Source organism: Durio zibethinus, chromosome 11 (genome assembly GCF_047325235.1).
Source record: "Durio zibethinus cultivar Kanyao isolate XHJ-2024 chromosome 11, ASM4732523v1, whole genome shotgun sequence".
NCBI classification, from domain to species: domain Eukaryota; kingdom Viridiplantae; phylum Streptophyta; class Magnoliopsida; order Malvales; family Malvaceae; genus Durio; species Durio zibethinus.
In genome coordinates this window covers 6,985,120-7,056,009 of record NC_143172.1, presented here as the reverse complement: position 1 = coordinate 7,056,009, position 70,890 = coordinate 6,985,120, and the positions used below count along the sequence as shown (strand labels likewise).

The following is a 70,890-nucleotide window of genomic DNA, read 5'->3' as shown; positions in this document are numbered from 1 at the left end:
ATGACCTAGCCTTTCTCTTTTATATTTTTGCTTTCATGTTTTGATCTCTGTTTTGTTTTCACATTCACAGCCCTCATCACACACATACACTTAAGTTTTTTGCTTCATTTATGGGCTTAGTTAAAACATAAAATCCTAAAATAAATTTGGCTTAAACATGAAGGCATCGATATCACGAAACCTAAATTTGGCTCTGTAAAAGCCTAAAATGAATTTGTTAGAGATTTAGGTTTGGGGTTGGGTTTTAGGTTTTAGCTCTACAAAAGCCTAAAATGGAAGGGAGAAAAACAGCTTTACGAAAGAGAGAAAGGAGGAACTATGAGTGTTAGAGAAAATTCTAGCCTAAAATGAATCAAGAGGGTGAAGCAGGGTTAATGGAATTTAGGAATGAAAATATAGCAGCAATTATTATAAGAATTGCCCTTAAATTATTAAATTTTGAAGGCGTTTCTATTAAAAAATGCCACTAAATATATTTAAAGTTGTAGGCTTTCTCTTGCTTTTTTGTCACGCTTTTTTTTGTTTGTTTGAATTTTTATATATTTTAGTGGTGTTTATAATTAAAAATACCGTTATTTTTAATTTTAGTGGCATTTATTCAATAAATGCCGTTAACATTTCAAGATCACAAAAACTAGTGGCATTTCTTTAAAAAATGTTGCGAAAAAAGTCCACAAAAGGCTATTTCTGTGTAATGTCCATGGCAATCAGAGTAAAACTTAACAATGATCATAGGCCTTACACCCAATCTCATGTTAGCCTCGCTGACATTCAATCTTGGCAATGTGAGGTCAAATCCCTGGCATAACTTTTTAAAAGCTCATGTTATAAGGATTGAGGTCGGATTGGTGAACATATGTATAAAAAAAGTCTAATTGAACACCCATTAATCTGACACTTAGACTACTCGATAGGGAGACAGAATGTTAGAGATATTTTTTAAGTCCAAAAGGTATTTTAGTCTTTTTTCTCATTAAGGACTATCAGCAAACAGCCAAGAATATTTTAGACTTTTGGGTAGCTTGACATGTTTAGTGCCATGTCAACTCGGTCACGTCATTATTACGCCTCACAAACCCCTCACATTCTACCTATAAATAGAGACATCTAGGTACTATTAGTTCATTCTTATACTACTTTCCCATTCTTACTTTTTTCATTTTTTAACATTTCTTACATCGATCTCTAACTTGAGCATCGAAGTGTAAATGTAAGAAATAGCCCATGCCTTTACTTCTAACCACTCTCATCTTTTTTCAGTGATTTTAAGATTATACACTTGAGGTCGGAGCTCGACACCAACAAATATCTTCTAGCTCCTACTATGGCCACCCTAATGCAATAAATTTCACTTTTTGCACAATTTAATTAAAGCCTTAATAAAGTGTAAAACATCTGTAAAATGTTTTGGATACCTATTATTGTGTCCATCTTCCCTTTGAAGAATATAAATAGGTCATTAGCAAAATAAAAATGTGTCAATTAGACCCTCTTGCATTTAAATGATGAGAGAAAATACCATGAGAGACTACAATGTTTAATAGCTTGGATAAGACATTTATAGCATTGACAAACAAGTATGGTGACATTAGGTCCCATTGTCTCATTCTTCTAGCTTTTTTAAAATACGTCACTAAGCTTTATTGATTGATACAAAAAACATTGGTGATGTGAGACAGCTTTTAATCCAGTCAACATACCTTTCTGGAAACTTTATTGCCTCAAGAGCTATGATTAAAAATTTTTAATTTAAAAAGTTAAAGGCTTTTCTTAAGTTTTTTTTGGTGGCATATCTTGAGGACAAGGTTGCTTTATACTAACTTCTAACTAGTTCATGTGCCATTAGCACGTTATCAGTGATCTTTCTTCCATTGATAAAAGCACTATGATTGGTGCTAATTAAAAAATGGCAGATACTGTTGCATGATAGTAACTAGTAATCTAGTGATGCAGTTGTAGATAATTGAATAACAAGAGATTGGTTTGTAATCTAATATACTAGTTGGAGCTTGAAATTTTGGCACAAGTGCTATTTTGATTAAGTTAAATGTAGGAAGCAAGTCTTGGCTCTTAATAAAGTATATGACTACTATAATGACATCTTCTTTCACAACACTCTAGGCTATTTTAAAAAAAAGGTATATGGGCTTGGTGCTTTATCATTATACTGAGAATATATGACTTCTTTGATCTCTTTTTTTGTAACATCCTAAGATAAAATTACCTACTATTCATCAATCAAAGATGTTTGGAGGTTGTCTTCAAGTAGCCCCTTTGAACAACCTTTAACATTAGCATCAACCATTCCCAATAATTATGTAAAAAACCCCACAGCTTCCTCTGATATTTAGAAAAATGTATCCAAACTTTTTCCATCCTTGTCATATATCACCTTAATAGTGCCTCTCATTTGTTTGGCTGTCACTATTTTATGAAAGTAGTTTGTGTTTTGATCTCCCTCTTGTATCCATTTGATCATGGATTTCTATTTCTATAAGCTTTCCTTAACCCTTAACAATTCATTAAGCTCTAGCACAAGCCTTTTTCCTTTTCAATATTAGTGGGGGGATGTTTTAAGCCTGTAATTTGTGCTGCTATTAACTCTTTGCTTTTTTTTTTTTACTTTCTCCATTAAGTCATCATATTGTTAGAAGTTGAACTTTCTTAGTACTGGCTTTAACCTTTTGAGTTTCTTATGCAATATAGCCATAAGCTTTCCAATAGTTGGTACCTTCCATGATTCTTCCGCCAGCTTCATAAATTTAGGATGCTTGGCCCAAAAATTAAAGAATTTAAATGGCTTTGACGAAGATTGTTGTGGCATATTTAGCTTGATTAAAGCTAAACAGTGGTCCCAGACTTCAAGAGGTAGAAATTCTATTATAAAATTTGGTATATGAGTCAGCCACGTGTCATTGGTTTGCCCTTTATCCAACTTTCGATAAAGTGTGTGATTAGTTCAAGTATATAGTGGCCCTATGTAGGGGTGGTCCACAACAACCAACTTTTGTAAACATTCATAGAATCGTTTACACTTTATCATGAAATGTGAAAGCCATTATAGTCAAGACTCTTACCAAGATGAGCTACAACATTAAAATCCCCAGCTAATATCCATGGCCAATTATTAAATGTATTCTGAAGTGAGTTTACATGTGCCCATAGCCTTTTCTTTTCACTTTTATTATTGTATCTATAAATAGTAGTAAAGTAAATCTTTGTGCACCATATAAAATGCTACAAGTAATGTTCTAATCATTATTAGCTACTAGTTCCACTTGTAATAGATTTCCATAACAACTATATTCAATAATTATAGACAACCGAGTAATTATTATACATTAACCATCTAACAAAATGCTTATTTAGAACTAGCATCATATTTTGTTGTTTTATTCTAGTTTTCAGTAAATATGCTACTTTTACTTGCAATCTTCTAATTCAACCTACTACTTCTTTTTCTTTCAGAGGGTTATTAAGCCCTTTAACATTCTAGCCAAGCATGTTCATGAATAATAGAAAGTTGTGGGATTACCTCTTGAAGCAGAGTGTTTTACTCTAACTTGCTTATTCTTTCTTTTGTCAATAGGTTCTTTTTTCTTACTCTTCAACTGCTTCATTAAGTTTGTAACTCTAGCAGTAGCTACTCTTGCTTTCATTGGCAAGTTAATTGTAGGCTCTTTTACCTTTCTCTCTTGAGCAGCATCTACTTCAGTTTTAATTAGTACTATTTCAACCCTCATATTATCCTCTTTCATCATTTTCAAAATGGAGAATCTATTTATTGAGCCAGACTTTGTAGCCTTAATCTGCTTAATCTTTGCTTCTACCCTTTTAAAAAGAGTCACTTGTCATTTTTCCTTTGTTTATTTATCAATCTTTCCCCTTTTTTTACTTCCTTGGCCATGACCTCCCTTAATTCCACATTTGATTTCTTTGGCTGCCACACCTTCGTTACTACAACCTAGGTTTGTTTGCACAAGCTCTATCTATGTGCCCAAATATGTTGTAATATTGGCACCTAGGTGGCATCTAAAGAACTTCCACTAAAATAACACCTTTGTTGCTGCAACCTCAGTTTGTTTGCACAAGCTCTATTTATGTGCCCAAATATGTTATAATGTTGGCACCTAAGTGGCATCCAAGAAACTTTCACTGAAATTAAGGCCAATGCTCCATTCTGAAGCATAACATCAATTAATCTAGGTATCTCTACAGCGGGCCTCTACCTCTACACAAATTTTTGCATAAGCTAATCTTTCACAATTAATTGTAATCTTATCTATATACAATGGAACCCCAAGTGCACTGGTAATGTAGCTCAGTGCTTTTTTAATGTACAATTCCAAAGGCACATTATTCAAATGTATCCATATAGGTAACTTGTTCATATGAAACTTTAAGGGGGCATTTAGTTCACGAAATCGTAGATTTTAAAAAAAAGTGTGATCATCGAGAAAGTATAATACCCAAGATTTTTTTTAATTTTTAAGACGTCCCACATTCAGATTTACTCGTTTGGTTGGAAAAATCTACATATATTAAATATTGAATAATTATTATAATTTCTTTGATATATATGATGGCTGTTAACTATTTAAAAAATATAAAAAGATTATTTAAGGCATTTTTCATCCAAAAATACCCTAAATAATTCCCTTTAAAATGTATCAATGGATTTTTTAAGACATTTTTAAACTAAAAAAGCCTTAAATAATACTCTTCAATTTTTTTATTTGGCTTTTGTCCAAAAATGCCTTAAATAATCTCTTTTAAAATGTATCAACAAACTTTTTAAGGCATTTTTAGTTTAAAAATACTTTAAATAATCTCTTTCATTACTTATAAGATTTAAAAAATAAAATATAAAAAAAACTAAAATAGCTCAGTCGGTTAGAGCATATGGTTGTTAACCATAAGATCATAAATTTGATCCATTTTTCTTTTAAAAGTTTTTCAAAGGATTATTTAAAGGAGTTTTAAAGGTTTTCTAACGTTTTAAGGTATTTTTGGATAAAAAAAACTCCTTAAATAATCCATTGGAAACCCTTTAAAATGTAAGAGAAAGAAATTAAACCTACGACTTTATGGTTAACAACCATACACTCTAACCAACTAAACTACTTTAATTTTTTATATTTTATCTCTTAAATCTTATAAGTAATGAAATGAAATATTTAAGGTATTTTTGACAAAAAAAAAGCATTAAATAAGCCTCTTCAAAATTGAAAGGTATTATTTAAGGCGTTTTTGGACTAAAAATACCTTAAAAAATTTGTTAATACATTTTAAAAGAGATTATTTAAGGTATTTTTGGATAAAAACACCTTAAATAAGCTAAAAAAATTGAAGGGTATTATTTAAGGTGTTTTCAGTCTAAAAACACTTTAAAAATTTTGTTAATATATTTTAAAAGGGATTATTTAAAATGCCTTAAATAAGAGATTAAATAATCTCTTTCAAAAAGTTAAAAAGTATTATTTAAGATATTTTTGGTCCAAAAATGCCTTAAATAATCTTTGTTATGGGCCAAGACTCAACCTCTAGGCCTATGTGACTCTAGGATCCGAATATAGATTCATCTGACATCCCAGATCAATCTAACTACCATAGTTCACATTAACTTGTGAGGTATTATCCGTTTTGGCCCCTTTGACTTCACGATTTTATCTCACAAAAAGTACTTCATAAGAAAGAGGTGGTATGAACCCTTATATCCCATGACCAACTCTAGTACACAGCTGATGTAGGATTCTTGGCTCCACTCCAAAGCCATGACATCTTCTCCCACTCCAATGAAAGTCTATCGTCTTCGGTGGCATATCGTTAGTACCCTTAAAGCTAGCTCTAATACTACTTGTCACAGGTCAAGACTCAACTTTCAGGCTCATATGGCTTCAAGAGTCGAGCATAAACTCATCCGATGTCTCAGATCAATCTAACTATCACTGTTCGCACAAACTTGTAAGGTATTTTTCACCTCGACCTATTTGGCCTCATGATTTTATCACACATAATGCACCTTATAAGGAGAAGGTGGCGTGAACTTTTATATCCCATAACCAACTCTAGTACACAGTCGAAGTGAGATTCCTGACTCCACTCTAAGACTGTGACCTGTCATGGGCTCTGACCTTTAACTCAGAATTCGTGTGACCTTAGACTAAGAATGTGTTCTTTAGGTCTAAGTCAGCCTATGAACCAAGTATACGGGTAAACAAATAACTGAAAAGGCAAAATATGCAAGTTATAGAGAACACAGAGAATGTTAAAATATGCAGTGCATTACTGAAGAATAGTGTGTTTGATGATATACAACTGAGGGTGGGGTAATCCTTTATTTATAGTTAAGGCCTTTAACTCTACTTATGGCTATCTCTTAAAATCAAAAGATTTACAAGATTCCTAAAAATTAAGGATTACATATTATTGCATAGATTATATAAGCTTTTCTTGATTCTAAGGGTTAACCAGATCATCCTACTAAATGCTACTGATCTTGGATGCCTCTGAAAGATTCTGGATCGGCTAGGTTCATTTAGGTCTATTTAGGTGTGGTGCAAGCATGTTAAGGGCCTAGCCCTGGCAATACGGGCAGGCCTGCATGCTATGTGGGTGGAATGGACTCTTCTCCCATACTTATTGCACCAACCCTTGCAACTGTCCTTGGTGTTTGAGCCTTGGTCATTGGTGTTTGGGCCTCAGCTCCTAGTGTGCCCGCCTAAGGCATGACATTCTCCCTCACCTGATTGCGTGATGCTTTCATCACATCTTCTACGTAAAACTGCCTGATATGGTCCTAGAACTACCATAAGTCTCTATTGATTCCTAACTCATTTCACTATCTGAAGTCTATTCCAGTACACCAAGTACTCTTGTCTTAGCTGATAGTTCTTCTACCTCATTTTTTGGTCAGCAATGATGCTTTGGACCTCTCTCTCATATAAGGTCCTCACTCTCAATGGTGCATGCCTTGACTTAGCCTGTCCTAGATCCCCCTTATCCTTATGAAATGGCTTGAGCATGCTAACATGGAACACTATATGTACCTTCAGCTTGAGTGACATATCCAGCTTGTAAGCAACCTTGCCTACCCTCTTCAGAACTCTGAAAGACCTTTCGTACCTCTTAACTAAGCCCTTATGTAGCCCCTTGTGGCGCATGATGGGGTGTAGCTTCACCAAGACCAAGTCCACTACTTGGAACTGCACATCCTTCCTCTTTTGGTCTGTCCATTTCTTCGACCTCTTTGTGGCTTTATGTAGACAAACTCTAGCCAAGTTGGCTTGCTCCTACCAAGCCTTGACAAACTTGTACGCTGTTGGATTGAGCCTTGTACAACCTGCAGCAATCAAACCGGGAGTTAGTGGTTGTTAACTTATCACAATCTCAAAAGTACTCTGGTTTGTTGCTTTACTCCTTTGTAGGTTGTATGAGAACTAGGCGACATCTGGCAACTTGGGCCAATCTTGTTGTGTGGCACTCACATAATGCTTGAGGTAGACTTCTAACAATCCATTCACTCACTCAGTCTGTCTGTTGGTCTGTGGATGCATCCTGGTAGAAAAGTTCAAGTTTGACCCTAACAGCTTGAACAATTCAGTCCAAAACCGTTATGTGAAACGTCTGTCTCAATTACTAACAATGGTCCTCGGTACTCCCTAGTACTTCACCACATTCTTTGGGAACAAACGGGCTACCTCCTTAGCTGGGCACTCTTTGGTTGCTGGAATGAAAATCTCATACTTGAAAAACCTATCCACCACTACCATGATGTTTCCAAACCCTTTTGTCTTGGGTAGACTGACTATAAAATCTAGAGTGACGCTCTCCCATGGATGCTCTAGTATTGGCAATGGCTTCCAGAGATCGCCTGGTTTCTTGAGCTTCACCTTGTCTTATTGGCACACAAGACAAGTTTTCACATAGGCTTCCACATCGTCTTTTATATGTAGCCACTATTATTGATCCTCTAGCAAGGCTAAGGTGTGTCTATTTCACAATTTTTTATTCAAGTCAATTTTGGAAATAACACTACTTTTTCTCCTAGAATCTTAAAATATTACATAGAGAGGTGGGTTTTTTATTCTAAGACTTTGTGTATTGTTGAGAATCTATCAATTTTTTTTGAAATCAAATTATCTTAAACCAAACGTTAAAATCAAATATCCAATAATAAAATTTCAAAAAAAATGTGTAAATTCTCTTAAACCAAACGCCCCATAAAATTTTCATCCCTAGCTCTCATTTTCGAACTACGATTGGTTTATTTTGGATGTGCTGTGGCTCCAATTTCGCAATCTGTCTCGAACTTATTTGGAGGAAAATTGTAGGATAAACAAATTATTTCTAGCAGGTTTGATTAGTATGAGCATCTCCTTTCCCCATAATATGCTAGTACGAGTGTCATAAGTAGAGACTTAAGCTCCGAACTCGCGCGGCTCCAAGACCCGGGCATCCACTCATCCGACGTCCCAGATCAGCCTACCTATCATGGTTCACACCCTTGTGAGGTATTGTCCGCTTTGGCCCCCTGACCTTATGGTTTTATCCTACAAAAGGCGCCTCACAAGGCAGAGGTCGTGTGAACCCTTTTATACCCCAGTGACCTCCTATTATGTTCGATGTGGGATTCAGGACTCTTCCTTAGGTCCGTGACATTCTCTCCCACCCAATCTCGTGACGTCCTGGTCACGGAGGCTGGCCACCCTGCCTACCTCTTTCGAGGCACTTTGGCGTGGGTCGAACGGTTTAGAGCTGGCTCTGATACTACTTGTCACGGGTCGATACTTAAGCTCCGAACCCGCGCAGCTTTGAGATCCGAGCATTCATCCTTTCGACGTCCCAGGTCAGCCTGACCGTCACGGTTCACACCTTTATGAGGTATTATCCGCTCTGACCCCCCCTGACCTCATGATTTTGTCCTACAAAAGGCGCATCACAAGGCTGAGGTGGTGTGAATTTTTTTATATCCTAGTGACCTCTTATTATGTTCGATGTGAGATTCATGACTCTTTCTTAGGTCCGTGACATGAGCCTCTCCTTTCCCCGTAATATGCTAGCCAATCGCTCAAAATGGTTGTAATTTGGCACTTTACCTATGAATTGAGCCACCATGAAGTTCTGCCATTGATGCTTTCCTTCCTCAAAAACTTCGCCTGACGACTTAACCGTAATCTTTCCATTCTCCATTTGAGGGAGAAAATATTAGAAGAATTGATCAATTAGAGCAGAGAACAGATGTTTCCAATCAGCAATAGGCTTTTGTACACCTTCTGATGATTGAGCAGTTAAAGCCATGTCGCAATCAAGAACCTTTCAAAGATCCAACAATTACCAGTAAAGAATGAAACAATAACAAAGAATGTAATATCTACAACAAGAAGGTTGATAGCAACGCAAAAAAATTGGCGGTTGGGTATGAAAATTGGTGGTTGGACGAGAAAGCGGTTTTGTGAGAAAATTTGACAGTTACGCGAGAAAATTCTCATCCCAAGATAGACCTACTATCTTGAGTTGGGAACATTTTCTTAACGTGCCCATGGCAATCTTTCCCACAAAGAAATGCTATTATAAACAAAAAGTTCAAATTCAAGTTTTTTATTTTTTTAGTAGTATATATTTCTTTGACAGAGCTGTCGATTTTCAAGACATGAAAGCTGAATACAGTATCATCCAACAATGACAGGTAACTACTGAAATTGTTATTTAATATAGCGCTTTGCAAACTAGCTTAGAGTTTTTTAGTCCTTTTTTTTTTCTCAATCTTCTGTAGTAACAAGTTCCAGGCAAAAAAAACCCGAAAAAAAAAATGGTACAACCAATATCAGGGGAAGATATGTGGAAATGAAGTGGTGAAAATTTTTAGAATACACAATATCCATAAAATGAATAAAGGATCAAATTTACAAGAAATTTTTTTAATAAAATTTACAAAGTTTTTTTAAAAATAATTTAATAAAAGTTTTAATAAAAAAATTTAAATTGATAGATTAATGTAAAAATCAATAATATATTAAAAAAATTTATTGAAAATAATGTTTATAATTTAAATTTAATAAATACTTATTCAATAGTAAAAATTTTATTAATATTTTTATTAAAAAATTTATATAAAAAAGATATCAAAATATATTAATTTTTTTAAAATTTATACACTTGATTTATGTAACGAGATATTTTAATTTATTAATTTATATTATTTTTAGTCCCAACTAATGGAAAATTTCAAAAATTTCACTTAAAAAACTTTATTTAAGTTTTTTCTATTCTACATAACTATAATTAGGTCAATATATGTAAGATAAAAGTAAATATATTATGTCAGTGCATCTGCAAACAACTTTTGCTTAATTTGAATGCAGGTGGAAAGATATTTCCATCATGCTAATTGCTATCATCACGTCATTTGGGGATTAGATTTGAAATTTGATTTTTTTTTCACCGAACATCCAAAATAAAAACCTTTAAAAGTAAATCATTCTTGATTCTTTGATCCGACCCTCATGAAAATGTATTCACAGATGAAATCAATAATTGATCCCCTGCTTTTCCCTGTGCTCCAGTAAAAGGACATGCAGAGACGATGAAGAAAAGCTACTATATTATGATGTATGATGCTACGAGTTCACTTGCTAAAACAAATTGGAGTGAGGGGCAAAACTGTTGTCCTGTATAAAAGTGTTACCTATATGAATTGCCAATTTCAGGCTTGGCTGTCTAGGCACTGCGATTACCACTCTCCAAAATATTAATGCGGTGACCTTATTCCTCCTGTTAACCAAACTAATCAATATTCAAAACCATTCACCGTCATTGGCTTTTTGTCTAATGATCATGAACCAAAGCCCTTGTTGAACCTGAGAGTACATATATAAAGACAAGCTTGGATAATTAATTTTTTAATTTTATTATTATAATAATGATTTTATATTTATCATTATTTTCAATCTTATTAAAATTAATTGCATAATTCGTCCGAATGTAAGTTTATTCTAAAGTTCCCTACCTCCCGTTCTGGTAACCAAAAAAACCTTATAAGGGACATGAGGTTTCGAATTCGAACCTCCCCCCTCCCTTACCTTCTAGACAAAAAAAAAATTACTCTAAAGAAACAAATTGAATGTATGGTTGGGAAATGCACCCCAACCATCATATGACTAACGTTCATCTAAAGATGAAAATGAAATAGGGATATTCCTTGAAAACAAACGTGAGTCGGAGATAAAGGCAAAATTCTTGTCGGGCTTTTCAAATGGGTGAAACGAAGCCAGGCCATGAACGCGATTGTGGAAAGAGAAAAGCGTGAACCCAAATATCAGAGGAAAAAACTAAAAAAGCAACATAGAAGTGGCCAACTTAAGTAGGGTCCCACTGTTAAATATCTGCAGCCAATCATGTGTCGATGTCGTTGGCCACTTAACACATTGGATTTCATCAATACCATACATCTCAGTTTCTAAGCTTCTTTTTCTGCCACGTGTCATTCGTTGAAAACAGCTCTATCTCTTTACCTGTCTTTTCACGCTTCCCTCCACTAGGATTTGTTTGGTGCGCACAAATTTCCTACGCCTTCTAGACTATTGTAACCAATTGCCTAAATCAAGTAATTTTCCTCTATTTCCTACGAAATCAATATATTTTAGTACTGAGTAGCACCAAGTAGCACTATTTACATAACTTAAAAACAAAAAAAAATTCTGTTTATATAATCAATGTTTCCATCACAGGATAGTCACTCAATTTTTTTAATAAAAAGGTAAAATTTGAAAAAATTTTAAAAAAATTAACAACCTTTAAAGATTGAATTTCAATTTTGAGAAAAGATTAAATCGAAACAAAATTTGAAATATTTTTAATTTTTTTATAAAAGTAAATAAACAATGCTTCTATATTTATTTAATAAAAGTAATTTTGCTTTGAGGAATAAAAGAAGATATCTTACTATTAAAACTTTGACATTTTGACTTTGGTTAAAATATTAAATTTTTTTTATTTTTAATATTTTATTTAGATAGATATTTATATTTTTATTATATTCAAATGAATTTTTATTTATTGATTTGTATTCAAATAAATACTTATTTTTAAAAAAATTAATTTATATTAAGAATTTATTTAAATATAAATTAAAATCTAAAAATTTATTTAGATATAAATTAAAATTTAATAGTTCATTTGAATGTAAAATAAAAATAAAAAATTATTCGAATGTAATAAAAATATAAAAATTTATCTAAATAAAATAATAAAATTCGTAAACTTTTAATTTGATTTTTAATTGCTTTCTAACACAGCTCTTAAATCAAACTACTATGATAAAAAAAAAAAAAAAAGGTTTTAACTATATAACTAGCACAAATTTTACTATTTAATTGTAAAGTTATAATAATCATAATTTGAGTACATGGATTGCCGCTCTTTCACTCACCAAATGACTTTTTGTATGAAAAGAATTAAAACTCTAACATAATTAAAGACGGTTGTCCATGTTTTAACCATCCCTTTATAAAATGAATGTGTTAAAAGGTTTTTTAAATTAATTTAAAATTTAATTTAATTAATTTATATAATTATTTTTAAAAATTGATATTCAATAAATTTATGGTTCAAATTTAAGTACATGCAATTTTTTTCCTCTTTTGCACCCTCCTTGTATAAAAAAAAATGTCTTCTTAATTGATAAATTATCCTTAAGAGTTAGTTTAGCTAACTATTGCGGTGTTTTAAAAAATTGAGTTAAAAAAAAAGGTGTTTAAAAAATGTGATAAAATTATAATTTTAAATTTTAAATATTTGATATTACTGTTAAAAGTGCAGTAAATAATTGAAATATTTAAAAATATTTAATAATATAATATTAAAAAATATAAAGATAATTTTTTATCTTAAATGTAATTTTTTACTGCAAAAGAAAATTTGTTTATTTGGATTAACAAATCACGATTTTAAATTAAAAAATCATATTCTTTTCATTAGTATGCACTAAAGTTGAATTAATGTCAGTTTTTAAACACAATAATTATTTTTAATAGTAATGTTAACCTAGGCGTTATCCTTAAGCGTTTACTTTCATATTTTATGAGAAAAACTTAAATGAAATTCCTTAAATAAAAGTTGTAAAATTTTTTACTAAAAATGATTAAATAAAAATTAAAAAGAAATTGTTTGATACATTGATAATGGAGTTTTTTAATCCCGTAAGTGATGTTAAAATGATGACAAGTGTTATATATATATTTTAAATTAATTTTTTTTAAATATATAAATGATATATGTCATCATTTTTATTTTATTTGTAGAGTTAAAAAATTTTATAATAAATGTATTTGATAATATCTTAAAATTATATTGAAATCAAAATCGATAGATTGAAATATTTTATTATATAAATTAAGTATGCAAATTTTGAAAATATTTTAATAAATATATATTTTTAAATAGGTATTTAAAAAAATGTTGATATAATTTTTTCTGTTAAATAAATATCACTCAAATTTAAATTATTAATAATTTTTTAATAACTTTTAACAAATTATTGATTTTCACATTAAATTTTTTTAATATATCAATCTAAATTTTTATTAAAATTTTTATTAAATCTTTTTTAATAAAAAACTTCTCCAACTTTACTTAAAAATTTCATGTAAATTTTATCAAATATTTTATTAGCATTCAACAGAGTAAAGACTTTTTTTTTTTTTTTGGGATTTATAGCATATTGTAAAATGTTTTAATTACTAATTATTTTGCCTTGTATTGGCAAGAAAATTATCATTGTTAGTAAAAAAATTATTATTCTAAAAATTTATATTCACTTGTGCATATTTGGGAACATATGTATTCTGTTTAAAAACGCATCTGATAATTTCCTCAATTTAAAATATATCTTAACTTGAACAAAATTTCATTCTAGACGTGGCAGATTCTTATTCGTCACTTCTAAATCTCAGGTGGAAACCGAGCAGCATCCAATCCAAATCCTGAGCCCTTTATATGCAAACTCATCCCAACGCCACCTCTCTCCGTTGTATCAAAGCTAGAGAACCCTCTCAAAATTCTTTCATGGTCTCAAAAAACCCGAACCCGGCTGAAGGATTTTACCTGGATCCGACTGGAATGGCTTTGCCCGGCCTAGGACCCTTCACCACGACGACGGTTTCATCTTCCGAGGATCCGAATAAGAAAATCCGAAAGCCCTACACCATAACCAAGTCCAGAGAGAGCTGGACTGAACCCGAACACGACAAGTTCCTTGAAGCTCTCCAGCTGTAAAGTCTAAAGCATTTTTCTCTCTGATTCTATGAAATTGCTTTGATTCATTGTGAAATTAGGGTTTTTCTTTTTTCTTTTATTTGGAAATTGTTTATGATTCTTTTTTTGCAGTTCAATTTTAAGGTTTTGAATTGAATTTGATATTGAAGGTCTTTTTTTCTTATTTCATTAGTAGCTAACTAAAATTTCTAAATAGGTTTTTCTTAAAAAATATATTTTGTAAGTATGAAAAAATAGGATGAGAATAATTTGTAATGGGCAAGTGGGGAAGAAAAGGATATGACATTCTTGTTCTGTCTGTTATGTATACGTTCCTTCTTATATTCAGCTGGTTTTAGGGTTCATATCTAGCTGAAAAGACAGTGGAGTGTAATAGCCTGTTTGCATATTTGAAGACATGATAGTAAATCTTGCAAGCTCTTAAACTGTAAATAGTACCATATGTTTGATGGTAATATACTTCTTATAACCACTGTGAAAGTTGTATTTTTGGAATAATGTTCAAATATTTTTTCATAATAACCTTTTATTGAGGCAGCATAGTATCTATTACTTGAAAAACTTTTTAAAATTATGACTTAGTGAAGTTTTTATACTCGTTTTTTGTTGTTATTAGGTTCGTTGCTTGTTGATTCATGCTTTTTTCATAAGTATGTTTGCGAAAAAGGTTTTCTTGTGCTTACTCATTGTTATTGTTGTTTTTTTTTTCATTGATTCTGTTCAGCTTTGACCGTGACTGGAAAAAGATTGAAGCATTTATTGGGTCAAAGACTGTTATTCAGGTAAACTGAAACGTATCTAACATTTTTCCTTAGGCAAGTTGTTTTGTATTTTGGAAGGAAAGAGGTAGGAGGGTTGAGGAATGAAGGATATCTATATTGTTGTCAACCATAGTTATTAATCTCTCCTTTGCATCCTAGACTGCTTTCAATGTTTCAGTAAGAGGCAACAAATTTGTGATGACGTGAAAACCAATGTAATTTTTATTTAGAGCTTTTTTGTTTTTAACAATTATCTTCAGATACTGATGCCCATGACAGACATTTGAAATGCAATGCCTTCTTTTGTTTTTGTAGATTCGTAGTCATGCCCAGAAGTACTTTCTAAAGGTTCAGAAGAGTGGAACAAGTGAACACCTTCCTCCACCTCGACCTAAAAGGAAAGCAGCTCATCCATATCCTCAGAAAGCCTCTAAAAATGGTGAGGATATTTTATCTTAAGTATGAGTAGTAATTACAGCACAAGCTTGACATAATAATCCCGTCTCTGTGTCTAATCTGGCAGCTCATGGATGCCCACAAGTATCAGGTTCTTTTCAGTCATCAGCTGCTTTACTTGACAGTGGATATGTTCTAAGATCTGAACCCTCATCAATGATTATGAGCCCTATTACTAGTGCCGCTGCTTCCTGGACAAACAATGCACCAACCATCAGTTTTTCACAAGCTACAAAAGGTTTCTTGTTCTTCCTAGTTCTAGTATTCAAACATTGAACTCGTTTAGAAGTGATTCCTGTTAAAACTTAAGGTTTTGATTACTTGTTGTATATCTTCCTTTATAGGTCCGGGGTTGGGCAATATCTCTTGTAGTAGCCCTGAGAGTACCCCAAAGACAAGACAAACTGGGGAAATAACTGATCAGGGAAATCATGGTCATGCACTGAGAGGTTTGTGTGCTAATGGAAATTTGTAATCTTTTATACCATATTATCTTCACACCCTTTAAACTTTTTTTTTTTTTTAAGCAGTGTTGCCTGACTTTGCACAAGTATACAGTTTCATTGGCAATGTCTTTGATCCAAACACTAATGGACATCTGCAGAAACTTAAGAAGATGGATCCCATAGATGTTGAAACAGTATGTTTTTTTTTTTACAACAACAATTTATACGGTCTTGCTGCAGATGTGATTGCTTATATTTCTTTCTGCTATTTAGGTGTTGCTGTTGATGAGAAACCTCGCCATCAATCTGACAAGTCCTGATTTTGAGGATCATGTAAGTTTCTATTTCTGAGCTCTTTCTATTGGGTTACTTCTTCCTTCATGTGTGCATGATGTGAGAAGACTAGTAAAAGTAGTAATGTTGTTACTTGGTATCACCCTTTGCTTTTGTAGGTCTATTAGATGTTTTAGTCTCTTTTTTTTTTTTTTTTATCTGCCAAGTGGTTGAATACCGAGAAAATTTCTGTCGACAGATATCCTTTGAATTGCTACAATCCAGCCTAACATAAATCAGGGGCAATCATCCTTTGGTTTCAACTGTTTGCAGCAGTGTGTTTTCTGCCATGTAAACTACAATGAGTTTTCTGTAGGCAGCTAGAAATATGACAGTTTGGCAAAGTATGATGATGATTCCCATGATAGTATAGATCTATCTAGGGTGCAATTGGTTCTGTTGCATGATTTATTTTGCATATCTATCGTCTGTTTTAATGCTAGAGTTAAATCATGATGTCGAATTAGTTTGTTTAGTAGCATAGTTTATCCCTGATTTATGCATCCAAAGTTGTATACTTATCATTTGGTAAAAGGTCTAGTTCCTTTTAACTTTCTGGCTGTGAGTCTTTTCTTTGGTTGGTTTTGTTGGACTTTTAAAATCTGTTTATTCCCTACATAATTTATGAATATCATTTATTATAAAATATAATGTTTTAAACTATGTGTTTTTTTGATGCAGAGAAGGTTGCTTTCTTCCTATGAGATTGACACAGAGACAATTAATCGTGATGATGCGTGTAAAGCTGTTGATAACTACCAATCCAAAAGTATCACTTAACATGGTAGGTGATGAGATTTGCTTTCATTTCAGCTGTGCATAATTTATCTTATTTATTGTATAATTAATTAATATAGACTCTGTTTTCATGCCAGGAAAAAGGGCTAGAACCAAACGAGTTTTTGAACCAAGATGTTATGTTAGTATATATATGGTATATACTGTTGGCAGGATCAACGGCTGCAAAATTTCCGAATAATTTTCCCTATTCTGCTGTCATGTATATATATCGTAAGAGAAGTTAAAAGGAGAAGCGGGTGCGGAATGAAAGGAAAGGAGAAGAGTGATGAAGAGAGTGTACAGTGCTTATGTTTTTCTGAGACGGGGGTATCTTGTACAGTGCTGGGTCTTTTGTATTCAAGTTTTGGCCGCGCATGTTGTCATGATGTATTTACTACTTTGTTATATAGGCACAGCATATTTGTCTATGCTGTCGGGGGTATATACAAGTATCAGTTTTTCATTGTGGATGTTGCTAGCAGAATATAAAGCTGGCTTAGGGTTGGCTGCCCAAATTGCCTCCACCAGTTTCGATTCGATCTTATTTAATCTGATTTTATAGGATTAAATTTTTTTAATCGAATTTCGAGTCTGGTAATAATAAAAAAAGATTTGAATCAAGTTGGTATTAGATTTGAGGTAAATTCAATCTAATCTTACTTGATATATATAAAAAATTTTATTTTTTAATTTTTTATTTATATATATTTATATTAAAAAATAATATTTTATTAATTTTAAATTGAATCGAATGTGATTTATGTAATATAAGAATTGGTTTTGGATATACAAAAATAAAAAAAATTTTGGGTCAGGTCTGGATAAAAAAAAAACAGTCTTGATCTATTTCGTTGCCATTCCTAGCTGGTCGTTTTGGTGTTTTAATGTTGCCATTACTGGCATGGAGGGTGCATATTTTTGTCGATTGTACCCATTCCCATTCTTCCCAGCATTGTTGCGGGTTCGGTGTGGCTATTGGGCTTTTGACAGAGGGTTCAGTTTTTTTAATTTCCATAACAAAGGTGGGGATTGGGTCTCTTTCTCTGTCATTTAGTAAATGTTTGGTAGAAAAAAGAAAATTAATTGATCACATGTTTGGGACAGAGAAATAAAAATGTACTTTTTTTATGTTTTTAGAAGTCAATAATTTTTCAAGTGAAGAAAGGATATTGAAAAGAAAAACCTGTTCTTGTATGGTTTATATACTATTTACTATTTACAATATACTATTTGCTTTTTGTTTTCTTTTTTAAATACAGTGAAAATAAAATTAATTAAAGAAAGACAAATAATAAAAAGCTAAAGCATCTATTAGATGTATAATTATATTTTCAACATAAAAATGTATTATAAATTTATGATTTTTGTGTAATATATTATTTGCATTCATAAGTTTTGAAATTCAAATTATTTACGATAAATTTTTAAATTCATTTATTTTATCAATTATTATTAAAAATTTAATAAAATGTATCACATAAATGTCAATATCACGAGAACGTTTATATAACATAAATTTTAACTTAAATCTTTTTGTCAGACATTTATATGGATATACACGTGAATGAGTAGTAAATTTTGTCAAATTTTAATAACTATTGATAGATATAAATGAATTTAGAATATTTTTAAAATATCAGAAAAAAGAAAGTTTTAAAGGTGGTGAATGAAATAAATTATTTACTTAAACCTCATGATTGTTTATGTAATGTACTCCTATTTCTCCCTTGAGGATTTTACCCTAATTTCTCAACTCTTCTAATTTTTTAATTTCTTTTGTTCTTTTGCTATATTTCATCTCTTGTACCAAACAATAATGAAGCGAAACAACCTTACCTTCTCGTTATCTACGCTTTTCTTTCGTTATGAGACAATTAGTACATTTTCAAATGTCCATTTTCAAGAAGGAAATCATAATATCAACGTCTATCTTAAAGACAAATGGTTGCAGGAAGATGAAATTAGATTTGATTCAATGGGTATCGAGTCCCAGATTGATGGTCATCTTTCTTTCACTCGACAACTTTAGGAAGCAATCATACTTTTGCTGAACTTACGATTGCAATCAACATCCAAACTTTTACAGACTTTAGGTTAAAACAGTAAAAGATACTTGCTATGTTCAGGCACATGAATTCAGGTGTGTTTTCTCCAGGCACTGGGAGTTCTCTCCCACACCCTATATCAAAATATGATAAATCACCTAGCAATTAATTATCAACGATTGAAAATCTGCCAAACGAATATCAGTCATTCTTTAAGCTTTTTAATCCTATGACTTCCCATTCATATTTGCCAAATATCAAATGTTATACTATATCCGTCCGCATCCAAACCCACCTAGAGACGTTAATTAGTCAATATTTATGAAAGCTACTACGAGTTGAGAAGCTAGAAGAAAAGATGAATCTACCTAGCCAATTACTGGTTGAGGTTAAACAAAAGTTAAAACTTTCTAGCAGATCACCTGCCAAATTGTCTCAAAATCCTGGTTAAACCTTTCTGCCAAAGACTTCCTGCACATGGCCAGCTGTGGTGGGAGATGATGCATCAGCTTTTCTCTCAATTCCCATCTCAAAATTTCTGTGAATAATGTTTTCACCAATAAAGTGATATAACACAAGTAGAAACAGCAAGAAATTTGCAAACTGCAGTCATTCAACATTTCAATTTCGCAAGTTGGAATTGACACTTGATCAAAACCTGCAATTCATTAGAAAGTTATGAAGTCGATAACATTTCAGGAGTATTTGTGCATGTTATACCTGGAACTGTCATTTTCAGGGTAGTTGTAGCTTTGTTGGTTAAAATCCAGGGATTTAAGCATTGCATTCTGGTCCTGTCCGTAACAAGCCATTTCATCCGAAGTATGTTGCGGAAATGCTACTCTTGGCTGTTCATACAATTGGTGGTGAGGGAAATAGCCTGGAACAGGTAACTCCTGTAGCAACTGAGTACCAGAATGATTAAATCCTGTTGCAGCTGCTCGGAGGTGCCGAGGAGTGAGATGCACATTTTTAGGGAAGTATTGTAAAGATTGTAGATTATAGGGGTAGCTTTTTAAATCTCTAGGCTTGATTCTTGAACCCCTTTGACTCTCTTGACACTTGGAATGGCTCATTCGTGCCTTCGCTGGCTTCATCTGAGAATGGTAGAGCTGTGGGTAAGACTGCTGCTTGTGCAGACAATTATAACAAGTCTCCAAACTCAATAGATTATGAGAGCCACGAAAGGAAGTAGAGCTTCCAAAACCAGCTAGATCAGATCTTTTGTTGCTGACAGCTACACGACAGTCAAATAGCCTCTTAAATGTATTTATAGGTGCGCTTAAGGTACCCCCAGCAGCCACAAACATGGAGTCTTGTGGAAATATGTAGTCATCTACTGTTATCAGGCTATCCTCATCAGGCAGACAAATGTCAAGTTCATCAAAACTAGTCAGAGAACTTTGCAACGATTCTGGCCTCCCCTTTAGATCAAGTCCAGCTTTAGCCTGAATATCGGAGACTAAAAGATTAATATTTCTTTTACTTACACCAGTTTGCTTAACAAAGCTCGAGAACGCAATGCCATCAACATCTCCAATGGATCCAGACTCATTAACCGTCAAGGGAATGGAGCTATTATCCCCAACCGGAAGCAAGATATGAGACTCCATTGTATAATCTTGTTTGGACCTGCTTGTTAAGTCTTTTCGGGTGCCTGATAATGCAGTTAATTGTGAATCTGTTACGAGAGATCCCGAGATAGGTTCATGAAAATTTTTCTCAAAATTGTTTATGCATACTCTACCTGTTTTCTTTAGCTGGTTGTTGTCAATTTCAGTTTCAGAAACATAGGGCTTATCCAAGGACCACGTGTTTAGCATTGAGGATTCTGCCAAATCTGTCAAGCCCGCTCCCTTGAGTAACAATGAAAGAAAGTGCTGATGTGCTACATCATAATAGGAATAACTTGGTTGTGATTCCACTACATCATAACTGTTTCTTCCATTGATCGAGTGATGCTGAGTTGAATCATGTCCTTTGATCTCTGACAGAATGGATTCTTCTAAACATTCAAAGGAAAGAACTCCTGGATTACAACGACCATGCAATTCCACAGAGACTTCCTTTGTAACAGGAGTGAGGGCAGATTTTATAAGTTTGTGACCAAATCCATTTGTTTCAAAAGAAAATTTTATAGAGTCGTACTCAATGACATTTTGATCACCAGCAGTCTTCTTCTCTAGAGAATTTTGGAAGTTAAAAAATTTTAGCTTCTCTTTGCTACATAATCAATTGATTCAGAAAGTTAAAGGTTATGAAACATAGTCCACAGTTCCACTTTTAAGAAAGCTTTTTGAAAAGTCAAAAGAATATAAACATAATTTCTTTTTTTGAGCATACCTCCTTCGAGAAGCTGATGAGTTAAGTAGGAGGAAAACAATGAAGGATTCTCAGGGTGACCTTCTTTGACATCACAAGTCTGGTCAGACAATAAAAAAAATGCTGTCAGATGCTATACATAATCATCAGCCAGAAACAGGAGGTTATTAAAAGTATAAATTTCACTCTGAATCACTGTTGAGGGAAGAGACACCTCAGATGCCTTGGATTCACTGTACTTGTTTGCAACCTTCTTATCAACTCCAGAATCCTCCAGGACTATAGCAATTTCTGGGTTCAAATTTTCTTTTTGCTCATCACAGATTTTCTTTTTCTTTTCTTGAGTAGCCATTTCTTGTTCCTTCCTCATCAATTCAAATGAATCTGAGCAGAGAAGGTTGTTCAATAAACACAAGGTGAGTTATCTATCTTTGAACCTTAACTGGCTAAAACCATGAATACGGAAAGAAATAACAACATAAAACCTCCAGAAAAAAAACCATAGGAAAAAGCAAAGATTTTACCTCTTCTAAATTTTTCCTTCTCTGCTCTATCTTGACTCATATTATCAGGAGAACCAAATGTTTCATCATTATAAAGGTCCTTACTTTCTCTCCCGGAATAATATTTTGCCTGAAATAAACAAATGTGATATTAAACTAAATCCTTTGACATAGTTTTTTTTCTAATTAATTAAAACATGATTTAATGCTAATTGACAGAAAACAAGCATCATAGACAATGATTGCAGACACAAAAGGAATGGTCAGTTAAAATTTCCTAGCACTAGATGAATCAGAGAGTATTAGCATGTACCTTGCATAGATGTGGAGGACGATAAGGTTCACTACTCCGGTTGAGTAGCTGGAAGCTACCACCTTGAACTACAGGAACAGAAGTCTCTGCTACGCCTCTATGAACTCTTGCAAAGGCACCACTTGCCAGAAGTCCTTGCTCAGGATTTCGCCATTCACAATGAGATAAGCTGCTTTGAAGTCTGCAAGCATCTGTACAATAACATATATGGTTCAAGAAGCCAGAAACTGAATGCAACTTCAACTACCATTTGGTTGATAGAAGCACAGCCATGATCCTCAAGTACATGAAGATGAAAAACATCGATAAACAGCCTATTATATATTTGTATATACCTCATACTCCACTGCATGAACAAAAGAATAACTCCATCATTGACATTTGTAACTAGGTTTACAATGATTCACAATCAATCAAACACCACATCATCACTGAACTGGGAACTGCTAAACGATACAAATCATAATCGGTCATTTTTAAATTAAAGTATGATAATTATACTCTTTTGTTTTTGCAAAATGTGAGTGGGAAAAAAACTAGGGAGAAACTTCTAACCTGAATCATGATAAGAGTACCGCACGGTCTCTGATTGATCATCAAGTTCTCTGATAAAAATTGCAACAAAAAAAAAAAATCAAGAACATTATTGCAACACGACCAAGGATGCAACAACATGCAACAGCAAGTTAGTAACAAAAAAAAAAAATGAATAGGACAAAAGTACTGATATTACCTTAATATTGAACTGTCAAATCCTGTAGGCAACTTTTTGCATGTATCCAATTCAGCCAAGGAAAAGAGAAAATCTCTTTTATATGAAAACTTTGGTTTTCTGCACCAAAAAAAAAAAATGAAAAGAAATACAAACTATTTTCGCTGAAGACAGAGTATGTGATTCTTTATTTGTTAAGTTAGTAAAACAGGGAAGTAATGAAATTCATAAACCTCATTTCTTGTCCCCACGCCCTCCTTTTTTTTCCTTGCACTTTTCTCAGCAACCAAACAATGTGCTTATTAACTCAAAAAAAGGCCGCAACTTATTACTGTATAAACGTTAAGCAAACGGAAGAGAGAGAGAAGGCAGAGTTAAAAATTACTTGCGAAAACAGCGAGTTGGTTCATCCGGTTCTGACTGTGGCACTAGACACTGATCCTCCTTTTCTGATCTCATCTTCTCCCAAAAAAAAAGTTTTCGATTGAAAAATCCTTATGTCAAGTTTATGAACGCGTATATCAAAAACCTAAAGATCGAGATTCTAGATCTTTATAATAACGCTAACTTTCCTTTTCTTTCTTTTTTTTTTTGTTTTTGTTTTCTCCTGAAGAAATACACAGTCTAAAGTATGCAATTTGTACAGCTATATATATGATGAAGAGAACAAGAGATGCGAAATGTGAGTGAAGAGTGAGAAAAAGAAAAGTTGTATTTTTGCATGAGAAAATTTTCTAGAGAAAGTTGGTAAGAAAATGGTTAGGTTTTTGCGTGGAATGTATGTTTGGAAGCAAAGAAAACATGAAGAACGGAAAAAGAAAGGTTATTTTATAGCTAGAAGAGAGTAAGGATTAGGGAGTAGGGAGTCGAAAGTCAGAATGTGGTGCGCAAACCAAGCACGCAAGGACCTTTTGTTTTATGTGTCACATGATATCCGGACCCAGGAAGCCAGAAATGGGCACCCTATACCTATGGAGATATGCTATAAACTAAATTAATAAATATTATTTAAATCTATATCGATGTATTATTCAATGCATGGTTTCATAGGTTATTAATGAGTCATATAATAATATTTTATTAATAAATAAATATAAAATTTTTTTTTAATTTCGGAAAATAAATATGCAAAAATTATTTTTTAAAAATTTTCTCAAATATCATCATATGATTTATTATAGAATTTACACTCAGAATATCCATTCATAATTATTATTACTGCTGTTTATTACAATTATGCTCTTTAATTTTTTTGATTTTACTAAAACTTAATAATAGCCTTTTTCTTTTTAGAATACTCTGCAACTTCTTAAAACATCTAATTTGTCTTAAAATATCTTGGATCTTGATCTCGGGTTGCATGTGGCCCACTATTATGCTGAGTTAAAGCCCACCTACTCAGGACTCAAGCCCACATAAGTCCGATCGGGTAAAACCCATATTGCCCGAAACCGGCTCCAATATAAAATCAGCACCATTTTTCTAGGGTTTCAAAGCTGTTTCTTATGCTCTCTGCTGCACCTGCTAGAAAAACCGGAAAGGGCTCCCCGTGCCTTTGCTGTTGACTTCGCAGCCATGGTAAGTATATTTCTATATCTCTTACCCTTTATATACGTACCCATATATGTATATACACGACTGAAGTTGTTCTTTGTTTCTTTGGTCAGATTATTCCAGAGAAGAACCGTAGAGAAATCTGCAAATACCTCTTTCAAGGTACAGATTTCTTTTTTTTTTCAATTTTCTTGTAATTTATCCACTTGCTTAACTCATTTCTTGTTTCTTATTTGCTTGATTGGTTAGAAAATTGAGCTTAATTTTGATTCATCTTATTTGTTTTTATTATGTGACTAGTCCCTTGTCCATTCTTGTTGATGAGAAAATGAAGTGAGCTTTTTATTTATTCTGTTAAGAAGCACTTAAAAGAGATGGGATTTTTAGTTTTGGTCATGCCCATGTTTCCTATGATACCCCAAAGCTGATCTCAGCAGATAGCTGCTTTGTGTTTCTCATTGAAAATTGCTTGTAATTTTATAGAGGGAGTTTGCTTTGCAAAGAAGGATTATAATCTTGCAAAGCACCCGGAGATCGATGTGCCCAATTTGCAGGTCATTAAGCTGATGCAGAGCTTCAAGTCCAAGGAATATGTCCGTGAGACATTTGCTTGGATGCACTACTACTGGTACCTTACTAATGATGGGATTGAGTTTCTCAGAACTTACCTCAATCTTCCATCTGAAATTGTGCCTGCTACTTTGAAGAAATCTACAAAGCCCCCTGGTAGGCTAGGTGGCCCACCTGGTGATCGCCCTCGGTAATGCATCTTATCTTATGATTGTCACTGTTTTAGTGTTTATTTTTTTATTCCTTGATTTGTTTCAAATTTGGTCTTTTTCTCTTTTAGTTTGTGTGTGGATTGTAAGTGAAATCTTTTACTTGTCTCAATTTTAGGGGTCCTCCTCGCTTTGAAGGAGACCGTCCAAGGTTTGGTGACAGAGATGGATACCGTGGAGGTCCTCGTGGGGGCGACTTTGGTGGTGACAAGGGAGGTGCTCCAGCGGATTTCCAGCCATCCTTCAGAGTAATTTCACATTTTATTTCTTTGTTATTATTGATATAGTTTGAACTGTTTTTTACTGTAGTTGTTAATTTTGTATGCATCAAGAATTTAAAGTCCTTCATGATTAGATTGATGTTTTCTTGCTGTTTTAGTTCTATTTTAAATTTAGGCCATGAAAGTATTCAAGAATATATGATAATTAATGTTTACTCTTAAGCTGTCTTGATTAATTTTGCTTGTTTTCATACTGACTGAAAATTCTTCAGTTGGTCTGACTTGTTATGCTGTTGAGGGATTTAGATTGATCTTTTGGAAACAAGGTTTAGCCCAGGTTAAGAACAATTTGAAAATGGAATACATTTTGCTTAGATTTTGTAAAGATTAGTATTCAGACATGTTGTTCACAGTGTATCTTTATAGTGTTTAATTATTGGAGGTAAGCTGTTTTAAGTAGAATTCAAGCTTTGCTTATTAAGAGGCTAACTCTATTTTGTGTTATGTATCCGGTGATGTGCCTTGTTTTGACTAATGCCCAATCCTTTATATAAACTTGGTACAGGTAACTAATGTCCGCCTGCATTTATGGTTTCTTTTCCTTTTTGACCGTGCAGGGTTCTGGCGGAAGGCCTGCCTTTGGTCGTGGAGGTAGAGGCTATAGTGCAGCTCCATCTGGCTCAGGTTTTACTTGAAGGCAACGCCTGTCCTTTGGCTTGTTCTCTTTAAAACATAGTATTCAAAATCTTAGAACTAATGCCTCTGTGCCCCTAGTATTTTGTAGCCTCGGTTCAATATTGAGCTTGTTATAAGATGTACAATTTTTTTTTTTTGTGAGTTTGTGGAAATGGAACTGTCTCTGCTCACTTGTTACTTTAATTTTGCTATTAACAAACAATTGTTTTAAAATAACACTGTTTGAGGGTCTCCTGGCCGAAAAGGTTAACATTGTCAAAATATGAGACTACGTTTTTGGTCCAATATTTATTCTCGCAACCATGGGCAAGTTTCTCGAAAAAGTCATACTTTCCTAACAAATTTGCTTGATTCCAAATTAAAAAATAATCAAAATTGATATCCACATTACACCTCCATTGAATTTTCAAGTGGCATTGATGTGGAAGCCTTTAACAACCCTAGCATTGTTGATTTTTACACATGGGTAATTTGATATGGTCATCTCTGGGGGCACCTGGTTGGGTAGAGAGCATTGCAGGATCGGCAGGTTGGGTCAGTGTTTGGGTTTTGACGGAAGGTGTGTCGTCATAAGGCAAAGATTTGAAATTTGAATAAAAAAAAAAAAGAAATGAGGAATCTGATTGGTGATTGGACTACACTGTTCATCTTACCAAACATTTGTTGATCAAACAACTACTGCGCACCTTTTAGGACCAACCTCCAATCAATGACGTTGGCTGCAGCCTCCGTCGCAACGCTCCCTACAACAAATTCCTCCGCCACTCTCTTTACCAAATTTGAAACCCCGTGATAATCCGATTTAAAGGCTCGCTGCAATGAACGGCCATGGCCTCCAAATCGTTGAAGAAGAAGCCTAACAGAAAGCGATCAAGAGCCAAGTCCTTCGCCTCGATGGCCTCTTATAAGCACTTGTATCTCAGAATTTTCATTTTAATATCGATTATTTTGCTTGTTTGCGGAATTCTTGTTTTGGGAGTTTCGTCAAACACTTGGATTAAGATATCTTCCGATAATCTCTCCATTCAGCTTTACGGCTATCAAGTAGTCAATGAATTCCCTCACGATCCCAGTGCCTTCACTCAGGTAAATCCCCAAAGCAGTGGATCGATCAAAGTTTAGTGAGGGCAATTTCCGGAGAGATTGTTTTCTTTATTTCGCTTTTGCACGTATGTTTAAATTGAAATATTTTGGTTTGTTTGATTTCAGGGCCTTGTTTATGCTGGAAATGATACCTTATTTGAGTCAACTGGTCTTTACAAGCAAGTGAGTGTTTTCCTATTTCATGTATGTATGCATTTTCATTTTTGCTGGCGGTGGAATTATAGATTTGCATTTCGGAGTTAGGTTGCATTATTTTGCCTGGTATCTTTAGTTTTTCTTTAGGGTTGAATTTCAATGATATGTAAACCATTACTTAACCTCCTAATTCTTCTTGCTGTTTCAGTCATCAGTTCGGAAAGTAGCTCTTAAGACCGGAAAGGTACAGATCCCTGTCTTTCGATTTTCATACAAGCTTGTTGGTACTCGGTTATTCATTGATTTGTGCAATGAAATAACAATATATTAGTATTTTAGAATTAAAATTTGTGTATAATAAGATTTATTGAGGAATTTAGTGAAAACGGAGTTAAATTTACTTGAAAGCTAGCCAATTTGGTTGCAGTGTGCTACCAAAGAACTTAAAATAGCTGTTTGATTGAATCCAAGTGACAAAGCAGTTAATAAGTCCTTGGCGGTAAACTGAAACAAAGGATATTTTCTAATTCCAAGTTTTCTTGTTCATTGTTGTTGTTGGGTTTTTTTTTTGTCTTTTGTATGTACAGGTTGAGATTCTTCACAAGATGGCTGATTCATATTTTGGAGAGGGTTTAACTCTTCTTGGTGAAAGGTTCGTTAGAAGAAATTCAGTTGCTACACTTTGGCTCTCGTGTTTATCCAAAACAATGAGCTCCTTTCTTCCATTTTTCCTCTTCAACCTGCCATGTTTCCTCGCCTTTCTTTTCCACCATCACATTATTTCACCACATCCTTTTGTGTCTGCCTCCAAATTGATTTTGAATATTTCTAAGTACTTAAAGATCATTTTTCAGTTAGTGTAAATTCTATTCATATTAGGTAGATTGCTGTGCATTTATATACATTCAATCAATATTTATGCTCTTCATCTACTTTGATTTTCTGCTTTATCATTTGGATGGAATTTGTTAATATGGTTCTAAATTTGTGGATTTGACACAGTATGACTTTGTTCGGGCACTTAAAGACTAATGTAGTAGTTCTTATGTTATTTTGTAGGCTGTTCCAAGTAACTTGGTTGACGAACATTGGTTTCATATATGACAGAAAAAAATTGCAGCAAGTTTGTGCTTCCAGTCTCTACATCATTATACTATTCATTTTGGTTGTTTAATTTGTATTATCATGATTTTGAATAAACATTTATTGAGCATCTGAGCATGCGTGGTTGAGTGTTATAATACATTTTCATTATTCTATTTCTATACAAATTTCATTGTTAGGAAGTTAGTCAGCTCATAGCTGCCCTTATATTATTTAGAGTTCTCAACCTATTTGATTTATGCTGTCTTGAATTTTTCATACAAGTCTTTTTCGATATTGGCTTTGGTTGATTTAATCTGGGACACTTTCTTCCTAGTTCACCTGTTCTTGTTTGTATGATACATCTCCAAAATGGTAAGTTGAAACAATGTTGCCTTCTGTTTTTTCTTTTTTCGTTTTCTGCATGTTAACACTGATTTTTTGTTTACAATATGACAAAAATCATCATCCTGTTTGTATCTCATTACAAAATGCTTACAGCTTTATTTGCCATCTCATTTTACAATTGCATTTTACTTGCTTTTTCTTTTGGACTGAAGTGCATTCAATGCTTGTAGGGTTTTATTTCTGCATCCATAATAGTTTTAGTTTGTCATGCTCACAGCAGTTGGAGCAATTTACACATCAGATGGAAGATGGTTGGGGACTGGCAACTGATGGCAAAATCTTATATGGAAGTGATGGGACTTCAACACTGTATCATATAGATCCTCAAACATTAAAAGGTTCCCCTTACATAGACATTTAGTGTTGATTAGATATTTCCCCTCCATTTAGGTTTTCAACTTTGGTACTGTTCCTAACTTTATTGATGGTGAATTTCACTTTGTAGATATGAGTTTTATTTTCTAGTGGTAAATATTGATACCTCCATTTTTTACTGTCCTTTCGTAACTGTATTCTCTCTTTTACAATATGTTGCAGTCACAAGAAAACATGTCATCAAATTTAATGGCCATGACGTGCGCTACCTGAATGAATTGGAATATATAAATGGTGAAATATGGGCAAATGTTTGGCAGGTATGCCTTGTATCTTTAGGATTTTATTTTTAGGGTTCATGTGGCATGGATATTGTGCTTCATTGTTTGAAACTTAGTTGAAACTGGCTTTATACCAAGTTGTACTCCTTCTAGAATGCATGTAATGCTCTATGCTTTGGTGACAGTGTAGCAAAAAAAAAAAGAAAAGCAACTATTTAGCTGGCATACATTTTTTTACATCCTAAACCAAAGTTTTCTGACAAAGGTTATCATTTGAATGCATATAGTATATAAAACTATTTCCAAATGGCCCTTCTGTCTGAATGTATATTTAAATCCTTTTCCCTAGCACATGCATGAGGTGCAATGTATCAGTTTATTGTTTTAGAAGTATTTATTTTAGACCCTATTGCTCAGTGGTTTCCCTTGCATGATTATTTATATATCTGGAGAGGAAAAGATTAGCTGTTGACTTAAATTACTCCCTGAAGTCTACTTTCTTTCTTTGTAGACTGACTGCATTGCTAGAATCTCACCTAATAATGGTACAATGCTTGGGTGGATTATTCTTCAACCTTTAAGGTATATTTTTTCTGTTTATATGGCCAAGTTTTGTCTCTAATCAAATCATTACTAATTAGATCCGTCACTCTGCTTGTTTGTTTTACAGAGAAGGACTAATAGCTGCTGGACATAATGTAAGCACTTAATCAGAAATATTTTTTAATGATGCTTGTGGCTTGTGGTACAATGAAAGCTCTATATGATTTCTTGCAAGATGATAGATACTCTTTAGGCTAGGGTTTTTACTTATTTTAATCTCATCACTAAATAGTTTAATCAATTCATTAATGCCTACTGCTTAGCGGCCTGACTCAAGTATTTCAAAATTTCTGTGTGTTTTAGGGTATTGATGTTTTGAATGGCATTGCTTGGGATAGCAACAATAATCGCATTTTTGGTAAGTTGTAAACTATATTTGGCTGACAGAATCATCATTTAATTTTACTTCCCTATTTTATACTGCTTATGTGTGTGGTCAATCCATTTTGCAAGACAATTTTGAAGACATTATTTTTTTGGTTCCCTTCTAGTAACTGGAAAACTCTGGCCAAAGCTTTATGAGATCAAGCTGCATCCAGCCAGGAAACACTTTGATAATGGGGACATTGAGCAGCTTTGCTTGCCATGAAAAGCTATATGCATACACCCCTCCTGAAGGTCTGTATGTTGCATAAAAAGGCTCGGTAATTAATCATGAAAACAGGAACTGAATAAAAATAGGTCGATCGGAGATTTGTACAATACCTGATTTCTAGAGTCTTCACTGAATCTTCTAAAATTTGTTTGTACTATAGGGTGGACTTGAGCCCTTGAGAAGAAAATAAATTATCCATGTATAGAACACTGCAATAAGTCATTACATCGTAAACAGGAGTTTCCGATTGCGATTCACCATTCTTCAGAACTGGTTTGGGTTTTTGCACTCTCTTTACCTTTAGTATTATGTAAAGCACTATGCACGGTGCCCATTAAAGATTTCATCAAATCTTAAATGATATCGTTGAGCAATCCCAAACCCGAGAGTAAACAAAATGGGCTTCTGAACAATTTTGGTTCCTGAAATAACCGTATAGTCCCCACCAAAATTAAACATAACATGGCTTGACTAAGTTGCGCTACGGCTTGAAATGCCATGCTCTTGACTTGCCAGAGGCTCTTCTTCTTAGTGTTTCTCCATTTTGGTAGCGAATTGAGGCAAAAGCAAACCATCAACCGGCAGAGGGTGTCACAAAAAAAAAGGAAAAATTCTATGTACGGAGGCTTCAACCTGGTCGAAGTAAAGGGTGGGGTTGGGTTGTTTAGAAAGTAAATGGCGTCCACGGGAAAATAGTGCAGCCGTGCAGGTCACTGTGAAGTTGCATAGAACTACTGGTTCAAGTAGTGGGAAAGCACGGTGATTTTCATTCGATATCCGTAAATTGAATGAAACAAAGATATTCACGCTGCTCCTGCTAGTTAGTTGGCACATCAAATTTTTGAAATATACCCCAAGACTTCTAGCTAAGCTCAACCTCTTCTATTTATAGCTTCTTCAGCAGCTAAAACCATGATTTTTAGCTCTCTTTTTCCTCTACCATGAAGCCCCAAATCAAGTAATTCCACGTCGTTTTCTTTCTCTAGGCAGCATGTCATCACAGGTATCATATCTCAAGGAAAAGCTCTGGAAGCATACCTCGTTTTTGGGTTTGCAATTATGGATCTTAATAGTTGCATTCATAACATTATTCATTCTTTTGGCTTTCTTCGTCATCTCTCTGTGTGCCATCTGTTATCGTCGTAGAAAATCCAACAAGGCCCCATTTTGCCTGCCAAACCCCATTGCTCCTAATAATTATCATGGTGCTTACAGCAGCTCCTCACTCAATAGGAGGCTCCTTCCGCTTAACATGTCGGAGATCGAGATGAATACGACAAAGCCTGAGCTTCAGGTAATGTTTTCTGACCAATGGTCTACTCATGCTGGTATAACAACTCAAGAGAGTTGTCTGGCTGATTTGGAGCCCTTTGCCAAGTTTTCACCTGGGGTTTCAGAAACCTGGAAGGGTAATCACTTCAGTTTGAGGGAGGTTGAGATTGTCACAAATGGTTTCGCCTATGAGAATTTAATTGGGCATGGAGATTATGGTGTTGTCTACAGTGGCGTGCTGTTAGATGATATACGAGTGGCAGTGAAGAAGCTACTGAGTAACAGGTAACTGCGTACTTCATGATTGACTCATCATTATTTTCATGGGTTTATAATAAAGTTTTGATCATGTGACAATCAGTTGCCAAACTGAGGAGTTTATAACAGAGGCTGAGGCAATCGGCCATGTTCGACATAAGAATTTAGTCAAGCTGCTAGGATACTGCATGGAAGAAGGTTACAGGTATTTTATTTTATGTGATCCAATAAATTTAAAGTTGTATCTCGACCAATTTGGGAATGGTGATGCCTCAAACTCCTGATTTATTCTTCTGTTTCATTAGGGTGCTTGTATATGAATATGTTAATAACAGTAATCTGCACCAGTGGCTTCATGGGTCCCTAGGACAAAGCAGTCCTCTTACGTGGACCATACGTATGAATATTATCCATGGAATAGCAAAAGGGTCAGTTCTACAATCTGAAACTAGATTAGCTACTTTATTTTATTTACAGTGATTATTTTTGTGATTTCCCTCAGTTGATGCATATGCTCAAACTATATTTATATACTTGATGAGAATTGAGATTATGTTTCTGCAGATTGGCCTATCTCCACGAAGATATTGAACCACAGATTGCCCACCAAAACGTTAAGGCTAGCAACATATTACTTGATCATCAATGGAATCCCAAGATCTCCGACGTTGCACTTTTTAGGCTGCTGGGTCCAGAGCACAGCAGTGTAACCACTCGTTCAATGGTCAAGCTAGGGTCAGTTTATTTGAATTCTACTTGCCTATTCGTTTTCATTGCGACTAGGCATTCTAAATTGAACTTGAGAAATGTGATCAAAGTTAAGTTTTTTTGTTGAACATGTTTTAATTTGCATGGATCTCCAGTTATGCTGCTCAAGATCATGCTTTTACCAGCCCATTGGATACGAAGAGTGATGTTTATAGCTTTGGTATACTTATCATGGAAATCATTTCAGGGAGGATGCCTGCTGATCATAATCAACCCCCCCAAGTAGCACTTCCTAATGTCAACTTATTTAAGCATTATATGAAGCTTGTGCCTCTAGTTTTGAAAAATGAAATTTTCCTATTTTACAGATTTATTTGATTGACTGGTTAAAGTCCATGGTGGCAAACAAGAAAATTGCACTTGTAGTGGATCCTAAAATGCCAGAAATTCCTTCTATAAAGGAACTCAAACGGATTACCTTGATTGCCCTTCGATGTGTCGATCCTGATTTAGATCATAGGCCAACGATGGGAGAAGTGATTCATATGCTGGAACCGCGTGACTTATTGCTCAATGATGTACGAGCAACTTCATCTTCCAGAAGTTGAGATATCACATTCTGTACCTATTTGTGTCTTGTCCTTATGGCTGCCAATCTATTCAGTTTTCCTCTTATGTTATAATGCAGGAATGTCGCATCAATTGAGAGGCTTCCTTTCGACATCACACAGAGCATAGCCAGACATCTGAACACTACGACGATGCTTCTGATGTTTACGGTAAAAAAGAAGCTACAATCATTGCGAGAAAAGGATGATGAAATAACACTTACAATAATTTCATCCATACAACATTTGTTCTTTAGGAATGATCTTTTTTCTCTCCTTTTTAGAAGAATGCAAAAGCACAACTTTTGTCTGGTTTTACATTTTCAAAGATATATATATATATATATATATATATTTTAAAATCAATTACAATCTCAAGATTTTATTTATTTTCCCTAAGAACCTAAACATGTGATCCATTATAAGCATTAAGAGTAAAGTAAATTATAACTATTATCAGAACTCAAACTGACAGAACAAGTTTTCAGCTTGACATCTTCAATGGGCAGCCTATCTTCAGGGAAGGGACAGTCAATTTCCTTCTCAGGCAACAAATTACATGGATCAGGGATAACACGGTTGGAAACTCCCTGAACATCAGTGCAGTTCCATTGCAACTCCTTTGGCTTTGTAGTCAGTTTGATATTGACATTAGAAATGCAAATGTCCGTGAAAGGATCCTTTTCAATTCCTTCCAGTCTTGCTGAATAAGTGACATTATCAGCCACCATGTCTTTGTAATTGATTCCTTTGATTATAGGCAATGCACTTGGGTCAAAGCCGGGGTCTGGATGTGAGCCATAAGAGCCTGTCATCCAGAACACGTACTTCATTGTAGTCATTTTCATCCTCCTAACATAAATGTCTTTCACATAAGCTCCTCTTCCCACGGCAGTTTTAATCCTCACACCAGATTGAGTATTAATTGCTGCAATGTCCTCAGCTCTTACATCTTGGATTCCACCAGACATCTCACTTCCGAGGGCTATGGTGGCGCTGTCAGGAGAAATGCAGGTGAACCTTCTAATTACTAAGTGCTTGGTTGGCATGTTGAATTTGGTTCCGTATTGGTCCCAGCCACTTTTAACAGCTATGCAGTCATCTCCTGAGACTACAAAACTGTCTTCGATTCTGGTGTTGGAGCATGAATCTGGAATGATAAGAAATAGCATTGAGGCTCATATATCAATTATATGACAGAGTTATAGAATTTGATTCCTCTAATTAAGAACAAGAAACTTGCGACTGTGAGTGCAAACAAACCTGGGTCTATTCCATCTGTATTAGGAGAATCAACCGGTGCAAGAATGGTTAAGTGTTGGATTATTACATCACTGCAATTCCACATTCCATCAAAAACCAAAACAAATATCAGAAAATCATTATGATGACGTGGCTTTATGGGGACAACTAAGGGTTTATATAGACCAAATCAACCTGCTGTATACGGGATGAACATTCCATGATGGGGAGTTAACCAATGTCAGATTCGATATCTGGACCTGATTGGAATACATGATCTCAATCAAGTAGGGTCTGGTTTCAGTCAGTTTGTTCTCCTTGAACTTCTTCCACCAGTATGCACCTTGGCCATCAATGGTGCCATTGTTACCTTACGTTACAAGCCAAATTCCCCCATTATTTAAAACGATTTGGTCAAGACTTTTTGCTAACATTTAATTGCCATAGGATGATAGGTCATAGTTTTTAGTTACCTGTAATGACCACATCAGTAAGGTTGGTGCCAAAAATAAGACTGCTGAACCTTCCACCAGGAGCATCTCTTCCCCTTCCGTAAGAAGGCAGAATAGGAAGTAGAGGCCACTCGGATTCATCCTGTTTGTTATTTTGAAAGATTATTTTAAGTAATACTTCAAACAAGATAAATGGTCATGACATTATTTTTAAATAAGATAAAAATTGATTATGTATATCCTTCACTATTCTTCAGTTCATCTTAAGGAAAAGCTGTAAGATCATGAACCAAGCCTAGCAAAGTCCTCACAGACAGGGAGTAAACGAGAAAATGATGACTGAAAATTGTACCTGAGCTCCAAGAATAACAGCATCCTTATGGACAAAAAGTGTAAAATGACTGGTGAGATTAAAGCTCCCAGTTAGCCATTTCCCTGGCGGCACAATAAGCTGTGCACCACCATCTGCGGCAAGCTGGCTGAGATTCGCAATGGCAGCTTTAAACGCCTGCGTGTTGGATGTTTTGCCATCACCAACCCCCCCAAAATCTGTCAAAACCGCATTATGCTTACGACAATTTAGTGCCGGAAAGCTGATGGTACTCGTCGCATGGCTGACTGCTCGACGTTCTGCTACACTAGAACCCAAGAATCCCAATAAAAATATGGCTGAGATCAACGCCTCGATCACCTAAAAAAAGCGGACAGGTTTGCTTTCTTGTCACATTTTGCTCTTTTTTTCATCGATCAATTGCAACAAAATTAATAATTCGAGAGAAATAACTCAAAAACACAATTGAAACATCTTGCAAATAAGAAAAACAACATAGGATTTTCTTGAGGAAAAAAAAACTGAAATATTAGAAAGATGGGCAAATCGCATAGAGATACATTACATGGAATTTTCTTGAGAACTCCATAGCTGAAAAGTGAGGTACACTTGTCTCCTTGGCAAAAGAGAATTTATAAAGAGATGAGAAGGTTTTAATGTACAATTATGGTAAGAAAAAAGGTTTTATGGTAAGAAAAATCATGAAAAATCATGATTATTTGGAATGACAGTGAGGATTAATTAAAGGAAGCAAAATTTTAAAAGAAAAATTATTTGATATATTGATAATAAAATTTTTTAATTTTATAAGTGAGATTAAAATGATAATATATGTTTAATTTTTTTAATTAACTTTTTTAGACAAATAAAAGATATATGTTATTATCTTAATTCAACTTATAAAATTAAAAAAATTCTATTATCAATATATTTGATAAATTTTTATTTTAAAATTGACAAATATGTAACCGTAATTGACGACATGCAAGGAAACTGCAATGCAAAATTTGCATGCTTAAGTCTCTTTTGGTGTTTTTTTAGTTGATGGTGATATCATGCTTTCATGGCTAAACGGCCCACTTTCGACTTAATTTTTACACTTTTTAGCCGTTGGATCCATGAAAAGACGTGGCCTGCGGATTGTCCATGGAAATTTTGTTCCGGTTCTACCGGGGCCACACTAAATCTTAGATTTGGACTAATTCAGAGAACTAAAAAAAAAAAAAAAAAAAAAGGAAGGCAAGCGGTCGTTTCTTAATTTTATTTGTTCAATTAAAAGTTTCATTATTAACGTATAAAAGATGAACTCCTTAATATTAATCATAAAAAAAGTGATGATTATGGTTGGCTTATATGTAGAACGTGAAACATATTCTCATGAATAATTTTGTCAAAGAATATCTTCTTTATAAAAGGATCATGTCTGAAGATGATTTTTGTTAAGGGAAAATTTTAGTTGAAGTTTCTTAGATAAAATTTGTGAAATTTTATATTAAAAATGAATAAATAAAATTTAAATTTTAAATTGATAGATTAAAAAATTTTATTCTACAAATCAAGTTTGTAAATTTTGAAAATTTTTTAATAAATTTTAATAAATTTTTAGATAAATGCTTTTAGTAAAAATTTGGATAAAACTTTTACCATTAAATATATACCAATCAAATTTAAAATATAAACAATATTTTAAATAATTTTTTACATCTTATATCTTATTTTATCTTATATAAAAGCAGAAGTATATAGCAAAAAAAGTAATAATATGATGTATATAGTTTACATTTTCGATATGCAGACAATTTAATAAATTGATATATGTTTATAATTAATTATACATTTTAAATTTAAATTTAAAAATTTAATGATCAATTAAATTAAATTTTAAATATCTTATTTTCATTATTATAGAAAAATTTATTTGATATACTGACAATGAAGTTTTTTAACTTTACAAGCATAGTTTAAACGATAATACATGTTTCACTTCTTTTTTAAATTAATTTTTTCAACTATATAAGGGACAAATGTTACTATTTTAATCTTGTTTGTGGAGTTAAAAAACACCACCGTTAATGTATTTGATAATTTTTCTTACTATAAAACAAATTCAATGTTTTTTATTAATACATAAGAAAATAATCTTATTTATTTTTTGAATGACTAAAATAAATTAAGAACCAAATCAAGATAATAGTATTTTAATTGAGAGTAATTTATGCTTGATAATTAGAATAGTCAAATATAATGTGTATTCAATGTGCTTGAAAGAAATGAAAAGAGAGATTTTAAAATCTTATATAAATATATAAAAATCAAAGTCTCTAACAAAATTTTTTTGATGTGGATAGTTTACATTTTTGACATGTGAATAATTTAATAAATTGATATATGTTCATAATTAATTATGCATTTAAATTTTAAAATTTAGAATTTAATGGTAAAATAAATTTAATTTCAAATATTTTACTTTCATTATTATATAAACCATTCAATGTTTTTTATTAATACGTAAGAAATGAATTTTATTTATTTTTTGAATGACTAAAATAAATTAAGAATTAAATTAAAATAGTAGTATTTTAAATTGATAATAATTTATGCTTAAACAATTAAAATAGTCTAAGTATAATATATATAATGTAGTTAGGAGAAATGAAAAGAGAGAATTGAAAGTTAGTGTAATAATGATAATAAAATTAATTTAATTTGACATATTAAAATTAATTGTAATTGATTTGATAATCTATTAATCATTTTAAAATCAATATATTAAATATATGTCTTATATAAGTATATAAAAGACCAAAGTTTTAGTAAAAAAGACAATTTATCTTACATGAATAGTTTAATTTTTTGACATGTGGAATGCCATAAGTAAATGTCATTTGTCTTTTAATAGATTTGATTTGATATATTTTTATTTAAAAATAATTTATTATGTGTTATATATAAATATAATGATGACCCGATGAAAGTGACAAATACAACAGTTATCGTAAAAAATTTTGCATTTGTATTCTAGTACTTTTTTTTTTTTTCATTTTCCTTTACGCATTGTTTAAATAATGGTACTTTTTTTATATTTTACACCAATTTTTTATTTTATAATAAGATCTAAAAGGTGGTGTATGATTATAACTTTGTAAATATTATTATTATTATTATTATTATTATTATTATTTGTAATATGTTCTTTTATTTCATTTATTTAGTATTATATTTTTGTAAATATATTTTTCCTTTGAATTAATGTATTAACTTTTATATTATGAAATACAATATGTATTTCATATACAAATCTATTGCATTTGAATTTTGTATACAAGTGGTTTAGCCAAAGTTTATAGATAGTTGATATTAAGAAATAGCATACTATTGTAGAGGTCCAAAAGATTAATTATTTGCTTTGGTTAGAGAGTTTAGTGGTTTTTAATGGTTTGATTTAATTCTTTCCATGTTTATTTGTAATTATGCAATTCTTTTCTAACAATGATGTCAGAGAAAGACTTACTTTACACAGAAGGTTTAGAAGCGGATTGAGAAAGATAGAGAAGTAAGGTTTTCATCTATCCAAGAATTATCAAGGATACTTTCAATATGGCACTTTGTCAAATTCAGAGCATCACTCAAAAAATATTTGATTGGTTTTTTTTTTATTATTATTTTTGAATTACAAATAAATTTTTGTATTTCCTTTTACATTTTAGTGGATTTTTTTATTTTTGACAGTTGCAATTACTTGACGTATTTTGTTTTTGATGTAGTAGATTTGTTCTATGAAATTTGGTAAATAATTTTTTTTAGTTATCCGGAATTATATGAATGTATGTAGTTTTATTTTAGTTTTTATATCTAAGGAAACAATATTTTATATTAAAATATCGATGTTTTATTAATTGATTTTTTTGCTATAGTAATTGTTTATTAAATTTCATATAAGGTTTCTTTTATTTTTTCATATTAAGTTGTATTTTTTTACACAAATATGTTTAGATTACGTGAATAAGTTTAAATAAATTGAATAGTTATATAATATGTTTTATTATCTTATATGAATTGAATGTAACTTTTTACAATTCACAAATTTATTAAGTTTTTTTTTAATATTATTTTCATTCTACATTTGAAATTTTGTAAAACATTTTGAAAAGTTATTTTTTTATGCAACATTTCAAATGAACTTATATATTTTTTATAGTTTATGTATTTTGAAAGTAAACATAATCGTGGTCAATAGTACTTATTTAATTTAAAATAAAAATATGTCTATCTATATTTATATTTAAAAATATTTTATTTTTATCTTATATTATAATTAAAATTTTTACATATAATTATATATCCGTACATCGGATAAGTGTAAAAATAGTAAATATATAAAAGCCAAAACGTTAGGCAAAAAAAGAAAATTATCTAATGGGAATAGCTTATATAATTGACATGTGGATTGTCTCAAGAAATAGTTATTGTAGAAGTCCAAAGGAGTAATTATTTGTCTTGGTTAGGAGTATAGTGATTTTTAATAATTAGATTTCATTCTTTATATGTTTTATACAAAAATCACTCTACTCATAAGATTTGAAATGGATTGAAGAAGATATCAAAGGAAGATTTAGCAACTATAAAAGAATTACCAATGATATTGTCAATTTGGCATTTTTTTTCAAACTTAAGGCATCATTCAAAAAATATTTGATTGATTATTTTCTTTAATAGTTTTTATGTTAAAATGAGATGTTATAATTCATTTTTAATTTGATTATAGTTTTTTTTTTATTTTTTTTTTTGTGAGCTCCAGTTGATTTGCAACATTATTTTTTGATTTAGCACGTTTGTGCTAATAACTTGGATAAATAATTAATTGATTTTTTGTACTATTGTAGTTGTTATTAAAATTCATATAAGATTTCTTTTCATTTTAATTGATATTAAATTTATTTTTACATGAGTATGTTTGAAGATGACGGGAATAACTTTTAAATAAGTCATATTTTTTTTCTATTCGTTATTACAAAATCAAAATACAAGCATATTTTTGTTTAATTATTTATTAAAAAATAAAATACAAACAATATTAAAACTAATTAAAAAGTACATTTATTATGATATTTTAAACATAATGTTATCTCATTTTATAAATTTGTTAATAGTATTTTTAAATCTATAACCATTTGCTTTAATTAATTTTCTTAATTTTTAATTGAGTTTTATTTAGATAACAATGATTTTTATGTTATGCGATATCATATTGTCATTGTAATCATCTTTCTTGGATTGGAAGATGTAGCTAGAGATGCAATGAAATACAAGAATATGGATTCACACTTTTTTTGGATTTCTTTAACTCAAATCAATGCACATAAATTTATAACTCAAAATATATAACTAGAACTCTTTATCAATATTTCTTTTAGTTTTGATAATTTCATAATTGTTCTAATTTTTATATTTTAGTCCATACAATTGTACAAAAATCTACTACAAATGTAAATTGGTGTCAAAACATTCATTTTTTACTGAATTAATTATATTAATTTTCTTTCAAATATCTATTTATCTTACTTTTTTTTTAAACTTTTTTTAAATATTAAATGTATAGTTAAAATCTATTTATCCTAAAATCATGATAATTTATTGGAAATATCACTCTTACCTTTTTTTTTTAAATATTAACTCCTTTCAAAACCAAATTTACAATTTTGATTTAATTCAAAATATTTTTCCCTTTCCAATCATATCTCGTTAAATGTTATTTTTCAAAATTTTTTATAACTTTCTCCATCACTTAGATTATGAAATGTTGGGTTTTTGAATTGACTCAAAATATATTTTTTGTAAATTTTTACCTGATCAACCAAAGTTTTTATAACTATTTTACTTTTTGAATTCTATTTTTTTTCATTTTATATCAAATTATTAGTTTTTTCCACTAAATAATTGTATAATATGTTTTATTAGCTTATATGAATTGACTTAACTTTCTATGTACTGTCCCCAATTTATTTACTTTTTTCTAATGTTATCTATAATTGAAATTTGTAGAATATTTTAAAATTATATTTTAATGCAACATTTCATATGAATTTATGTATTATAGATAGGTTATATATTTAAAAAAACAATTGTGTCAAGAATACTTATTTCATTTAAAATAAAAAATGTCTATTTATATGTATATTTTAAAATTTTTTTATTTTTATATAAAAATTATTAATTAAATTATATATAATTATTACCCGTGCATTGCACGGGTTTAAAACTAATATTATTAATTTTCACATTAAATTCTACTAATCTATTGGTTTAAATTTTTTATTAAAATTTTAATAAAATCATTTTTAAGAAAAAATTTCACAAAAATTCAAAAAAATTCATCTAGATTTTGTCCTCTACTTTATTTATATTATTAATTCTTGCTTGCAAATTTATTATATAGCTCATTAAATTTGTATATTTTTCATATTTTATTTAGCATTTCTTGCAGTTTGTTTACAATTCAATCTATAATTTATAATAAAAACTATCCCATTATGTATTAAAGAGATAGATATGTATTAAAGAGATAGATTGGCAATGTAAAAGAAAAGATAATTAAAAGGTAATTTTGGACTTAAAAAACTAAAGAAAGCTTCTCAGAAACTTCTCGAAAAGTGGTATTACTATTAATTAATTGTGGGACTGTTGAAGAAAAAGAGTAGATAATGGAAATGGTGGTGAAACCTGCATGGTTAGAGGGATCAATGGCAGAGACTTTCTTTGTGGTTTGTGGGGTCCACAGGAATTGCAAAAAGAACGAGAAAAACATTTTTTGCTTGCTGTGTTTCCTCGGTATCTGCCCCCACTACCTCCCTTCTCATTGTACTCACCCTCTCCTTCAAGTTTTACTACCACTACTTGATCCATTTGATTTTTTAATTTGCATATCTATGAATTAGATACTACTACTATTCACTACACTCATATTTACTATGCATTCTATCCCACATAATTTTCCAAGTTTTATTCTTTACTTATGCCAAAGCTTCTTCCTTTCTGCTTCGCACCCTCAATTTCTTTCCTTTTCTTGTCTGGGTACCTTGAAAATTCTTTTAAGTATATCCACTTCCTTCATTTGTTACTTATATACATTTATTTGCTTTTGGTTTTAGTGTTGTTATAATGATTTTTCGTTCAGGGAGACTCGATTGTTAGACTTGATGAAAACTTTCAAACTCACCACCAATCTTTTCTGTATGGTGTTGTTGGGAAAAACAACAATACCCATGCGCAGCAACCACACACAAAATAGCAAGCTCAAATCAAGAATAAAAACACACAAATATATTTGGTTTGGCCCAACTCAAAATGACCTACTCCAAACACAATTCACTAACAAATAAATCTTTACAACTGTGAGACTTTTAGAATGAGAAAAGTCTCCTAAAACTCCTTACTCAAAACTTAACCCAAAACCCAATTACACCCTTTAATAGTCTACTCACTTAGCTATTCTCTTGATGTCTAACTCTCTGGGGTTACTAAATTAAAATCAAAACATCTTATTTATAGGGGTGAAACCTTTTATACCTTTACTAAACTCCCGATGTGGGATACAAGACAAATTCAAACTTACTTAACTTTCGATGTGGGATTCTGAGATTCAAGGCAAATCCCAACAAATCCTCCCTTGACTTGAATCTCCAAACACTTCAACAGTATCTGCAAAGCTAACATGCTTACCTTTCTTTTTTTCTTTCATCATAGGCATTCCAGCAACTGAGCTTCCATCAAACATGTACAAGTGATTGACCCTATTCCCTTGTAGAATCATACTACCATTCTTGTACACTTTTAATCAATCATTACTACCATAAAATGTGTACCCCCGAGAAGCTAACTCACCCAAAGCAATCAAATTGTAGTGACAATTTGGTACATACCTTACATGACGAAGTGTCCTAATAACACCATTGTGAGATCTAAGGCGAACACTCCCAATGCCTTGAATCTGTACTTTTTCTTTGTTAGCAACCACAATATCCCCATACTTTTCATTCTCATTCAACTCTACAAAGCAGCTCCTATCATTGCAAACATGAACTGTAGCAGCTGAATCTAAAACCCAACCTTTATCACTTTTCAACGTCTGGGTCTCATCCACACAAGTTGTCAAAACAACATCATCATCATCAGACAAGACAGCAGCAGTATCACTTTTTTCTTCATCTGATTTATTCTCATCATTCGCCCTTTTGAAAGCAGCCATATCCCTTCTCAGCTTCCTGCAGCGTACTTGGATATGTCCATTCTCACCACAATAATAACATTCTACATCACTGTAATCTCTGTCTCTTGACTTAGATCTCCATCTTGATCCATCAATCCTCTTTTGAGTCTTCCCTCGATCAAAACCCTCTACAGCTAGTGTACTCCCCCCAGGTGATAGAGTTTTGAGCTCCCATAAACCTTTCATTCTCACGCAATAGAGCAGTCACATAATCCAACTTTAAAGTAGATCTACCTACCAACACAGTCTGAACTAAAGGCCTATAAGACTTGGGCAAAGATGCCAACAAAATTAAAGCCTTCTCTTCATCTTTTAACTCATCAACAGAAATCGCTAGCAATTGAGAAACCAATTTATTAAACTCATTCAGGTGATTATGAAGACTCATACCTTCTTCCATCTTCAGAGAATACAGATCCATCTTCAAACATAATCTATTAGTCAACGACTTCGAAGCATAAATACCTTCAAGCTTATCCCACAAACTCTTCGAAGTACTCTCAGTCAACACACTGTATTTTACCTCTGGAGCTAGCGCCAATCTAATAGTACTAACAGCTTTCTTCTGAATCCTATTCCAATTAGCATCAGACATTTCTTCAGGCTTACTACTCTCTAATGCCTGATCCAACCCTTGTTGTACTAACAGATCTTGAATCGTACTTTGCCATAACATAAAATTACTCTTTCCATCAAATAACGAAATCTCAAACTTAGGCATAGACATACCAGACATACCTTCTTCAGACATCTTCAAACACTGCTTCACGATCTCTTGAACCCACGAACCTTAAACCTCGAACCTCGAACCTCGCTCTGATTCCACTTATTGGGAAAAACAACAATACCCACGCACAGCAACCACACACAAAATAGCAAGCTCAAATCAAGAATAAGAACACACAAATATATTTGGTTTGGCCCAACTCAAAATGGCCTACTCCAAACACAATCCACTAACAAATAAATCTTTACAACTGTGAGACTTTTAGAATGAGAAAAGTCTCCTAAAACTCCTTACTCAAAACTTAACCCAAAACCCAATTACACCCTTTAATAGCCTACTCACTTAGCTATTCTCTTGGTGTCTAACTCTCTGGGGTTACTAAATTAAAATCAAAACATCTTATTTATAGGGGTGAAACCCTTTATACCTTTACTAAACTCCCGATGTGGGATACAAGATAAATTCAAACTTACTTAACTTTCGATGTGGGATTCTGAGATTCAAGGTAAATCCCAACAGGTGTGATTGGTCACTCAAAAATATTATCTTTTAATAAAAATTTTAATATTACTTAAGATTTATTAAAAGATATTTAGATTTGCGAAATCAGAGTTAGGTTCGAGAGTATAGTTACAAATGAGAAAAGTATTAGTACCTTTACGTCACGCGTTTGAAAAACGATACCAATTAAACATGTGTAATCTTTCAATTTCAATTCTGATGATATGATTTTTTTGGTATTTAAATTTAATTTCTTAAATTTTATTTATGAAACACATTTTCTTTTTTTGTTTTGAAGTTAGTATTATTATTATTTTCGTATTTATATAAAATTTCTAATGCTTTGGTGAAATTTATAGAAAATCTTTCTTCAGAAAAAATTTTGAAAATTCTCAAAATTTTATCATAAGATATTTTATTTATTTATTTAAACTAATTTTAAGATTATCCTGACTCTTTGACAAAATTTCAAAATTTTATTAAACTAATTTTAGAATCATCTCGACTTTTCAGTGAAATCTAAAAATATATATTTGTAATAATTGAGAGATTTATTGAAAGAAATATTATTATTATTATTATTTATTTAGTGAAAAATAATTTTTAAATTATCTTGACTCACTGAAAAACTCTAATAATTGTTATTAGTATTTTTTATTTTTTTAGCAAAAATAATTTCTTGAATTATTCCAACACTTTGGCGAAATTCAAAAAATATTTTTACTTGTAAAATTATGGGAAAATAAAGCTCTTTTTACTTTTCCTTAATAATATTATTATTTTATTTATCCTTTTATTTTAAATTAAAATATTAATATTTATTTGTTTATTTTATTATTTTACATTTTTTATTATTACTAATAATTATTTATTTTTAGTAAATATATATAAATATATAAATATTTTTTTGAAAGAAAATTTGGAAGACTTCTTTAGGTAGAGGCTTGACAATTTTTGAAAATTAAAAAAAAAAAAAGCTCATCTGACTAAAGGTTGTGAAACTTTAAATGGCTCCTTTAACCAAAAACACTAAAACTTTAAAATTTAAAAGGCTTTTTTGATCAGAGGCATTGAAATTTTAAAATTTATATGCTTATTTGACTAGAAGTTATGAAACTTTAATTTAAAATCTAAGAGGACTTATAGATTATGCTTTTTGGTCTTATAAATTATGCCTAATTTTGATGGACTTCTCTAATTAGAGGCTCATAAAATTAAAAGCTCTTCTGACTAGAGGTTATGAAACTTTGAAAAAAACTAATCTGACCATAGGCTATGAAAGTTTAAATGGCTCCTTTGACCAGAGGCAATGAAACTTTAAATTAAAAAATCTGAAAAGCAATGGTATTTGAAAGATTCCTCTAAACAAAGGGTTTACATCTTTTCTATTTTTGACTTTTTCTTTGGTTGGTCTTGGATTGTCTTTAGACCCTTCAATCTATTGTCTCATATGCATGCATGAATGACATTTTCATGTTTTTGCAATGTCATGCAATGAATTATGATCATGAAGCAAATGAAGAGACTATATTCTTGCTTTTCCATTTTATGTCTTTTTTTTTAATTTTTAAAATTTCTCATTGTCTGTTTCCCTTTTTCTTTTTGAATACCATGCATTCCAACAACTGATTAAGTTCGGCTAATAAGGTTTTTTTCCATGATTTTCCATATTCAAAGTCTACCATTGTTATGACTTAGAGGCTTCTTTTCTCATCTTATCATTTTAAATTTCTTTCAAAATAATATGTGTCTTTCATGGTCATTGTTTATTCATCATCTTTTGAATTTTATGACAATTATAACATATTGCACGTTTTTCCTTTTAATGATAGGGACAAAAGAAAGATAAACAAAGGGGTATTTTATATTAGTAAAAGGGAGAAGTGATTCATGTATTATCCAAAAATATATAACAAGAAAAACAAATAATCACATAATGAATATTCAGATCATCATGAACTAATTTATCATGGATTCATTTTTGAAAACCCTTGATTGATGCCTCTTGACTTTCTAAAAATACAGCAAACCAAGCTAGCCCAAAACCAATGAGATCTTCTAGCACATATTGAGAATTGCTCCATTCTATTCAATGCTTCTAAGTCACCTTTTTAGGTTTTTAACTCAAATATCTATTCATTTTGCCTTTTCATTTTTTTAAGCATAGTACTTTTTTATTACATTAGCATTAACTAGATTTGACAAATCATCTCCATCAATTCTTGCCAAGATCAATGCCCTACTAGAGGAAGCTTTTTTCACTATATATAGGTCTTTTTAATTATGAGTCCATTTTCTCTAAGGATCTTATTAGTTGGGAAAAACCTTTTTCAAAACTAATTTTCTTTTTTGAAATTATCGAGGGTAAACTTTCTTATCATGAGCTCGAATCATTCTTCTTTGATACTGTTAACCATAGTAAAATGCAACTAGTTTTTTTTTTAATGAGATTCAACTGTTCATAACGAGCCTGAACCCATCCAATATCTTTCAACTCGACTTCTATGAGAACGTGCAAGGAAAGAGTTTCAACTTCGATGAGCAACACTGCTTTCATCTCATAAACCAATAAAAATGGTGTAACTTTTGTAGATATGAGAATTGAAGTTTGATAAGCATGTAATGCAAATGACAGCTTTTCATGCCAATCTTTATACACATTTATCACTTTTTCAATAATTTTTTTTATTTTTATTAGCCGCTTTAATTGTCTTATTCCTCTTCGGACGATAAGGCACCAATTTGTGGTGTTTGATTTTGAACTAAGCACAAACTTCATTCATTATTTTATTATTCAAATTAAGAGCATTATCCAAATGATCTTTTTTAAAAGTTTATCGATACATGATCTCTTTTTTAATGAATTTACAGACCACCATTCTTATCACATTAGCATATAAAGCCACATCTACCCACTTTGTGAAGTAGTTGATCACCATTAAAATGAATCGATATTTATTTGAAGCTTTTGGCGTAATGGGCCTTATTACATCTATTCCCCATATAGAGAAAGGCTAAAGTGTTGATATGACATACAATGATGTTAGAGGAACTTGTATATTGTTTATATGAATTTAACATTTGTGATATGTTCTAGCATAATCGATCCAATCTTTTTTCATTGTCAACCAATAATATCTTACTCTCATGATCTGCTTAGTCATCATATGATCTTTTGCATGAATTCCACAAACACCTCTATGGATTTTTTCCAACAATTTTTTAGCTTCAATAGTATTCACATATCTCAATAGTGTTTAGTCTTAACTTCTTTTATATAAAATTTTCTCACCCAGAAAGAAACTCATCACCAGTTTTTTCATAGTTCTTTTATCATTCTTTAGTATGTGCTCTGGATATTGCTAATACTTGACATATTATAATATGTTAGAATATCATGGTTTTTCATTAACTTTTTTCTCAACATTTGAACAATGAGCTAGTTTTTCTTGCAAACTCAACTTGATGGGTTAGATTTCAACATTTTCATTTTGTTTGAACATTGCCACCAACGTAGCCAAAGCATTAGCTATTTGATTCTCTTTTCGGGGTAATTGATGAAGCTAAATATTTTTAAATTTTTTGATAAATTTTGATATGTACTTTTGCTATAGAACCAACTTTGAATATATGGTTTTTCATTCTCTTTGCAACTGATATATGATTAAGGTAAAGTCTCCATAAACTTTTAATGTACAAAGTTTCCTTTTTAGAGCACTTTGAAGACCTATGACACATGCTTCATATTTTGCCACATTATTAGTGCAATCAAAACTTAGTTTTATAGTGATTGGGTAATAATCTTTTTTTGAAGATATTAAAATTACTCCTATACCATGCCCTAAAGCATTTGATGCGCCATTAAAATACATCTTCCATGCATTTTCATTTTGCTCTTCTTCATCTATGTGCAATACAAACATTAAGTTTTCATTTAAAAAATTGAATGCAACAGGCACATAATCTTCACAAGCGTATTTTGTGAGAAATTCGACAATAACACTTTCTTTAATTACCTTTTGGGACATATACATAATGTCATATTCAGAAAGTAACACTTGCCATCTTACTATTCTTCTTGATAATAAATATTTTTCAAAGATGTACTTGATTAGATCCAACTTCGTAATGAGCTAAGTGGTATGATATAACATGTACTGTCTGAGCAAACGAGTAGTTTAAGCTAGTGTCTAACATATTTTTTCTAATGAAAAATACTTAGACTCGTAATCGGTGAACTTTTTACTCAGGTAGTAAATGACTTGTTCTTTCCTTCCCGTTTCATCATGTTGGCCCAAAATGCATCCCATTGATTTATCATACACTGTCAAATGCAAGATGAGGGCTCTTTTAAGGACAAATAGTGTTAATACTGGTGGATTTGATAAGTATTCTTTAAAATTTTCAAATGCCATATGACAATCTTCATCTTATTTTTCTACCCCGTGCTTTGGAAGAATCTTGAATATAGGGTCACATTTAGCTATAAGTTAAGAAATAAAACGAGTAATATAATTCAATCTATTTAAAAATCTTTTTATTTTTTTTTATGTACGTAAATGTGGTAGTTCTTTGATGACACATATCTTATTTGGATCCACTTCGATTCTTTTTTTTACTGACAATGAATCCAAGTAATTTTTTTAAAGTTGCACCAAAAGTGCATTTAGTTGGATTGAGCTTAAGTTGAAATTTTCTTAATCTTTCAAATAATTTTCTAAGATTAGCCACATGATTTTTTCTTCATGGGATTTGATAACCATGTCATCCATATACACCTTTATTTTTTTGTACATCATATCATGGAATAAAGTTACCATCGCTCATTGAAAGTTGCCATAACACTTTTCAAACTGAAAAGAATGACTTTATGGTAGAAGGTTCCAATGTCACAAAAAGTAATATTCTCCATATCTGTTTGTGCTATATTGATTTGATTGTAGCTTGAAAACCCATCCATGAATGAAAATAGTGAGTGCCTAATGGTATTATCCACAATGTGTCAATGTAGGGTAATGGAAAATTATCTTTTTGACTTACTCTATCATATCCTAATAATCAACACATTCTTACTTTGCCATCTTTCTTAGGTACTAAAACTATATTCGCAACCCATTCAAGATATTTGACTACTTCTAAGAATCTTACATTAAATTGCTTTTTCATCTTTTTTTTTTTTTTTACTTTTAATGACATTTCAAGTTTCATTCTCCTTAACTTTTATTTAATAGGTTTGCACTTGGGCTATGTATTACAATTTCAAAGTCTAGCCTTGGCATATCTTGGTACGACCAGGCAAATACATCCAAATATTCATGTAGTAACTTTATTAGCTTTTGTTTTATTAGTAATGGCATTGAAGTACTAATCTTAACCTCATTTTTAATTTTTTTATCCTTTAGATTCACAACTTCAGTGGCTTATTGATGAGGCATGATTTGTTACTATTTATGTTCCATTGATCTTAATAGTTTTGGGGATATTGCATAGTCTTCCACATTTTCTTCATCATCAAGTTCATCAATATAAATAGAATTTTCAAAATCAAATCCTCAAATATTGTCATAATGATCTTCACATTCATTATTTGAGTACTTGAAAATAAGTGAAATGGACAAAATGTAGAGGGATGTATAGTAATGGTAGGAATTGAAATGAAAAAAACAAATGAAATGTGACAAATGTGTTATGCTTGACATTTATTCAAATGAAAATAAAGAAACAAACACATATAAGACATTTAATGCTTTTAACAAATCATTTAGATTAAGTTCAACACATTACTTTGAAAAAAATTTAAAAATAATAAGAAGCTCTTCAAAATGCCAATTCTTTAATGTTGCACTAAGAGGAGTAAGTTACACCTATGGACTTTTTAGATTTTCGTTCATCTCTTTTTCTCTCATCCTCTATATTGAAAATTCAACAAAGATATCTTTCAATAATGGTGCAAGCCCTTTTTCTATGCTTCGTGCTACATCTGGATAGATATAGCCAATTGAGATAAAAGTTTTATAAAGGGAAAAAAAGATAGGATTTCAATTTCTACCTTTTACACTAAAAATTGAACCAACCTTTTTTTTTTCTCCTTTATGAACTTCATTCTTCTTTTTCGAGTAAGCTTGTATTCCAAACCAAATCGATCATCCTTTTTAGGTATTATTTATGGTCATTTCATCCCTTGTAAGTTAGCTCACACTTGTTATTTTTTTCTTGCCATTTTTTAAAAGGCCATTTTGGAAGCTCTTGATAGACATAGAATAAGCACTTTTGATCTTTCGCCCATATAAGTTACATTAACGAATTTGAAGGATCTAAAAGAACAATTTGAGACTTCTTTAATCGCTTTAACATATAATGCATTTGATGGTTTAGTGACCAATAGATCTTTTTCATTGGTAACAATGACCATTTTTTCATTAATTATGAAATTTACTTTCTAATGCAAAGTGGAAAGGACAGCTTCTACTATATGAATCCATAGCCTTCCTAAAATACAATTGTAAGAAGAAGTGGTATCCATGACTTGAAAGACTATATGAAAAGTACATAGCCAAATTTAGATTTGTAGCTTGATATCGCCTATCACATTACGATGAGTCCCATAAAAAATCTTCACTATCATATGACTCATCTTCATGTAAGATAGGTTAACTAGCAATCTAGATAGTGTGATCATAGGCATGATGTTTAAAAAGGATCCATTAACATGAGCACTTTGGCCAATGTATGATCCTTGTATCTTATGAAGATATGCATGGCTTTAGCATTACCCCTACCACTAGGTGAAATCCCATCATCACTAAATGATATAAAATTTTTTGGTGTGATATTTTTCACTATGTAATAAAATTTCTCTATAGATATATTATGAGCTACATAAGCCTTATTGAGTATTTTAAGCAAGATATTTTTATGAGGCTTAGAATTCAACAATAATGAAAGCATAGAAATCTAAGTTGATAAGTGATTTAATTACTCCACCACACTATACTTACTGTGTTTAATAAGTTTTAAGAATTCACAAGCTTCTTTTTTTGTAACTAGATTCTTATGTATAGGTCTAAAACTGGGATCGAGTAAGTTTTTTGGTCATTGGGTAGTCTATTTTCTTTTTTTAAGCTCACCTTTCTTTCTTTTATTTTTTTTTTCGTGCTTTCTTTTTGTGCTTTTGGAGTATAGCACCACCCACTTCGAGTTATGTCTCTTACATCAATTATGTTTGCTACGTTATATCACATGAGCTAGATTGAAGGGATTTATTATCCAAACCTCGTGATATGATATTGCAATCATATTTTCAAGGGATTGCCTTATCAGTTTTGTGTGAAAATGGGTTAAGGACCTCAATTTTCACCTTTGGTATAGTTGTACAAATTGATTCATTAATTTTAGCACTTGATTTCTCATCATAAAAGATGGTGACAAGCTCAAAATTCATACAAATTAGCTTATCAACCTTAATATGTTGTTTCTCTTCATAAAAGATGGTAACAGGCTTAAAATTCATTCGGTAAGGCTTGTTTTTAGATGAATCTCCCATCATAACATTTACTGAATTCTGTTCATGTTTCTCACAAAATTTAATTAGAAAAGAATCCATCATCATTTACAATTCCTGTATAAAGGCTTTATAATCCCGAATGAAGTAACTAATTGTCCACATATAGAATTCATAAATTTGATTAGTATTACATGTTAAATTCCCATGTTCTGTGTTTTTAAGTATTGGGCAAATCATATTGGCTTTCACTTAGGTAGCAAATATTTTATCTATAGAGGTTCTGACTTTGCTTACTTCTCTTTTAGTATTATAAGTTGTCTCGCTATTTAAAGCATTTACTGATCCCCTTTTATAATTAGGTAACGGATTAGCCTTCACACTTAGCCCAACCTTTGTTATGAAATTTAAAATTTAGTTTTACACCTTACGTTTGAAAGTTATACAGTTTTTCAGAAAGTGGCCCTAAATCCCATAATAATAGTTACAGGAAGCTAGGATTATACCATTTCGGATATAGAGGTTTTAAAGGCTCTACAGGTTGTCGGCCTATCAAGTGTTTCTGAAATAATCGAATGAATAATTTTTAGTAAGTCATAAGAATTAGATCAAATCATTGTTACTCTTGATTATTTTAAAATTTTTTTTGATTAAAGTCTGTGGTGTTTGACTGAGAAAAAGGTAGTGGTAGAGGTGCTTAAAGATGAAAATTGGTTTGGAATGAAGGTATTTGGGTTTGTACTAGTTGGTAATGGTATGGGTTTTGAGAAATGTTGAAAATGGTTGGGTAAAAAGATTGGTATGCAAGATATGAGTGGTATGGAGTAAAAGGTCTTGGTTTTGGTTTTTCAGTGGTGATAGCTTGCACTTATGCTTCTTTCTTCTTAGGTGATCCTTATTTATTTAATTTAAAAACATCACATCTTTCAAGCTTTTTATTCTTAATGACATTTTCTATTATCTCACCTGTGATCACTATATTAGCAAAGTTTTTTATGGCATGACTAATGACCTTGTCATAATATGGGGCTTAAAAGGTATTGATAAACAAAATAGTTATTTCTTTCTCGATGAAAGGAGGCTGAATTTAGGCAACAACATATTGCCATCCTTAGGTATAATTTTTGAAGGTTTTGTTAACCTTCTTTTTTATGTTTTGTAAAGACAATCTATCTGGAGCTATATCTATGACATGCTTATATTGAGTAATAAATTTTTTGGCTAGATCTTTTCATGAATGAATATGACTCATGTCTAATTGAATATACCATCTGATAACTGATTCAGTAAGGTTATCCTGAAAATAATAGATAAGTAACTTGTTATTGTTTGTATGCTCGATCATTTTTTTTTACAAAACATGGTGATATATGCCATGGGGCATTTGGTTCCATCATATTTTTTTAATTTTAGTACTTTAAACTTTGGTGAGATTACTTATCTAAAACCAAATTGAGTTCACTCGTATCAATTGTGCCAAAAATATTCACACCTTTAACAGCTCATAGCTTTTCTTCCAATAGATCTAATTTTTGCTGCACTTTTATATTTTTAGATTATTCGAATGTACCTTTTTTTAGTTTTTCTTGTTCTCTTATATCATCCAAATATGCAATCATAATGGGATTAACATGACTTGCCCCAATGTTTAGACCAACATGTCCTTGACTCCGTGGTTGAATCGTGAAGAAAGGCAAATTAAACTGAGTATATGGTAGCTTTTAAATTGTCATTTATGAAAGCATTTAATGAGAGGTTTGAGCATAAGGTACAGTGAACCTTAGTGGATACAATAGATCTTCCCTATCACTATTATTTTCTTGGGCTTGAGGCTTTTTCTTAGTGGTTACTTCTTCGACTACCCCTTTTCCTTTAGTAATTTTCATTATCATGTCCATCATTGTAGCCATTTCTTTTCGAGTCTCTTTTTTAGACCTAGTCATTTGTTCTATCAATTTCTATTAAAACCTAATCATTTACTCTTACATCTCAAACTGAGTTTTCTCCATCACTTCCATTCTAAATGTTTTAAAGGAAACTCTTTGATAAGATTTGTTATTTTGAAGTCATCTTTTTTTTAGTCATGATGTATTTTTTTAAGATTAACAATTGAATGAAAAATACATATGATACATAAATGTATGAATGGAAAGGATGTGCTTGTTATATATCCAATATTTGTAAAAGATTTTAAGTCCAAAATTGAATAGTCATAACGTCACATTATCCAAATTGTAACATTACAACCTTGAGTTTGCTATACAATATTGAAATTTTCAAAAGAAGTGCCTCGTATGCTTTTACTATTCGTACGCATTATCTAGAAAATTGATTAAACATTGGCTATGCTGTCCTAGGTAGATTTCTTCCTTTACTTGTTTAGTTTTTTAAGCTATGTCTTTTTCTTTGAAACTAGTTTCTCTTATCTATTATAGTAAGAAAATGGCTTGAAATTCCTTTAGTAGACATTCTTTCTTCCAATACTATGGTTTTTTTACTCCAAGTTTGAATTGATCTTGTTCTTCTCTAAAGACTTGAATGGCCATTTGCCATTTCAAGTTATTTACGAGAACTTACAATATCTTTTTTTTTTCTATGGACTGGCTAAGCTTTTTTTTCTTAGACAACAAATTGGACTGAAGTTGTCTTGCATTTTTTTTTTTAATTTTTTAACTTCAATGGTCATAAAAAATGATGGACTTATGCAAGCTTTCAGACATCTTTTCTTGTTCTCTTTCAAGCCTTTGAAATTTTGCTTCACTATCCTCAGTCTTATTTTTTCATTCATTAATCTCATACTAAAGCCTCTTTTTTTCAAGCTTTTATATTTCTTTTTTTTCTTTAAATTTGTGCTTCATAATCTTCATGTCTTCATGGACCTATTTACGATAGGCATCTTTTTGGTGGCATAGTTTTTCTTCTTTGAGAGCAACTTTACTTTTGATGAGTTGTCCCCTCTATATTAGATACTTAGTGTGGTTTTGTTTATATACCCCCATGATCTACTCTTTGGATTTGTTTCCATTATTTGATAATCTCTTTCACCTTTATAAAAATTTTTGGTTCTTCGAAAGAGAATTCTAATTCCCTAAGCCTATAAATAATTGGAATGACCTGCTCAAACCCTAATTGTCGAAGGACCATTGTCAGAGCATTGCTCATACCTCTCATAATCCTAAAAGTGGAACCCATGATTTATCAATACACTTGTACAACATGGATTTTCATGGCATTCATAGAGGTTTTTATATAACTTGAGCACTGGTAAGATTTTGCAAAATCGATGCCTATTTTTTTTTGGATTTTGATTCTGGCCACTCAACATTGCAAAATTCTTCAATTGCTTACTTTTATTGTTATAAGTAGGATAAAATTTACCCGCAGGATGCTGAAGATGATTTTTTACCCAAATATAAAGTAATTATACACATCTTATGAAGCATCCTCCTCTTTTTCTATAGTGATTCAATAATCTAAAAGTTTTTGCCAATATAAAAGGAACATGATTAATTTTACTGTCCATCTATTTGAGAAAGTTAATAACTAATATCTCAATGTACTCTAGGACCTTTGGGAATATGATCAAGCCATAAATTTTGAAGCTATCAATTTTATGCCTCGTTCATCCTCTAAATGTTTGACGATGTAATCATGTAAAATTTTTCACGGGATGTAATAACTTTTTCCTTTTGTTTGGATCTATGAGTTCATATTCTGAGTGGGAACCTCCATCATATAAGCAAGTTTTTTTTTAGATCTAAGTTTTAAACCTTGTCAATAAATTTTATCTAGATTTAAGAGATGCAACCATAACAATGTAGTATACTTTTCAATCATTGGGGTTATATCTATCTCGTTGAATATGAAACATCTATAAGTACGGTCCAAAAATTGAATTAGAGCTCTTATCAATTGATTTTTTGTAGGTACCTTAAGAAGGGAAGCAATATGACCATATTTTTCCTCAAAAGCCATCTTCCTAAGAGTTGTTACACGATGCCAGATCTCGACCAACTCAGAGATGTTATTTTGTTAAAGCCCTAGTTTGTTTTCTTTAGGAAGAGTTTCCTGTTTAGATTCTTTTAAACAATTTTCTATTCTACTTTAGGCTTCTAATGATAGAGTTATCATAGTATTAGTTTCTTCACACATGATGGGCTTTGTAGCTAAGAACATCATGATGGAGTTTTTGTAGTAAGATTGAAAATCTTCTACCTGATATTCACACAATGGTAAGCACTTCCCATATGCAAGTGTTTTATGATGATGCATGATCATGAAACAAAAAGAGAGCAAAACAAATTAGGGTTAGTAATCATATTAAAATAAATATTCCCTAATGTGTTATAAATTAGGGTATAATCTACAAAAATTGTATGACTATATCTAAAGTTGGTTTCTTAAGATTCATTATATGCAGGGTTTGGTATTTAACAAAGGTTAAAAAGTTTTCCAAATTGATCCTCACTGTTGTCCACTTTGTACTAGTAAGGCTCCTGATCTTCACCTATAATGGGCTATTAACGAAAATTGTTCAACTTGAGTGAAAGTGTTTCGCTAGTCCAAATGGAGGCATTATAACCTCACAAAAGCATAAGTAATCTACTCCCTCCTAAAAAAAAATAGATTTGGGAGCCTGGGTATAGAACTCATGCATGAATACAAGTGTGTATGTGTGTGAAGGAACGTAACAATTATTAATCAAAATAAAATTAACAATATAATTAGCAACAATAAAAAACAAGTAAAATAATATAACAAAACTAAATGAAACTATCAAATTTTTACCTTTTTTTTCATTATTTTTATTCTAAGATGAGATAAAAAATTAAAATTAAATATAAAAAAGATCATAAAATCAAAGTTTGGATGACACATGTTTAATTTTTAGCTTAACTCTTTAGTATCCCCAGTGGAGTTGGCAAGCTGTCATTACGATTTTTCTTCAAGAAGATTTGATCACTAGACTTGATAAAAATTTTCAAAGTCACCACAAATATTTTTTGTATGGTGTGATTAGCTACCTAAAAATATAATCTTTTAATAAAAATCTTAAAATTACTTAAAATTTACTAAAATGTGTTTATGTCAGTGAAATTAATATTAAGTCTAAGAGTACGATTACGAGTGAGGAAAGTATTAACACCCTTATGTCTCCCATTCGAAGAATGGTACAAATTAAACATATGTAATTCTTTAATTTTAATGATATGGTCTTCTTTATATTTAAATTTAATTTCCCAGACGTAGACACCGATTTTGACTAACTAATTTTTTTATAGTTTAATATTAATATTATTATTATTATTATTATTAATCTTTAAAAAAAAGAACAAAAGTAAAAAAAATCATTGATTTTAACTCTGGCAGCTAACATCAAGCTACTAGAGTGATTTTTTTTCCCTCTGACACTACCTAACTTGGCAGCATGAAATTCGATGATCAAAAGTCATCAAATAAACACCCAATTTTTTCATAAAAAAATATAAGGAGATTTGGGATTTGAAATCCCAGAAGCTCTATAAATAGAGCTAAGCTCTGCAAGAAAAAATCAAGGGGGAAATACTATAAAAAATAAACAAATAATCGTAGTCCTCCTTGACAGAGAAACCAATAGTAAACAAAAAAAAAAACACTGAGAATGAAATTCTCGATCTAAGAAGTTTGAGATTTTTTTTGAAAAATTTGAGCTTGGAAAAGTATTTAGAAAGCAAAAAGGATCATTGGAGGAATTTTTGGGAATTTTTAAAAAACTTTTGAGTCATCGAAAACTAGAAAAGTTTGAATTTTTTAACGACTGTTGAATTTTTTGGTCACCGAAATCTGAAAAAGTTTGAATTTTTTGATGACTGTTGAATTTTTCAACCACAAAAATCTAGGGATCTTTGAATTTTTCAAAGCTGTTGAAAATTTTGGCCACCGATGCACGACAATGACTGGCGAGAATCTGGGTTGCCACGACAGCCGACAAGAGGTGCTGGGATTTTAGAGAGAAAGGCTTTGGGTTGGAGAGAGAGGGGAAAAAAGAAAATAAGAAAAAAACTAATTTTAGCCGTTTTATAGGCACCCCAAAATAATGCCATTTTAGGCATCTGAATCGAACCTGACCAGCGTAGGATCCACGTGCCAATCTAACCCGTTTCGTAAGTTTTTCCTTTCCTTTTTCTTTTTATTTTTTTTATTTTATGATTTTTATGTTATTTTTTATGATATTATTATTATTATTGTTATTTTATATTATTATTAACAATAAATTTTTTAGAAATAAATAAATAAAATAAAATAAAAACAAAATTAAAATAAAGTAAAGACCTAAAACATATAATACAAAAAAATAACTAATACTAACTATTTAAGGAAAATAAAATTTTATTACAAGCAAAAATGTTATTTCAATTTCATCAAAGTGTTGGGATAATTTAAAAAATAATTTTTGCTAAATAAATAATAATAAAATAAAAAATGATAATTAATAAAAATAAATTGTTTAAATGAATCTTTTAAATGTAATTTTTAGAAAAACTGAAAGAGTTAAGTTTTCTTTAATTGTTGTAAGTAAAAATAATTTTTCAAATTTCACCATAAAGTTGGGATAATCCAAAATTATTTTTATTAAAATAAAGATTGATTTAGACAATGTAAAACAATAATAAAAAAATAAAAATGAAAAAAAATTGATATTTTGAATATTTAAAAAATAAAAAATTGAAAGAGTTCGATCTTTTTTAATACAAGCAAGATATTAATATTTAGATTTTACCGATAAGTCGAGATAATCTATTTTTTTATAATAAAAATAATTACAAAATAAATAATAAAACTTTAAAATAATCATAGTAAAAATTAATTAATAAATTCCTTTAATTATAAAAAAAATAATTTTATTTAGGATCTTGTCAAAAAGTTGAGATGATCATAAAACTTATTCAAAATTTTGAGGATTTCACCGATGAGTCGGGATAATCGTAAAATTTGTTTAACAAATTTTAGAAACTCACCAAAGAGTCAGGATGTTTCTAATTTTTTTAAAACAAATAAATAAAACATCTTATGACGAGATTTTAAGAATTTTGTGAGGGGTCAATTTTCTCAAATTATTTTCTAAATAATAATTTTCTATAAATTTCATCAAAGTGTTGGAGAATTTATAGAATACGAAATAATAATAATAATAATAATGTTAATTTCCTAATAAAAATATTTTTTAAAATAAATTTTAGGAAATTAAATTTAAACAAAAAAAAAGATCGTATTAAGAAAATTATAGGATTATGTATGTTTAAGTGGTACTGTTCTTTGAACAGGCAACATGAGGGTGCTAATACCTTTCTCACGTGTAATCGTACTCTCAAATCTAACCTTGATTTCGTGGACCTAAACTTCTTTTAGTAAAGTCTTAATTAATTTTAAAATTTTTACTAAAAGATGATATTTTTGGTGGCCAATCACACCCTATAAAAAAGACTGGTGACGACTTTGACAATTTTCAGCAAGTCAAGTGATCGATTCCCCCTGGATGAAAAATCGTTAGGACAACTTGACGACTCCGCTAGGGATATTTGAGAGTTAAGCCAAAAATTAAACATGCATCATCCAAATTTTAATTTTATGGTTTTTTTTATATTTAATTTTTATTTCTTATCTCATCTTAGAATAATTTTTTTTTGTGTCATTTAGTTTTGATATGTTATTTTACTTATTTTATATTATTGCTAATTATATTGCTAATTTTATTAATAATTGTTACATTCCCTCACACACATGCACATTTGCATTCATGCATGAGCTCTATACCCAAGCTTTCAAATCTATCCCTTTTTATGAGGGAGTAGAGTACCTACGCTTTCGTGAGGTTATAATGCCTCCATTCGGGCTAGTGAAATCCTTCTACTCAAGTTGAACCCTTTTCGTCGATAGCCCATTATGGGTGAGGATCGGGGGCCTTACTAGTCTAGAATGGATGACAGTAAGGATCAATTTGGAAACTTTTTTAGCCTGTGTTAATTACCAAACCATGCATACAGTGAAACTTAAGAAACCAATCTTAGATAGGGCCACACCATTTTTGTAGATTATACCCTAAATTATGACATATAAGGGAATATTTATTTTAATATGATTATTAACCCTATTTTATTTTGTTTTCCTTTTGTTTCATGATCATACATCATCATAAACACTTGTATATAGGATGTGTTTATCAATATACCAATATTAGTAAGAAGATTTTTGGTTTTACTTCGAAAACACTATCATGATGTTCTCAGCTTCAAAGCCTACCATATGTGAAGAGACCAATGTGGTGATAACTTTATCATTAGAAGCCCAAAGTAGAACAGGAAATTGTTTGAAAGAATTTGAACAAGAAATTTTGCCTGAAGAAATCAAATTGGGACTTCAATAAAATGACATCTCTGAGTTGGTCGAAATTTGGCGTCGTGCAAAAACTTCTAGGAAGATGGCTTTCGAGAAAAAATATGGTCATATTGCTTCACTACTTGAGGTATCTATGGAAAATTAGTTGATAAGAGCTTTAATTCAGTTTTGAAACCCTGTATACAGATGTTTCATATTTAACAAAATAGATATGACCTCGATGATCGAAGAGTATACTACATTGTTATGGTTACATCTCTTCAATTTAGATAAAATCTATTGGCAAGGTTAAAAACTTCGAACTGAAAAGAAACTTGGATCTGTATGATGGAGGTCCTTACTTAAAATGTGAACTCATATATCCAAACAAAAGGCAAAAGTGATTGCATCTCGTGGGAAATCTTATATGATTACATCATCAAACACTTAGAGGATAAATAAGGCATAAGAATGATAGCTTTGGCAATTTATGGCTTGGTTATTTTTCTAAAGGTCCTGAGGCACATTGAGGTATCATTGATTGACTTTTTTGAGCAAGTGGACAATAAAATCAATCATGTTCTTTTTATATTCACAAAGATCTTTAGATCATTAAATCATTGTCGAAGAAGAAGATGACGCTTCATAGAGTGTGTACGATTATTCTACATTTGGGCAAAAGGTCATCTTCAACATCTCGTGGGTAAATTTTATCTTACTTATAGTAATAAAAGTAGGCCAATTGAAGAATGTTGTAATGTTGAGTGGCCAAAATCAAAGACCAAGGAAGAGTGGGTATTAACTTTGCAAAATCTCACTAGTGCTCAAGTTATATGGAGAACTCCATGGATGTCATGAGAAGCCATGTTATACAAGTGTGGTGACAAGCCATGGGTTCCACTCTTAGGACTGTTGGGAGGTATAAGCTATGCTTCAGCATTGGCTTATTGACAATTAGGGTCAGAGTAATTTGTCCTAATGACTTATAGGCTTCAAGAAGTAAAATTCTCTTTTGAGGAATCAGGATTTTGGGGAAAGGTAAAAAAGATTATTAGAGAATGGAAGAAAACTCAGAGAGTAGATCGTGAAAGATATACAGACAAAGCCACACCTGAATATCTAATATGGATAAGTCGATGGGTCATAAGCAAAGTTGGTTCCAAAGAAAACAGACCATGAATGCACTATTTGTGAAAAGATTCTTGAAGATATAAAGATTATGAAGCGTAAATTTAAAGAAAAAAAAGAAATATGGGAGCTTGAAAAAAAGAGACTTCAACATGAGATTAATGAATGGAAAGATAAGATTGATAAGAGTGAAGTAAAGTCCTGAAAGCTTGAAAGAGAACAATAAAAGATTTTTGAAAGCTGACATAGGTCTGTCACCACAATGACCACACAGCTTAAAAAATTCAGAAAGAACATAGAACAGCTTTAGACCAATTTGTTATGTAAGGAAGAAGAGCTTAGTTAGTCTGAGAAAGAAAAGAAGATACTTCAAGGTCTCGTAGATGACTTGAAATAGCAAATACATTATCGATGTGAAGCCATTCAAGTTTTGAAAGAAGAATGAGATCAATTTGAACATAGAGCACAGTATTAGAAGAAAGAATATCAATTGAAAGAATTTCAAGCCACCGCTTAGTAGAACGGATAAAAGAAGTCAGCTTTAAAGCAAGAGACATGGCCCAAGAAGTTAAACAAGTAAAAGAAAAAGTTTACCTAGGACAGCATAGCCAATGCTTGACTAATTTTCTATATAGTACTTATGAGCAATACAAGCATGTAGGGCGTTTCTTTTAAAATTTTGTAATGAAAGAAGTATTTAGTAAAGATAATGTGAAGTTATGATGTGGTGGTTTAAGTTCAGACTTAAAATCTTTTACAAATATTGGATATATAATAAGCACATCCTTTGTATTCATGTATTCATACATCATATAAGTGTTTCATTTAAAAAAAATGCATCATGACTAAAAGAAAGATGCCTCAAAATAATAAATCTCAAGAGTTTCCTTTAACTCGATCAAGTGCAAAGGTAGTTAGGCCTTCAAAAAACATAGATCAGACCACTCATCATCCTTACAACACTCGCTCACAAGTTAAGATTATGGAAAGTGAGCAAGCATCTAAAATAAAAAAGATAAAAAAAGCTCAATTTGATATGCAAGAGCAAATGATTAGGTCTCAACAAGAGTTGATAGAACAAATGACTAGGACTCAAGAAAAGACCCAAAAAGAGATGGCTGCAATGATGGGCATGATAAAGAAAATGACCAAAGGTAGCTGAAGAAGTGATCACTAAGAAAAAGCCTCAAGCCCAAGAAAATACCAGTGATAGGGAAGATTCATTGTATCCATCAGGGTTTACTCCACCCTATACTCAAACCTCTTATCAAATGCATCCACAAATGACACAACCTGAAAGGCAACCACATGCTCAGTTTAATGTACCTATTTTCACCACATAGTCAAGGACATGTTGGTTTCAATATTGGGGTAAGTCATGTTGAGCCCAGTATGGTCCCAGATTAGATGACTTAAGAGAATAGGAGAAATTAAAAAAAAAGCACACACGAATAATCTGAGAATACAAATGCACAGCAGAAGTTAGATCTCTTGAAAGAAAGGTTACAAGCTGTTGAAGGTGTAAATATTTTTAGTACAATTAATGCTAGTGAACTCAGTATGGTCTTAGATTTAGATGACTTAAGAGAATAGGAGAAATTAAAGAAAGGCACACACGAACAATCTAAGAATACAAATGCATAACAGAAGTTAAATCTCTTGGAAGAAAGGTTGCGAGCTGTTAAAGGTGTAAATATTTTTTGTATAATTAATGCCAGTGAACTTAGTTTGGTTCCAGATTTGATAATCCCACCAAAGTTTAAATTACCAAAATTTGAAAAATATGTGGAACCACATGCCCTCAGGCACATATCACTATGTTTTGTCAAAAAATGACTGGGCATACAAACAATAACAAGTTACTTATCCATTATTTTCAGGATAGTCTTATTGGATCAACTGCTATATGGTATATTCAATTAGATAAGAGTCATATTCATTTATGAAAAGATTTGGCCAAAGAATTTATTACTTAATATAAGCATCTAACAGACATGGCTCCAGATAGACTATCCTTGTAAAACATGGAAAAGAAAGCTAATGAAATTTTTAAAGAATATACCCAGATATGGTGATATGTTATCGCTCAGGTTCAACCTTCTCTCATCGAGAAAGAAATAACTATTCTATTCATTAATACCCTTCGAGCATCATACTATGATAGGCTTATTGGTCATGCCATGAAAATTTTACTGATATGATGATTATGAGAAAGATAATAGAAAATACCATTAAAAATGAAAAGATTGATGGAGGTGATGTTTTTGGATCCAAAAAAGAAGGGCCATCCAAAAAGAAAAAAGTAAAAGTGCAAGCTGTCACCACTGAAAAATCAAAACTAAGATCTTTTATCCCATATCACTCATATCTTGTATACCAACCTTCTTACCCAACCATTTCTAAATTTCTCAAAACCTATATCATTACTAACTAGTGCAAACCCAGACACCTACTTTTTAAGCTAATGTTTATCCCCAAGCATCTTCACCACAGCCTTCCTTTCAGTCAAATACCATAGATTATAATCGAAGGAAACCTCAAAATAATCGAGAGCAACAATGATTTGATCCAATTCTTATTACATACACGAAATTGTTTCCTTAGTTATTTCAGAAACACTCGGTGGCTCGACAACCCATAAAGCCCTTGAAACCTCTATATCCGAAGTGATATGATCCTGAAGCTTCTTGTGACTATCATTATAGAATTTAGGGTCATTCTTTAAAAAATTATATAGCTTTCAAATAGAGGGTCCAAAGCCTGATTGATAACAAAATTTTAAATTTCACAACTAAGGTCAGACCAAGTGTGGAGGCCAATCTGTTATCTAATCATGGTGAAAGATCAACAAATACTTTAAATAGTGAAACAACTCAGAATATTAAAAGAGAAGTAAGCAAGATCAAAACCCCTATGAATGAAATATTTGCTACCCTTATCAAAGCAAATATGATTCATCTAATACCTGAAAACTTAGATAATGGAAATTTCACATATAATTCATATCACACTTGTGAATTTGATATAGTGATGGTTGGTCATTTGCTTTAAGATTGTAAAGCATTTCGACATGAGTTACAGAGAATGATAGATTTTTTCTTGGTTAAATTTTATGAAGAATGTGAAGAAATTTTAGTGAATATTATGACGGGAGACTCAACCAAAAGTAAGCTTTATCGAATGAATTTTAAGCTTGTTACCATCTTTTATGAAGATAAACTAAGTGTTAAGGTTAATAAGCTAGTTCATATAAATTTTAAGCCTGTCACAATCTTTTATGATGAAAAATTGAGTGCTAAAATTGGTGAACCAATTTCTACAACTATGCCAAAGGTGACAATTGAGGTTCCTAGCCCATTCCCATACAAATCGGATAAGGCAGTCCCTTGGAAATATGATTGTAATATCATATCACAAGGTTTGGATAATGGTTTTCTTCAATATGGCTCATGTGATGCAAGCACAACAAACATAACTGACGTAGCAGGCATGACCCGAAGTGGGCGATGCTATACCTTAGAAGCACTTAAAAGAGCATAAAAAAAGTAAAAAAAAAAAAAAGAGATGAGCTTAGAAAAAGAAGATAAATCACCCAATGATCAAGAGACTTACCCAACCTCAATTTTAGATCAAGAATGTAAAAATTCAATTACAAAAAAAAAAACTTATGAGTTCTTGAAACTTATTAAGCACAGTGAATATATTGTGGTAGAACAATTAAATCACTTACCAGCTTAGATTTCTATGCTCTCATTATTGTTAAAATTTTGAACCTCATAGAAATGCCTTGCTCAAAGTACTCAACAAGACTTATGTAGCTCACAACATATCTATGAAGAAACTTGATCGCATAGTGAGAAATATCATAGTGAGAAATTTTATATCATTTAGTGATGATGAAATTCCACTTGGTGGTAGAGGTGATGCTAAAGCCTTACATATCTCTACAAGATACAAGGATCGTACACTCGTAAAAATGCTTATTGATAATGGATCTTCTTTGAATGTCATGCCTATGACTACACAATCTAGATAGCCAGTTGACATGTTTTACATGAAGATGAGTCATATGATAAAGAGGGCTTCTGATAGGACTCATCATGAAGTGATATGCGACATAAAGCTACCAATTTAAATTGGACCATGTACTTTTGATATAGCCTTTCAAGTCATGGATATTGCCCATTCCTATAGTTATCTTTTAGAAAGATCATGGATTCACATAGCAGGAGTTATTCCTTTCACTTTGCATCAGAATGTAAAATTCATAATTGATGAAAAAGTAATTATTGTTATTGGTGAAAAAGATCTATTAGTGACTAAGCCCTCTACTGCATTATATGTTGAAGCAGTTGAAGAAACTCTAGAATATTCTTTCAGATCCTTTAAATTTGTTAATGCAACCTATATGGGTGAAGGATCAAAAGTGCCTATTTCATGTCTATCCAAAGCTTCCAAGATGACCCCTAAAAAAATGATAGAGAAAGGACAATAGGTGTGGACTAACTTGCAAGAGATGCAACAACCATGGATGATGCCTAAGAAAGATGATCAATTTGGGTTAGGCTCCTCAAAAAGGAAGAATGAAGTTCATAAAGAAAAAAAAAAGGTTGACTCATTTTCTGGTGTAAAAAGTAAAAACTAAAGGCCTATCTTTTTTTCCTATTTATGAAACTTTCATCTCAGCTGGCTATATCTATCCAGATGTAGCAAAAAATATAGAGAAAAATTTTACACCATCATTGAAAGATAGCTTAACTGAATTTTTAATACAAATGGTGGGTAAAGAAAATGAGAACGAAGATCCAGGCTATTTGTAAGTTTATCTTATTCCTCCTAGTATAGAATTGAAAAATTGGCATGTTAAAGAGATACCTGTTATTTTTAAATTTTCTCCAAAGTAATGTGTTGAACCTAATCTAAATGCTTTTGTTAAAAGCATTAAATGTCTTATTGTGTTTGTTTCCTCATTTTCAATTGAATAAATGACAAGTGTAGCACATTTGTCCATTTCTTTTGCATCTTTCATTTCAATTCCTTGCATTACTATACATTCTTCTACATTTCATCCATTTCACTTATTTTCAGGTATCTAAATAATGAATATGAAGATCATCATGACAATATTTCAGGATTTTATTTTAAAAATTTTGTTTATATTAGTGAACTCAATGATGAAGAAAATGTGAAAGACCATGTAATATCCCCAGAATTATTGAGATTAGTAGAACAAGAAGAAAAGCAAATTATGCCTCATTAAAAAGCCACTGAAGTTGTTAATTTAAAGCATGAAGAAACTAAAAAAAAGTTAAAAGTGGTACTTCAACATCATTACTAATAAAGTAAGAGTTGATAAAGTTACTACATGAATATGTAGATGTATTTGCTTAGTCATATCAAGATATGCGAGGGTTAGATACCAAAATTGTAGTGCATAAGTTACCTTTGAAGCTTGAGTGCAAATCAATTAAACAAAAAATTGAGAATGATGAAACCTGAAATATTGTTGAAAATAAAAGAATAAGTGAAAAAATAATTTGATGCGAGATTCTTAAAAGTGACCAAATATCCCAAATAAGTGGTGAATATAGTTTCAATACCCAAGAAAGATGGCAAAGTAAGAATGTGTGTTGATTATCGGGATTCACATATCTACAGGAACTGCACCATTTTTATTGGTATATGGGTGGAGGTAGTGTTGCCCATTAAAGTTGAACTTTTTTCCTTGCGTGTTCTCATAAAAGTTGAGCTAGAAGAAGCTAAGTGGGTTCGCACTTGACATAAACAATTGAATCTCATTGAAGAAAAGAGTTAACTGCACTTTGTCATGGCCAACTGTATCAAAGAAGAATGATACGAGTTCATGACAAGAAAGTTCACCTACGACAAATTCGAGAGGGAAAATTAGTATTGAAGAAAATTTTTCCTAATCAACAGGATCCTCGAGGAAAATGAACTTCTCATTGAAGAGGCCCATATATGGTGAAAAAAGCTTTTTCTGGTATGGCACTAATCTTAGCAAGAATGGATGGAGATGATCTGTCAAATCCAGTCAATATCGATGCAGTAAAAAAGTATTATGCTTAAAAAAAATGAATTGAAAAGATATCTAAGTTGAAAATCTAAAAGGGCAGCTTGGATAAAAATAAAAGGGGATAGTGAAAGTAGTGGGTTAATTCTCAATATATGCCAGAAGATTTTATTGGTTTTGGGCTTGCTTAGTCTGTTGCATTTTCAAAAATCAAGGGCACCAATCAAGAGTCTTTAGAAAAGAATCCATGATGAATTAGTTCATGATGATCTAAATATTGTTATGTGATTGCTTATTGTCCTTGTTATATCTTTTTTTATAATGCATGAAACACTTTTCCTTTTTATCGAAATAAAATACCACTTTTTATCCTTTCTTTTGTCTTTTTCATTAAAAAAAAAAATGTGCAATGTGTTATAATTGTCGTGAAATTCAAAAGATGATAAAGGAATAACAATGACCAAAAAAGATACACACATTATTTTGAAAGAGATTTAAAATCATAAGCAAAATAGTAAGAAACAAAGGTCAATAAAAAGAAAGGCCTATAAGTCATAAAAGTGGTAGACATTGAATATAAAATATAAAGATAAATTTATTTCATCTGAACTTAATCAACTCTAGAATGCATGGGATTCAAGAAAAGAAGAAAGGAAACAAACCTTGAGAAATTTCGATGATTAAATGAAAATGACAAAAAAAAAGAGAGAAAAAAACGGTCTCTTCATTTGCATAATAAGTGCATTCACATCATAATCATCATTCATTGCATGACATTGTAAAAACATAAAAATGTTATTCACGTACGATGTGACACAACGGATGTATGGGTCTAGGATAATCCAAGACCAACAAAAAAAGTTAAAAATAGGAAAGATGTGAACCCTCTATTTAGAGAAATCTTTTAAAAACCATTGCCTTTCAGCCTTTTAATATTTAAAATTTGTTGCCTTAGGTTAAATGAGCTTTTGAATTTAAAGTTTGTTACCTCTAGTCAAATGAGCTTTTTAATTTTAAGAGCCTCAGATCCAAGGACTCTATCAAAATTAGGCATGATTTGTAAGACTAAATGGCATAATTTATAAGTTCTCTCAGATTTTTAAGTTAAAGTTTGTTATCTTTGGTTAAAAGAGCCATTTAAAGTTCGTTGCCTCTGGTTAGAAGAGCCTTTTAATATTTAAAGTTTGTTGCCTTTGGTTAAATAAGCTTTTGAATTTAAAGTTTGTTGCCTTTTGTAAGAGGAGTCTTTTAACATTTAAAGTTTGTTGCCTTTGGTTAAAGGAGCTTTTGAATTTAAAGTTTGTTACCTCTGGTTAGATGAGCCTTTTAACATTTAAAATTTATTGCCTTTGGTTAAATGAGATTTTGAATTCAAAGTAACATTTAAAGTTTGTTGCCTTTAGTTAAATAAGCTTTTAAATTTAAAGTTTGTTGCCTCTAGTGAGAAAAGCTTTTTAACATTTAAAGTTTGTTGTCTTTGGTGAGAGGAGTTTTTCAACATTTAAAGTTTGTTGCCTCTGGTTAGAGGAGCTTTTCAACATTTAAAGTTTGTTGCCTTTGGTTAAATGAGCCTTTTGAATTTAAAGTTCATTGCCTCTGGTGAGAGGAACCTTTTAAATTTAAAATATGCATAACCTCTGTTTAAATGAGCCTTTCAATTTTTTTTTTTAAAAAAAACTTTATGTTCAACATTTCATTTTTTGTATGTATTTTGTCCGAACCAAATTAGTGTTTTTTTGTCTTTACTTTATTCTTGATTCTAAAAAATAAGCAAAAAAGGACAACTGTAGACATCAATTTTGATTAACTAATTTTTTTATAGTTTAATATTAATATTGATATTATTATTAATCTTTAAAAAAAGAAAAAAAGTAAAAAAAAATCTTTGATTTCAACTCTAGCAACTGAAATCAAGCTGCCAGAGTGATTTTTTCCCCTCTAACACTACCGAGCTTGGCAGCATGAAATCCGATGACTAAAAGTCACTAGATAAACACCTAAATTTTTCAATAAAAAATCTAAGGAGATCTAAGATTTCTATAAATAGAGTTAAGTTCTACAAGAAAAAACATAAGGGGGAATACTATATAAAAAAAAAAAAAACAAATAATCACAGTCCTCTTAGACAGAGGAATCAATAGCAAACACAAAAAAACACTGAGAATGAAATTCTCAATCTAAGAAGTTTGAGATTTTTTTTTGAAAAATTTGGGTTTGAAAAAATGTTTAGAAAGCAAAAAAGATCATAGTGGAATTTTTGGAAATTTTTGAAAAATTTGTTGAGTCATTGAAAACTGAAAAAGTTTGAATTTTTCAACAACTGTTAAATTTTTTGGTCATCGGAATCTGAAAAAATTTAAATTTTTTAGTGACCATTGAATTTTTCGGCTATCATAATCTGGGGATCTTTGAATCTTTTAGCGCCGTTGAAGATTTCAACCACTGATGCACGGCGACGCTCAGCCAAAATCTGGGTAGCCATGGCAACCGGCAATGGGTGTTGGGATTTTAGAAAGAGAGGCTCTGGATTCGAGAAAGAGATAAGGGAAATAAGAAAATAAGAAAATAACTAATTTTGGCTTATTTATAGGCACCCCAAAATGACACCATTTTGGGCGTCTGAGCCGAACCCGACCCGCGCAGGATCTACGCGCCAACTCGACCTATTTTGCAGCTTTTTCCTTTTCTTTTTCTTTTTATTTTCTATTTTGATTTCTATTTATTTTATGATTTTTATGTTATTTTTTTATGTTGTTTTTTTATGATATTATTGTTATTTTATATTATTATT

The 70,890-nt window shown here is 31.5% G+C and overlaps 6 protein-coding genes across 16 annotated transcripts; 4 read left to right on the top strand and 2 right to left on the bottom strand.

The window, feature by feature from the left end:
• The first annotated feature begins 14,017 nt into the window (after positions 1-14,017).
• On the top strand, positions 14,018-17,574 carry LOC111290849 (protein REVEILLE 6-like). 3 transcript variants are annotated; one of them, XR_002690311.2, is made up of 9 exons: positions 14,018-14,270; positions 14,999-15,056; positions 15,351-15,474; positions 15,559-15,729; positions 15,836-15,940; positions 16,022-16,131; positions 16,211-16,270; positions 16,957-17,054; positions 17,146-17,574. XR_002690311.2 is itself a non-coding variant. In XM_022882343.2 (9 exons), exons 1-8 carry the CDS (start codon positions 14,065-14,067, stop codon positions 17,048-17,050), a joined length of 933 nt encoding a protein of 310 aa, XP_022738078.2. In that variant the 5' UTR covers positions 14,019-14,064; the 3' UTR covers positions 17,051-17,054; positions 17,146-17,574. The 3 variants fall into 3 exon arrangements, 2 of the variants coding, with proteins under 2 accessions (XP_022738079.2, XP_022738078.2); XM_022882343.2 differs by having other exon boundaries at positions 14,019-14,270; positions 16,952-17,054; XM_022882344.2 differs by lacking the exon at positions 17,146-17,574 and having other exon boundaries at positions 16,957-17,055.
• Positions 17,575-19,074: 1,500 nt separating this feature from the next.
• LOC111291419 (uncharacterized) lies at positions 19,075-23,746 on the bottom strand. 4 transcript variants are annotated; one of them, XM_022883138.2, is made up of 11 exons: positions 23,331-23,497; positions 23,179-23,251; positions 22,967-23,065; positions 22,789-22,838; positions 22,234-22,424; positions 21,942-22,050; positions 21,632-21,801; positions 21,439-21,517; positions 20,843-21,277; positions 19,816-20,752; positions 19,075-19,633 (listed from the first exon to the last, which is right to left on the bottom strand). In XM_022883138.2, exons 1-11 carry the CDS (start codon positions 23,353-23,355, stop codon positions 19,543-19,545), a joined length of 2,259 nt encoding a protein of 752 aa, XP_022738873.1. In that variant the 5' UTR covers positions 23,356-23,497; the 3' UTR covers positions 19,075-19,542. The 4 variants fall into 4 exon arrangements, with proteins under 4 accessions (XP_022738873.1, XP_022738874.1, XP_089624022.1 ...); XM_089767896.1 differs by having other exon boundaries at positions 19,451-19,753; XM_022883139.2 differs by lacking the exon at positions 23,179-23,251 and having other exon boundaries at positions 23,331-23,746.
• Positions 23,747-24,372: 626 nt separating this feature from the next.
• Positions 24,373-26,378, top strand: LOC111289270 (small ribosomal subunit protein eS10z-like). Its single transcript, XM_022880168.2, has 5 exons — positions 24,373-24,523; positions 24,613-24,661; positions 24,983-25,259; positions 25,397-25,526; positions 26,117-26,378. Exons 1-5 carry the CDS (start codon positions 24,521-24,523, stop codon positions 26,192-26,194), a joined length of 537 nt encoding a protein of 178 aa, XP_022735903.2. The 5' UTR covers positions 24,373-24,520; the 3' UTR covers positions 26,195-26,378.
• A 139-nt stretch (positions 26,379-26,517) lies between these two features.
• On the top strand, positions 26,518-30,989 carry LOC111289269 (glutaminyl-peptide cyclotransferase-like). Of its 3 annotated transcripts, none has more exons than XM_022880166.2 (11): positions 26,518-27,281; positions 27,405-27,461; positions 27,643-27,678; positions 28,022-28,086; positions 28,494-28,557; positions 29,146-29,263; positions 29,463-29,560; positions 30,033-30,103; positions 30,192-30,219; positions 30,428-30,482; positions 30,616-30,989. In XM_022880166.2, exons 1-11 carry the CDS (start codon positions 27,024-27,026, stop codon positions 30,711-30,713), a joined length of 948 nt encoding a protein of 315 aa, XP_022735901.1. In that variant the 5' UTR covers positions 26,518-27,023; the 3' UTR covers positions 30,714-30,989. The 3 variants fall into 3 exon arrangements, with proteins under 3 accessions (XP_022735901.1, XP_089624021.1, XP_089624020.1); XM_089767895.1 differs by having other exon boundaries at positions 26,722-27,281; positions 29,143-29,263; positions 30,578-30,715; XM_089767894.1 differs by having other exon boundaries at positions 26,751-27,281; positions 29,143-29,263.
• Positions 30,990-31,117: 128 nt separating this feature from the next.
• LOC111289267 (putative serine/threonine-protein kinase At1g01540) lies at positions 31,118-34,439 on the top strand. Of its 4 annotated transcripts, XR_016346283.1 has the most exons (9): positions 31,118-32,276; positions 32,353-32,454; positions 32,555-32,677; positions 32,814-32,984; positions 33,113-33,239; positions 33,326-33,535; positions 33,646-33,736; positions 34,054-34,230; positions 34,326-34,439. XR_016346283.1 is itself a non-coding variant. In XM_022880164.2 (7 exons), the coding sequence occupies exons 1-7, from the start codon at positions 31,711-31,713 to the stop codon at positions 33,661-33,663; spliced, it is 1,317 nt and encodes a 438-aa protein (XP_022735899.2). In that variant the 5' UTR covers positions 31,118-31,710; the 3' UTR covers positions 33,664-33,885. The 4 variants fall into 4 exon arrangements, 2 of the variants coding, with proteins under 2 accessions (XP_022735899.2, XP_089624019.1); XR_002690148.2 differs by having other exon boundaries at positions 34,054-34,439; XM_022880164.2 differs by lacking the exons at positions 34,054-34,230; positions 34,326-34,439 and having other exon boundaries at positions 33,646-33,885.
• LOC111290124 (putative polygalacturonase) lies at positions 33,980-56,560 on the bottom strand. The gene is made up of 7 exons (XM_089768712.1): positions 56,516-56,560; positions 55,710-55,760; positions 35,612-35,950; positions 35,281-35,401; positions 35,003-35,177; positions 34,829-34,899; positions 33,980-34,715 (listed from the first exon to the last, which is right to left on the bottom strand). The coding sequence occupies exons 1-7, from the start codon at positions 56,558-56,560 to the stop codon at positions 33,994-33,996; spliced, it is 1,524 nt and encodes a 507-aa protein (XP_089624838.1). The 3' UTR covers positions 33,980-33,993.
• Positions 56,561-70,890: the final 14,330 nt, after the last annotated feature.

Coding starts and splice junctions, on each gene's coding strand:
- LOC111290849 (XM_022882343.2), top strand. CDS start 14,065: ATGGTCTCAAAAAACCCGAACCCGGCTGAAGGATTTTACCTGGATCCG. Junction 15,057..15,350: donor GGTCAAAGACTGTTATTCAG/GTAAACTGAAAC, acceptor TTGTTTTTGTAG/ATTCGTAGTCATGCCCAGAA. Junction 16,132..16,210: donor ATCCCATAGATGTTGAAACA/GTATGTTTTTTT, acceptor TCTGCTATTTAG/GTGTTGCTGTTGATGAGAAA.
- LOC111289270 (XM_022880168.2), top strand. Junction 25,260..25,396: donor CCACCTGGTGATCGCCCTCG/GTAATGCATCTT, acceptor TCTCAATTTTAG/GGGTCCTCCTCGCTTTGAAG. Junction 25,527..26,116: donor ATTTCCAGCCATCCTTCAGA/GTAATTTCACAT, acceptor TTGACCGTGCAG/GGTTCTGGCGGAAGGCCTGC.
- LOC111290124 (XM_089768712.1), bottom strand. CDS start 56,560: ATGGCTTTTGAGGAAAAATATGGTCATATTGCTTCCCTTCTTAAG. Junction 55,761..56,515: donor ATATTGCTTCCCTTCTTAAG/GTACCTACAAAA, acceptor TTCCACTTTTAG/GATTATGAGAGGTATGAGCA. Junction 35,951..55,709: donor ATGGTCCTTCGACAATTAGG/GTTTGAGCAGGT, acceptor CGCTTTTTTTAG/GTGATCGAGGCGTTGATCTC.
- LOC111291419 (XM_022883138.2), bottom strand. CDS start 23,355: ATGAACCAACTCGCTGTTTTCGCAA. Junction 21,278..21,438: donor TCATCAGCTTCTCGAAGGAG/GTATGCTCAAAA, acceptor AAAATTCTCTAG/AGAAGAAGACTGCTGGTGAT. Junction 20,753..20,842: donor CAACCAGCTAAAGAAAACAG/GTAGAGTATGCA, acceptor CTGCATTATCAG/GCACCCGAAAAGACTTAACA.
- LOC111289269 (XM_089767894.1), top strand. CDS start 27,024: ATGGCCTCCAAATCGTTGAAGAAGAAGCCTAACAGAAAGCGATCAAGA. Junction 30,220..30,427: donor TAATAGCTGCTGGACATAAT/GTAAGCACTTAA, acceptor TGTGTGTTTTAG/GGTATTGATGTTTTGAATGG. Junction 30,483..30,615: donor CAACAATAATCGCATTTTTG/GTAAGTTGTAAA, acceptor GTTCCCTTCTAG/TAACTGGAAAACTCTGGCCA.
- LOC111289267 (XM_089767893.1), top strand. CDS start 31,711: ATGTCATCACAGGTATCATATCTCAAGGAAAAGCTCTGGAAGCATACC. Junction 32,678..32,813: donor ATCCATGGAATAGCAAAAGG/GTCAGTTCTACA, acceptor ATGTTTCTGCAG/ATTGGCCTATCTCCACGAAG. Junction 33,240..33,325: donor ATCATAATCAACCCCCCCAA/GTAGCACTTCCT, acceptor CCTATTTTACAG/ATTTATTTGATTGACTGGTT.